The sequence below is a fragment of the Hyla sarda genome, chromosome 4 (genome assembly GCF_029499605.1).
Source record: "Hyla sarda isolate aHylSar1 chromosome 4, aHylSar1.hap1, whole genome shotgun sequence".
Taxonomy (NCBI): domain Eukaryota; kingdom Metazoa; phylum Chordata; class Amphibia; order Anura; family Hylidae; genus Hyla; species Hyla sarda.
The window spans coordinates 53,022,147-53,083,094 of record NC_079192.1 but is presented as its reverse complement, the minus strand read 5'-3'; the positions used below and the strand labels follow the sequence as shown (position 1 = coordinate 53,083,094).

At 47.6% G+C, this 60,948-nt stretch overlaps 1 protein-coding gene across 2 annotated transcripts; it reads right to left on the bottom strand.

Annotated features, from left to right (window-relative positions):
• Positions 1 to 5,683: 5,683 nt before the first annotated feature.
• LETM2 (leucine zipper and EF-hand containing transmembrane protein 2) lies at positions 5,684 to 42,679 on the bottom strand. Of its 2 annotated transcripts, XR_008892218.1 has the most exons (12): positions 42,468 to 42,679; positions 35,534 to 35,602; positions 31,875 to 32,244; positions 30,452 to 30,595; positions 29,433 to 29,573; positions 27,897 to 28,100; positions 26,454 to 26,573; positions 26,239 to 26,355; positions 15,992 to 16,078; positions 12,672 to 12,731; positions 6,941 to 8,344; positions 5,684 to 6,809 (listed from the first exon to the last, which is right to left on the bottom strand). XR_008892218.1 is itself a non-coding variant. In XM_056570945.1 (11 exons), exons 2-11 carry the CDS (start codon positions 35,578 to 35,580, stop codon positions 8,318 to 8,320), a joined length of 1,317 nt encoding a protein of 438 aa, XP_056426920.1. In that variant the 5' UTR covers positions 35,581 to 35,602; positions 42,468 to 42,679; the 3' UTR covers positions 6,905 to 8,317. The 2 variants fall into 2 exon arrangements, 1 of the variants encoding a protein (XP_056426920.1); XM_056570945.1 differs by lacking the exon at positions 5,684 to 6,809 and having other exon boundaries at positions 6,905 to 8,344.
• Between the last annotated feature and the right edge of the window lie 18,269 nt (positions 42,680 to 60,948).

The window sequence follows — 60,948 nt, the reverse complement described above, 5'->3', positions numbered from 1 at the left end:
TAGCTAAAGTAGTACTGCGCATGCGCAGCACTACGCAAATAGCGTAGGTAGGTAGCGTAGCTGTAGATTAGTGTAGGTTCTAATTTAGCATAGTTTAGTATTAAAAGTTAAAGGAGGTTAGGCACCACAACTCCCAGCATGCCCATACAGCTAAAGGCTGCCAGGGCATGCTGGGAGTTGTAGTTTAGGACTACAACTCCCAGCATGTCCAGATAGCAAAAGGCTGCCCAGGCATGCTGGGACTTGTAGTTTAGCTTAGATTAGACAGCAAAGGGACCACAACTCCCAGCATGCCCAGACAGCTGAAGGCTGCCCGGGCTTGCTGGGAGTTGTAGTGCAGTGATGGGACCACAAATCCCAGCATGCCCAGACAGCTGAAGGCTGCCAGGGCATGCTGGGAGTTGTAGATTAGCTGATGGGACCACAACTCCCAGCATGCCCAGACAGCTGAAGGCTGCGTGGTGATGCTGGGAGTTGTGGTGCCTTCACTGCACTACAACTCCCAGCATCACCACGCAGCCTTCAGCTGTCTGGGCATGCTGGGAGTTGTGGTCCCATCAGCTAAACTACCACTCCCAGCATGCTCGGGCAGCCTTCAGCTGTCTGGGCATGCTGGGAGTTGTGGTGCCTTCACTGCACTACAATTCCCAGCATCACCACGCAGCCTTTAGCTGTCTGGGCATGCTGGGAGTTGTGGTCCCATCAGCTAAACTACAACTCCCAGCATGCCCGGGCAGCCTTCAGCTGTCTGGGCATGCTGGGAGTTGTGGTGCCTTCACTGCACTAGAACTCCCAGCATCATCACGCAGCCTTCAGCTGTCTGAGCATGCTGGGAGTTGTGGTCCCTTTGCTGTCTAATCTAAGCTAAACTACAACTCCCAGCATGCCTGGGCAGCCTTTAGCTGTCTGTGCATGCTGGGAGTTGTAGTCCTTTTGCTGTCTAATCTAAGCTAAACTACAACTCCCAGCATGCCTGGGCAGCCTTTAGCTATCTGGGCATGCTGGGAGTTGTTGTCCTAAACTACAACTCCCATGCTGGGAGTTGTGGTGCCTAACCCCCTTTCACTTTTAATACTAAACTATGCTAAATTACAACCTACACTAATCTACGGCTACGCTACCTACCTACACTATTTGCGTAGTGCTGCGCATCCGCAGTACTACTTTAGCTGCGCCCGCTGCTCTACTTTCTGTTACCCGTTCCCTGAGAGTTAACAGGGGACGGGGAGCAGAGCAGTGGGCGGGGAGGCAAGCGGTTGTCGGGTGACAAGCTGATAACGCCGCTATCGGGCATAGGGATCCCGATAGCGGTGGCGAACTAGCGCGCTGGCGGGTGACAATAAAACAGTAAAAGTATTAGCTTCTGTGGCCCGATACTGCTCTCGGAATCGGGTCACAAAGATCCTCTCCCTGTGATAGCCCAAGTGAGACTGCTGTGAGCTGCGATGCCTGATGATTAAATATGTCACGTGACACTCGCACACACCCCCCCCCCCCAGCCACCAATGGTTGGGGGGTGGTGTGCGAGTGTCAGCCTATAGATTGTAATGGAGGCGGAGCGCTCGAGCAGGGAAAACTGCTGAGTCACTCCATCACAATCTATGGCAAATCACAATCTACGGCAGTGCATCGGTCCCTCCTCGGGAACGTTTTTTAGGGTTCTACTCCAATCTTTTCATAGTTCCCAAGAAGGGCGGCACTGTCCGGCCCATTCGAGAATTGAGACTTTTCGGTCAGTTGTCGCCTGTATGGATCCGGGGGAGTTCATCTATTCCATGGATATAGGGGATGCCAATTTGCACATTCCTATCTTCCGGGCCCACCAGAGTTTGTTCAGGTTTGCGGTTCCTGCGGGTCATTTTCAGTTTGTCACCCTGCCCTTCGGGCAGGCAACAGTGCCCAGAGTCTTGACAAAGATGCTGGCGGCAGTGGTGGCTCTCCTCCACTCTCGGTCCTCCCCTAGCTGGACGATCTCATCAAGGCGCCCTCCCTGGAGCATAATCGGGTTTCAGTTAGATCGTCAATTACGAGAAATCCAACCTGTCCCGTCCCAATCTTTGACCTTTCTCGGGATCCGGGATCTTACTCTTCCGGAGGACAAGCTCCAGGAGCTGTTGTCGGGGAATCGCTTACTTTGGCGGCCAGGTCGGATTCCTGTCCGTACCTGCGTGTCTGTTCTGGGCAGGATGGTGGCTTCCACGGAGGCAGTTCCCTTTGCTCAATTTCAGTACCGCTGTCTCCAGTGGGCCATCCTCACTTAGTGGGACAAATCTCCCTTATCTCTCCACCACGGGATCCGGCTTCGGCTCAGGTTGATTCGGTCTCCTCTCCTCCGGGCGGGCCGCTCCTTCCTGCCTCTCCATTAGCATGTTCTGACCACGGATGCGAGTCTCCTCGGCTGGGGGGTTTCTTTCGTGGCGAAACGGTCCAGGGCCATTGGACCCCATCGGAGTCCGGCGTATCCATCAATGTTCTGGAGCTCCGTGTGATCTTCCTGTGCCTTCTTCACTGGAGTCGCCAGCTGCAGGGTCTTCCGGTACGGGTGCAAACGGATATCGCCACAGCTGTGGCATACATCAATCCCCAGGGTGGCACTCGCAGCTCAGTGGCCATGAGGGAAGTATCGAAGATCCTATCTTGGGCGGAACTTCACATTCCCAGGATCGACAATTGGGAAGCCGACTTTCTAAGGTGGACCCTGGTGAGTGGTCCATGCAACCGGAGGTCTTCGCTCAGATCTGTCACCGCTGGGGAACTCTGGACGTGGATCTCTTCGCGTCCCTCCTGAACAGGAAAGTCCCTTGCTTCGTCTCCAGGTTGCGAGATCCCCTGGCCCTGGCAGTGGATGCTCTTGTGGTTCCTTGGACCCCTTTCACTCTCCCCTACCTCTCTGCGATTCTGGTGGCTCCTGGATTGGCCTCCTCGCATGTGGTACGCAGATGTGATCAGTGTCGTGGCAGACGCTCCTGGAAGCTGGCCTTCCGTGTCGCCATCACGTCCATTCACCGTGTGTCGGAGTTGGCTGCCTTCTCTTGCTGTTCCCCTTTTTTGGTGCTTCATCAAGACAAGGTGTTCTTTTCGCCGGTACCCTCCTTTCAACCCAAAGTTGTGACTTCATTTCACTTGAATACGGAGATCGTGCTGCCTTCTTTCTGCATGTCCCCTTTTCATCCGCGGGAACGCAGGCTTCACAAGCTGGACTTTGTTCGGACCTATTTGCCGGTCACTTCCTCTTTCCAGGAGGTGTGACTCTGTTTTGTCCTTCCCGATGGGAATGCAAGGGGCTCTCGGCTTCCAAGGTCACTATCTCCCGCTAGATACGCTTCGCCATTTGGGAGCAGGTCAGGTGCCCCTTTCGAGTGAAGCTCTGCACATTCACACTTTTGCATCCTCCAATGCGGGCCTGGGCCGCAGGGTCTTGCAGACAGCAGTTCACCTGAGTTTTTTTCTAGCTGGAATGCTGGTTTCCCTCCCCAGGGACTGCTTTAGGACGTCCCATGGTCCTGTGTCCCCCAATGAAGTGCTTGAGAAAAGTAGATTTTTTAGGCTTACTGTAAAATCTCATTCTCCGAGTTTCTATTGGGGGGACACAGCAACCACCCATTGGTTTGTTTGTGGCTGGCCAGTTTCTGCCACTGTGATGTGGAGGTGTTTTTTTTTATGGTTGGTTCTTTTCTTTTGTCTGGATTTTTGTTCGGATTGTTCCTTTCTTAGTTGGTTCTCCTTCTGCTTTGGGACTAAACGGAGTTGCTCAGAGCCAGGTGGCAGGTATATCTTTCTGGGAGTAGCTGACTTTCTTTTGTTTTTTTGCCTAGTGTCAGCCTCCTAGTGGCAAGCAGCATATACCCATGGTCTGGTGTCCCCAATAGAAGCTCTGAGAAAGAGATTTTAAGATAAGTCTAAAAAAATCAACTTTTTCCTTTCCTTCACTATCCGGCCTAGACCGCCATTAGTATTTCTTCAAGCCAAGACTTGTCTCCACAGAACCTGCCAGACAAACATTTTAGTCTCCATTCTCTAGCACAATGCCCACCTCTTTAAAAACTCCCCATGGGTACTGCCCCACAGTAATAGTGCCCACCATATAGTTGTTAGGCCACCAAGCAGTACTAAGCTCCCATATAGTTGTAAGCACCCTATATGCCCCCATATACTTGTAGGCCACCTTTGGTGCTCCACTGCTCCTCCAGTCTGTGGACATACTCCTATGTAGGTCCCTGGTTTGGAGGAGCAGTGGAGCGCAGAGTCTGATGCGCTAGTTACTGTCCACAGGAGCCTTATGCCCGCGCTTCTCCTCTGTGGCCCTCCTGCTCCGCTACTCAGGGCAGCGATGTTAGCTAGTACCAACAGCCACTACTTCTCTTAAAATGGCTGTGGCAGCACGGGCCACATCCACTTTAGAAGCAGTGACCAGTGGCTGGAGCTGCCATTCTGTTTGTTTTTTTTTCCATAACATTTTACATACCACAAGGAAAAATGTCAAGTACCACTGGGGATACACATTACCCAGGATGGGAACCACTGCTCTACAGCCTTTGGCTGTCTGGGTATGCTAGGAGTTGTAGTATTGAAACAGCTGGAGGTCCACAGTTTGGAGACCACTGCTCTACTGAGTGGCAAGTGCCAACCACACCTCATCCAGAAGATAGGAAGGAGATGATCAGAAAGTGTTTCAGGCCCCAGTGATCTCAAACACTGCAGACTTATTGTAGTAATGCTTCTAAGGGTCTATTCACACAGTGGAATTCTGCCTGAAATGAAAGCCCAATACACTTCTATGGGATTCCACACTCCCATTGACACTTCGGAAATCCCGCTTGCGGGATTTCCGAAGTGTTAACGGGAGAGTGGAATCCCATAGAAGTTTATTGGGCTTTCATTTCAGGCGGAATTCTGCCATGTGAATAGACACTTACTGTCCTGTTTATCTGAAATATCCACATTCAGATGAATAAAACGGATTTTCAGACACAGGAATTTTTGCAACAATTCTGCCATGTGTAAAGGGACAAGCTTCCCCCAGACTGACCAACACAAACGTTGAAAAGCACCATCATCAATCCCAGGTAACATCACACACACCTCACCTGAGGTTCCAGCCGCGCTTTAGGTTATGAGCCCCAATGGCGACAGGGACTGATGTCATTGATGAGACCCAATGCACAATGCCGCAGAATATGTCCGTTCTATATAAATAAATATAGCAAATAAATATGCAAAATGCCCTACGTTAATGGCAAACAGCAGTATACATCTGTAGATGTGGAGTATAATACAAGTTTTACCTTAAAAAGCTACTCTGCCCCTAGAAATCTTATCCCCTATGCAAAGGATAAGGTGTAAGACGTCTGACGCGAGGGTCCGGCCTAAATCCCCCACTCCTCCTCCCCCCCCCCGCCAACGATCACATTCTGAACATTACATAGACATGAATGGAGGGGGCGTGGCATGATGTCACGACCACTGCCACCTGCACCAAGCATTGTGAACTCCAGGCCGGGTGCTGCATGGAGATTGCGGGGGTCCCAGAGGCCGGACCCCCACGATCAGACATCTTGTCCCCTATCCTTTAGATAGGGGATATAGATGTCTAGGGGCGGAGTACCGCTTTAAGAATCAGTAGGTACAGTGCATTAATTTTACATTTACACTACAAATAGAGAATAGAAATCACCAAGATCCAAAAGGAAATAAAAACAGTAAATTTTATTTTCAGCACGTTGAGAACAAGACAGTGCTTTATAGTGACTGGCACAGAACATAAAAAACAACAGACTGATGATAGTGTCCAAAACATAATAAAATAATAGTGTGCCCCCTGTAAACACATAAAATAATGCACTAAAGATTTACATATGACACTATACCTGACTGGAAAATATTTAATTTACAAGAATATATAGCAAGTCAGAAACTGTACAAATCTCTAAAATCCAGTACTCAAAAATATATGTACATATTTACATACCATACAAGTCAGACTCATTCAGATGGGAATATTGTACGTCTACAACAAACGCTATTCCTGGTATAACATCCAAAACCTTCATGGTTCTACTGAGCTGAACATCCAGCACCACAGATCTATATAGTGCTGGATGTGGGGTTCAGCATAACCAAGGGAGTCAGTCAGAGTGCTACATCTGGAATACAGATAGTTAAAGGGAACCTGTCACCATGAAAATCTTACCTAATCTATCAGCATCATGTTATGGAGCAGGAGGAGCGGAGCAGATTGATATATATCTTTGAGGAAACATTTTCAGTATAACGTGTAACAAATTGGTTGAAATCTCTGCTCTGTCTCCTTAGGAGTCCAGTGGACAGTGTCACTCAATAATAGGACCGCCCATTGGACACCTATACATGGAACTATCAAAGATTTCAATCAATAAATGAAAAGTTATATAAATCTGTTCCCACAAAGATATATTATCAACCTGCCCAGCTCTTCCTGCTCCATAACGTGATGCCAATACATAAGATAGCATTTTCACAGTGACATTTCCTTTAAATGTGAGTTTGAAGCTTATCTGAAGGAGGCCTTACAGACATAAATGGAGTTTACTTAGATATAAAGTAATGATCAGTAATTAAATAAGTGGTTTTCTTAAAGTGAACACTTGCCCACCCGAAAAATGAACACCTTAAAGTCTAAAAAATATGAAATCGGATAAGAACATGTCAGCCATTACCTTCTCCGGTCACATGTACACCTTAAAGGGGTATTCCGGGTTTATACATCTTATCCCCTATCCAAAGGAGGGCGCTGCTCCCGAGACAGGGACGTGACATCACGGCCACGCCTCCTAGTGACATCACACCATGCCCCCTCTATTCATGTCTATGGGAGGGGCGTGACAGCAGTCACGCCCCTCCCATAGACATTAATGGAGGGGGCGTGGTGTGAAGTCACTAGGGGGCGTGGTCGTCACGTCACATCCCTGTCTCAGAGGCAGCACCCGGCACAGAAAGCAGGGGGCTGCACTGAGATCGCGGAGGTCCCCATTGGCGGGTCCCCTGTGATTATACATCTTATCCCCTATCCTTTGGATAGGAGATAAGATATATAAACCCGGAATACCCCTTTAAACTGGGTTGTCTGAGAATAGTAAAAAAAAAGGCTGTGTTTTATTTCCAGAAACCGCGCCATACTTTTCTATGCGCTGAATCTAGTTTTGCGGCTGACAGCCATTAAAGGGGTACTCCAGGAAACAAAACTTATCCCCTATCCACAGGAGGGGTCGGATATGACCGATGGGACCCCACGCAACCTCCTATAAAGGGCCCGGCTTTCATGCTGAACTGAAGCTTCTCCCCAGAGTGCTCGGCCCATCACTGGCTAAGACAGGGTCCCAACAGTCAGATGATCAGACACTTACCCCCAATCCTGTGAATAGGGGATAAGTTTTGTTCCATAAAGCACCATTTGTAAGGTCTTTGGACACAAAATAAAATCAGCCGAAGGCTGTCCAGGCATGCTGGGAGTTGTAGTTTTGCAACTTGGTTAGGAAAAACTGTTATATCTGGAATATCAGAATGTACTAAGACAAAGGAGAATGGGCAGATCCACTATAAAGTGGCTATGGCTGATGAATGAAATTAAATAATATAAAAATGTTAGTTTATTTTTTTACTATTATTAAACATACCTTATTTAACACGTGGTTAATTCACAAGTGTTTGCTACCGCCGAGGCTTGTTCAAGGTAATAAGTGGTAACTAGCACCGGGGGGAGATGCCTCAGCTGCATAGTACTCCAGATTGTGCTGGGGCTTCTTGCTGTGTTAGTGGCAGAAAGAGCTGCAAAGGTTCCTATCCAGACACAGAGGCAGCCGCAGATGATTCACAGACTGGGATACTGGTTCATTACAATGTGATCTAATGGCTGTCCATGTTAAATAAAGGTACATTTTATTCTGGCAGTACAGTCTCAAGTATACAAATCCTTTAAAGTTTATAATACACTATAAAAATAAAACCTGAAAGCACTAGATGGAGCATTGATAAATAAATCCTCTGTGCCTTTTTTGACACATTGCAATAGTATCTTTGCGGTGTGTATGCCACCAATAATTTCATACATCATTATTATAATCTTAAAATTTCCCCATGCATACTCGGCATGGCTTTACAGTGCAACAACGCATTGGTAGAGAACCGTCTCCCTATCTCAGACATCAGGTTCTGTAGTCGACCCTTGTTCTGAGGACTCTGCAGGTTCCCGAGGAGTGGTCTTTTTTACGTAGCACATCCATGTTCTGACCGATGGTCTGTAAAGTGACACGACAGGACACCTAGATGTCCCCGACTCCTGTTAAACTCCATTGGCACTGGCTTTTGCCTGTAAGAAGAACCAAATTTTATTTATGATAAATAAAATAAAAAGACTGACAGTGCCCATTACAAGGTAGAGTAGTGTAAGGGGTCATGTAGGCTGGGCCAACTAATTTCATCAATACAAAGTCTCCAGAAACTAGTGACCTTACCAGTGAAGTGAAAGTGACATCAATGGTGACAGGGGGGGCATTTACAAAGAGTTATTAAATGTTTTAGAGCACAAAAGTAGCAGTATCAGTTGCGGACTTGCGCCAAATTAAATGGCGCACAGACTTAGATAAATTTCGCTGATCCAACTTCTAAAAAAAGTCACAGATTTTGTACGGACGTGCGACTTGTGTGTGAAAAGTTGCATATACCCTGACTCAAAAGCAGCCCAGAAAATGTAGGGCAGGGCTGAATTGACCTGAGAAACAGTCTATTTCTGGGAAAGTGTGACAATTTTGTGCCAGTCCGCAAACAGACACACTTGGTAAATCAGTGACCACTGCACCAAGTGCTCTAAATGGGTAAAAATCATGGCAATATTTCTAAAGCAATAGTCACACAAAAAGTCGCACAGACCCATTGTGCAACATTTTGTGCGACAAACAGAGAGAAAAAAGCCGCTTTCTGAATGTCTTGATAAATCCCCCCCAGTGTCCCCACTAGAGACCGACAGAAAAGTGACATCACTAGAGATACTGACAGTGCCATCACTAGTGTCATTGATGGGAAAAGTGACATCAATAATGACATTGATAGAAAAAAATAAAAAATGAATTTGTCAGCACGTCCCACACAACTATTATAGATGTAAAAAGTACACAAGTGCACGCTGCTGCGGCTGAACTACAAATACAAACATGAAAATAACAACACACTGCTAGCGCTAAGCTATATGTGTAATATAACACGTTTTACATTGCAATACTGCTATAGAGAAAGGAGAGCTTCTTAGCTTACCATTTGGCCAAATAGTGTGCACCATCCCACCACGATAAGGTGACCTCATTTGGGACGGACCCTACACTATGAATATGCCTCTATTTGGCCAGATTGTAAGCTGAGAACCTCTATTTTTCTCTACAGCAGTATTGCAATGTAAAACGTGTTTTATAACACATATCTTTTGCATCGATAGAAAAGTGACATTAGTGACATCACTAATGATACCGACAGTGAAGTGCCATTACTGATGACATTAACATCACAAAGTGACACTGACAGTGAAATAAAAGTAACATCATCAGTGACATAACTCATCATTTGAACAATTGAGATTACTGGGTGTACTAAATCTATGGTTTGTCCGAGAATTTCAGTAGGATGTCGACCCCCTATTGGCTACATCAAAAATGCTTGACAGTAATATAGAAAGGATGCTGGTTCTCAATGAGTAGTGGTGGAAATAATGATTGCAGAGTAGTTGTGTGTTTAGATATGTAGAAAGCAGAGTGGGGGGGGGGGGGGGGGTGTTAAGGGAATTAGTGTATATAGTGTCTAAAAACATCCAAAAATTTACTAATGCAGAGTTTCTAAAAAAAAACATTTATTTGCAGATTTTCAAAATAATTCTAACTTTTAAAATACCCAAAGTGGCTGCCGGCTATTCACTCTGGTGAGTAGTGTTAAACCCAGTAAAATAGACAGGTTAATCTAGTACGTTCATAACCTTAATAGTAGAATCAGAGGCCCAAATTAGTCAAACATATTCATAGTCTCAAAGGCACCTTAACCCCTTAAGGACGCAGGACGTAAATGTATGTCCTGGTGCGGTGGTACTTAACGCACCAGGACGTACATTTACGTCCTAAGCATAACCGCGGGCATCGCAGCCAGGGACCCGCCGGCAATGGCCGACGCCCGCGATCTCGCGGGCGTCCGACATTAACCGCTCAGGTGCCGGGATCAATACAGATCCCGGCATCTGCGGCAGTGCGCGATTTGAATGAATGATCGGATCGCCCGCAGCGCTGCTGCGGGGATCCGATCATTCAGAGCGCCGCATGGAGGTCCCCTCTCCTTCCTCCGTCCTGCTCCCGGCATCTCCTGCTCTGGTCTGTGATCGAGCAGACCAGAGCAGAAGATCACCGATAACACTGATCTGTTCTATGTCCTATACATAGAACAGATCAGTATTAGCAATCATGGTATTGCTATGAATAGTCCCCTATGGGGACTATTTAAGTGTAAAAAAAAAATGTAAAAAAATGTAAAAGTAAAAAAAAAAAAAAGTGAAAAATCCCCTCCCCCAATAAAAAAGTAAAACGTCCGTTTTTTCCTATTTTACCCCCAAAAAGCGTAAAAAACATTTTTATAGACATATTTGGTATCGCCGCGTGCGTAAATGTCCGAACTATTAAAATAAAATGTTAATGATCCCGTACGGTGAACGGCGTGAACGAAAAAAAAAAAAAATGAGTCCAAAATTCCTACTTTTTTAATACATTTTATTAAAAAAAAATTATAAAAAATGTATTAAAAGTTTTTTATATGCAAATGTGGTATCAAAAAAAAGTACAGATCATGGCGCAAAAAATGAGCCCACATACCGCCGCTTATACGGAAAAATAAAAAAGTTAGAGGTCATTAAAATAAAGGGATTATAAACGTACTAATTTGGTTAAAAAGTTTGTGATTTTTTTTAAGCGCAACAATAATAGAAAAGTATGTAATAATGGGTATCATTTTAATCGTATTGACCCTCAGAATAAAGAACACACGTCATTTTTACCATAAATTGTACGGCGTGAAAACGAAACCTTCCAAAATAAGCAAAATTGCGTTTTTCGTTTTAATTTCCCCACAAAAATAGTGTTTTTTGGTTGCGCCATACATTTTAGGATATAATGAGTGATGTCATTACAGAGGACAACTGGTCGCGCAAAAAACAAGCCCTCCTACTAGTCTGTGGATGAAAATATAAAAGAGTTATGATTTTTAGAAGGCGAGGAGGAAAAAATGAAAATGTAAAAATTAAATTGTCTGAGTCCTTAAGGCCAAAATGGGCTGAGTCCTTAAGGGGTTAAGGGGGTATTCCAGGAATATTTTTTATTTGACTATGCTACAGGGGCTGTACAGTTAGTGTAGTTCATAATATAGTGTCTGTATCTGTGTGTGACTGTTTTCTCACAATTATGTGATTTTCACCCCAATATTTATTTTTACCAGAATACAAAATGACTGTTGTCTCAGATTTTTCCCAAGTAGCAATGCGGCGGAGACCTGACTCACTAGTCAGCTGATGACAGGGAGCCTGTCTGCTTCAATGGGTGGAGCGATCGCTTGGTGGGAGAGAGATCAATCTGCGACTAATGCAACAGCTGTAGGCATCCTTATTGAACACCACAGGTCTTTTGAATGGATGCAGCTCACTTATGCTTCAATGGGTGGGGTGGCTGATGTGTGGGAGGGAGGAAGATGGAATTGTGGTATTTGTAATCCAAAAAAAGAAAAGTCAAACAGGAAATACCAGTTCACAAAGCTAGCCACAATGTTATGGTAATCTCACAACATAGCCATTTAGCCATGCAGCCTCGCTTTGCTCAGTATTTGGCGCCAGCTCCCTGGACACATTTACCTACACCCCGATCTCTGCGCTCTCACAGTGGAATATAGCAAACTGTATCCTCGCTATGAGAGTGGAGACATCAGGGCAGAGAAGCGGAGAACAGGGATGTTGAAAACTGTGTCCCTGCTGCTGCAGCTCGCTCTCGCCGCTGCTGTAAAACTGTGAACCCGATCCCCACGGCTTTCATCAGCCTGGGGGATGTAGAAATGTGTGTCCCCGCTGCTGGCTATCTCCATCCCCGATCCCTGCGGCAGGGATGTAGAAATGTGTGTCTTGGGGTGCAGAGGCAGGGGAGACCGCTATCCATCACCGCTCTTCCCTGCCTCTGACACACATTCCTATATCCTCGCCGCAGGGATCAGCAGCAGCGGGGCCCACATTTCTACATCCCCCAGGCTGATGAGAACTGATGGGGATCGGGTTCACAGTTTTACAGCAGCAGCGAGAGTGACCTGCAGCAGCAGGGACAGAGTTTTCAAACATCCCTGTTCCCCGCTTCTGTCCTGATCTCTCTGCTCTCATAGCAAGGATACAGTTTGCTTTATCCTGCTGTGAGAGCGCGGAGATCGGGGTGTAGTGAAATGTGTCCAGGGAGCTGGTGCCAAATGCTGAGTCAACAACTAATAGTATGGGGCAGGTGTGCGCATCTCAGCCAATCACAGTGGCTTTGCTGACTCCACATTTATCATCAACTGCTTGGACACATTTCTCTACAGGGAACAGTTTTCTTCACTACACCGGGTTTACATCACACTGACACTTTACTGTTATGACTTACACTTTCTTTTGCCTGGAGTGTGGTTTCTTGTATTAGAGTTTTTGGTGTAATATTCTGCTCCTGTAAGATCAGTAAAACATAGAAGATGTGAAGTTACCAGATGTGATGAAAAAAACAGTAAGGGCTGTAACTGAATCATATTTATTGTCATCTAATGTAAATTTTGGATTAGAAGAAGCACGTTTTACCAGCCCCCAAAAAAATAAAATAAAATTATTTATATATATATATATATATATATATATATATATATATATATATATTTATTTATTATTGCTTGAGAAAGGCTTCTGAGCTGAAACGTCGCACCTTATACTATGATGCAATAAAAAGTTTTTAACTGCATACAACCCGGACCTCGTGACTGGTGCTGTGTCCTTGAGAGAGGAAGTGTATAATATATATATATATACACACACACATACATACACACACTGTATATGTACTTGACAAAGGCTAACATATAGCCGAAACATTGCACTGCTGGTAATTAATAAAAGACTACAGCTTGCTTTATACATTGGAGTCTGCTGCTTCTGTGCTGTGATCTATTGGTGCGTGGATGTCGATACACTGGACTGGTTTTCCGGACGATCACCTGCACTAACAGCTGGGGCCCAGTGCTGATCTTCTCTTTTCCACACTATATATATATATATTGCTCAATGGGTTCATTACCCAGCCCTGATCTGTGTAGGACACATCCCTGGAGTCTGTTGAGGTGAGCAAGTCAAATATTAACACAAATTATCCTAGACCACCAAATAAGAGGGCATTCATTACTTTTTTTTTTTTTTAACCGATAAGAGCCGGATACTAAATCGTGTTTTTTGATCTAATCTGCTTCTATATTCTTATTGTATTTTATTTATTTATTTATTTTGCACGATATTATAAGGGTGGTCATATTACTTAAAGGGGTACTCCACTGGAAAACATTTTCTTTTAAATCTACTGGTGACAGAAAGTTAAACAGATTTGTAAATTTCCTCTATTAAAAAAATCGCAATCCTTCCAGTACTTATCAGCTGCTATATGCTCCACAGGAAGTTCTTTTCTTTTTGAATTTCTTTTCTGTCTGACCACAAGTGCTCTGTGCTGACACCTCTGTCCGTGTCAGGAACTGTCCAAAGCAAGAGAGCTTTGCTTTGGGGTTTTGCTACTACTCTGGACAGTTCCTAAAATTGACAGAGGTGTCAGCAGAGAGCACTTGTGATCAGGCAGAAAGGAAATTGTAAAAGAAAAAAACTTCCTGTGTATTATAAAACACAGGAAGTACTCCAGTATATTAAGTACAGGAAGGATTGGGATTTTTTTTTAACAGAAGTAATTTACAAATCTGTTTAAAGGACAACTGCAGCGGGATTACACTTATCCCCTATCCACAGGATAGGGGATAAGTGTTTGATAGCGGGGGGTCCGACCGCTGGGACCCCCCCGATATCCCTAACAGGGCGCCGCCATAAGCACTCACATGGTGAGCGCTAAGGTGCGTAGCGTCGACCTAGATCGACGGTGACGCCCCGTCTCCTTCCCGTCCCCATACAGTTCTATGGAGGAGGCGTGCTGGCCGCAACGTCATGCTGTGGCTGGCACACCCCCTGCACGGGACAGCTGCGGCCCCGTACAGGAGATCGCCGGGGGCCCCAGCGTTCGGACCCTCCGCGATCAAACACTTATCCCTTATCTTGAGGATAGGGGATAAGTATTTGTATTGCTGCAGATGTCCTTTAACTTTCTGACACCAGTTGAGTTTAAAGAAAATGTTTTCCAGTGGAGTACCCCTTTAAGCTTCTGCTCTGTTAACAGCATTGAGAGATAGGATTTACAGTAGCCACACGGACCATTTAATAATACGGAGTTGACACATTGGCATCTATGGGAGCATTTTCTAGACTCTTTGGGGGAGATTTATCAAAACCTGTCCAGAGGAAAAGTTGCCCAGTTGGCCATAACAACCAATCAGATCGCTTCTTTCATTTTAAACAAGGCCTCTGCAAAATGAAAGAAGCGATCTGATTGGTTGTTATGGGCAACTTCTCCTTTGCACAGGTTTTGATAAATCTCCCCCTTTGACCTGTGCAGAGATCGGTGCACAAGGAGAATGAAAAGGAAGCTGTTGCTATCCCTTATTGAGAATGGCATAGTCCCATCTTATCTATATAAGCTTTCACTGTAATCCAGCCTGTGGTAAGGAGAAGGCCAGATTGCAGGATTAATATAGGTAGCAAACTTGAAAATTAGAATAAAAAATAATTGGAATTACCTATAACACATTAACATACACAAAAACAAGTTATTTTTCTGACATTTCCTTTGAGGGCTATGCACACAGAAATAATCTGCACCCTGTGCAGTGCCACACTAGTTGAGGTAACCCAACAAAAAAGAAGTAACACGTCGCTTTGAAGACACTGGGAGCAGGGTTTCAGGCACATGGTTTTTGTATTGAAAATCAATGTGTTTTCTGTGACAAGAACCACGCAGCTACTTGCCGTGTGAACATGCCCAAGGTGATCTGAAACAAATTTCTAAATGTCATCTTACTGTCAGAAAATACAATAAATAGAAATCAACAGAACTTTTAATAAATTGACAGATGTGGGAGATTGTAACCTACCAGAATTTACCTTTAAAATCAGACTTCAAATCTTAAAGGGGTTCTCCACGGCTCAGCGTTTGAAACAAACTGTTTCGAACGCTGGAGTCGGCATCGGGAGCTCGTGACGTCATAGCCCCGCCCCCTCATGACGTCACACCCCCTCGCTGCAAGTCTATGGGAGGGGGCGTGACGACTTAATAAAATTAATAAAAGACTACAGCTTGCTTTATACATTGGAGTCTGCTGCTTCTGTGCTGTGATCTATTGGTGCGTGGATGTCGATACACTGGACTGGTTTTCCGGACGATCACCTGCACTAACAGCTGGGGCCCAGTGCTGATCTTCTCTTTTCCACACTATATATATATATATTGCTCAATGGGTTCATTACCCAGCCCTGATCTGTGTAGGACACATCCCTGGAGTCTGTTGAGGTGAGCAAGTCAAATATTAACACAAATTATCCTAGACCACCAAATAAGAGGGCATTCATTGTCACGCCCCCTCCCATAGACTTGCAGCGAGGGGGTGTGACGTCATGAGGGGGCGGGGCTATGACATCACGAGCTCCCGATGCCGACTCCAGCGTTCGGGACCGTTTGTTCCAAACGCTAAGCAGCGGAGTACCCCTTTAAAGCGCTTACATGACGTCATGGTAAACGGGAGAGATATTGTATAAAATAATGGCAGAAATCAGATCAATTACACAGATCATTACCTGCACGTCTTTTAGGACTGGGGCTGGGTCTGTAAGAATCTCCTTAGAGTCTGAAAGCTGTGCTGATGGAGAGCTGCTCTTTGGTACCTGTCAAATACAAAAGGACATATTTAACATTGATAACACTGAGTAAACATTAATCAAACTCATTTGACCGGTTTTTCATTCCTAATCCTTGTTGTGGAGGAAGCTTTTGACTTCATGTCTTGTCCTCATATATTGTTGTCATATCTCAACCCCATATCCCGACCTTCTATCCCAACCTGTAATATATGTACCAGGTATTGAAATATCTCCAGCCGTACTGAAGTTATGTGAGAACATACATTTCCCATTGATTTGCATGGGACTTTAAAGGGGTACTCCGGCGCTTAGACATCTTATCCCCTATACAAAGGATAGGGGATAAGATGCCTGATCGCGGAGGTCCCGCCGCTGGGGACCCCCCGTGATCTTCCACGCCGCACCCAGTTAGAATCAGCCCCCGGAGCGTGCTCACTCCAGATCTGATTACTGGCGATCACGGGGACGGAGCATAGTGACATCACGCTCCGCCCCCTCAATGCAAGACTGTGGGAGGGGGCGTGGCAGATTTGGATAGGGAATACGATGTCTTAGCGCCGGAGTACCCCTTTAAACAAAAACCCCAACCCTCACAAATGGGGGTAGTTAAGGGTTAAATTAACTATCCTATATTTTAAGTGGACATATAAGTAACATGTGACCAAGTACAGTGGTCCCTCAACATATGATATTAATTGGTTCCAGGAGAACCATCATATGTTGAAACCATCATATGTCGAGTACATATGTCTATGTAAAAATGGTAATTGGTTCTGGGGCCTTGGAACCATTGTATGTTGAATACATATCTCTATGGGAAACTGCTTATTGGTTCTGGGATGACCATTGTATGTGGAGTGTATGGGGAGTGTTTAACAAACCAGGGTGCCTCCAGCTGTTGCACAACTACAACTCCCAGCATGCATGTACAGCTATTGACTGTCTGGACATGCTGGGAGTTATAGTTTTGCAACAGCTGGAGGCACACTGATAGGGAAACATTGATGTATGGGGTGTATAGTGTGTATGTGTATTGTATGTGATGTGTGACATCGGATACAGTACTGTACAGTTCTGTAAATACCTTCAGGGGAGACAGAATGTCCTCCATTACCATCCTGCCGACTACAGCTCTATAGGAAAGGAAGGGGAGCAGCTCATTGGATGCCTGCAGCAAGATGCTGCAGGCTATTGGCTATGGCTGCACTGGGGGGGGGGGGGGCTTACACGGAGCTCACAGTGGAAGCCTGCGTGAGTTAACAGGACAGCATGTGAGTAACAGGAGGCAGAACGGGGCACACGGGGACATTATACAACTATCTGTCAGTTGCTGAAGTTGTCAGTGCTGTCAGATAGCTGTTTGTATGATGGCCCCGACACACAGCAGCATCATATGTCGAGGCTGCCTTCGACATACGATAGGCTCTGAGAGGCCATCATATGTTGAAATGATCATATGTTGAGGCCATCATAAGTCGAGGGGTCACTGTATTTTCGAAAGAAGCAATCTGTTTGGTTGCTATGGGCAACTCAGCAACTTTTCCTTTGGACAGGTTTTGATAAATCTCCCCCAAGGACTATAAAATCTGCTGACAAGCTAACACGAAGCACGCTAAGGAACTTTGTATGCTGGTATGGGGGTATGGGGTATATGGGAGATTACAAAAAAATAAGGAAATTGCACGGTCTGCAAAGTAGATAACATCTCGTAGACTAAAACGTGGCAGCAGATAATTATTTGTACCAGGGTAATGAGCTTAGTATTAGTAATGTAGACAGGTGTGCCGGTGTCTGCCTGCCCCTAGTCTTCATTCATTAACCCCTAAGCAGTATAATCATTACATACAATGAAGCCCTTCATATAATGACACAGACATCTCCCCTAATAACCAGTCAGAGCAGGTGCCTACAAAGAGGGGCGGCAGGATGTCTTTCCTAATCCTTTCAAATGAGAGCCGTGTTTGCACAGGATTAAAAGGTATAATTAAACCTATAGCTGCGGATCAGCCAGGCTTGTCAGAGCGCACCATGGTCAATCCAAACTAAACAAAGAAAGTGGCTTTTACTTATTGCACGAAATCTGCATAAGGATTTTTTTTATTTCTTTAATATAGTCTAAGACAGCATTTCCCAACTTATTGCTCCCCAGCTGTTGCAGAACTACAACTTCCATCATGCCTTGCTAGTCATAAGTCTACCTGAAGCTATATTTATGGTGTAGATAAGTAGATTTTTTTTTTATACTTACCGTAAAATCTCTCTCTCGGAGGATCTGTTGGGGGACACAGACCGTGGGTATATGCTCTTGCCGCTAGGAGGCGCTGACACTAGGCAAACAAAAAAAGGTTGGCTCTTCCCGGCAGGTTATACCCCGCCTACTGGCCCTGAACTTATCAGTTTAGTCTCAAAGCAATAGGAGGCAACCGATAAAAAAATAAATAAAAAGAAAAACCAGCAAAAGTCCGAGAGAAGCAGACAAAAGAAAAACCCGGAGTCACCTCTCGGACAGAACAAACGAAAAACTCTACCCAAACTGTGGGTGGGCGCTGTGTCCCCCAATGGATCAGTCGAGAAAAAAATCTACTTTTCTCGGTCGGAAACCATTGGGGGACACAGACCGTGGGACATACCAGAGCAGTACCGGGGTGGGGAGAAAAATACTCAACCCAAAATCAAGCAGAGGAGGATGCTACTGCCGCCTGCAACACCTAGCGACTCAAACTAGCATCAGCCGACGCAAAAGTATGCACTTGATAGAATTTTGCGAACGTATGCAAGGACGACCAGGTGGCCGCCTTACAGACTTGCAGGGCTGAAGCCCTATTACGGAGAGCCCAAGAAGCCCCAACAGAACGCGTGGAATGCCCAGTCACCCGAAAAGGTGGAACCTTGGCCTTGCGGCGGTACGATTCTGAAATGGCCGAGCGAATCCACCGAGAAATGTTCACCTTGGAAGCCAGAAGACCCTTACGACTACCCTCAGGAATCACGAAAACGGAGTCCCCCTGGCGAAAAGAGGAGGTGACCGAAAAGTAAATCCGGACTGCCCGGACCACATCAAGGGTGTGAAGAGAACGCACCTTGGCATTGGAAGGAGAAGGGCAAAAGGAAGGAAGAACGAGCTCCTCGTTCACATGAAAGGAGGAAACTACCTTGGGCAGGAAGGAAGGAGGTGGGTGGAAAACCACCTTATCCTGATGAAGCACCAAAAGGGGGGGGGGGGGGGGGGGGGGGAACGGCAGGACAGTGACGCCAATTCCGAGACGCTCCGGATAGCAGTAATGGCAATGAGAAAAGCAGCCTTCCCGAGAGAATACGAAGGGGGGGCATCCCTAAGGGGCTAAAAAGGAGCCTCCCTCAAGGCTCCAAGCACCAGATTGAGGTCCCACGGAGGCGTGGGAGACCGAAAAGGAGGAGCCAAGCGGGCCACACCCTGCAAAAAGGTGCGGACATGGGAATTAGAGGCCAACTGCCGTTGGAAAAGGATAGAGAGAGCTGACACCTGACGCTTAAGAGAACTAAGGGTCAAATGCTGATCCAGCCCCGCCTGAAGAAAGGCAATAAGGCGCGGAAAGGAAAAAACCACCGGAGAAAAATCTTGCGCCTCGCACCACTGAAAATAAGCTTTCCAGGTGCAGTGGTAAATCCGGGCCAAGGAAGGTTTGCGTGCCCGAAGCATAGTACGAATAACCCCCTCAGAAAACCCGCGGGCCTTCAATACCGCGGTTTCAACCACCACGCCGTCAAATGCAGCAACAGTAAATTGGGGTGGCTAATGGGACTTTGAAAAAGAAGATCGGGACAAAGTGGTAGGCGCAGAGTCACGTCGTCGGCCAGTCGGACCACGTCTGCGTACCATGCGCATCTGGGCCAGTCTGGGGCCACCAGAATGGCAGAGACTCCCTCCACCTTGAGTTTCCTCAGAACCCTGGGCAGGAGGGGAAGAGGCGGAAACAGATAAGGGAGTCAGAAGGACGACCACGGAATGACCAGAGCATCTACCGCCAGGGCCAGGGGATCCCTCAATTTTACTACAAAGAGGGGAATCCTCCTGTTGAGGCGAGATGCGAAGAGATCCACATCCGGGGTCCCCCAACGGTCGCAAATCTGTGAAAACCCCTCCGGGTGGATAGACCACTCCCCCGGATCTGCCGAGGAGTGGCTGAGAAAGTCCGCTTCCCAATTGTCCACGCCCGGGATGTGGATCGCCGACAGAGCAGGAACCCGAGCCTCGGCCCAGAGGAGAATCTTGGAGACCTCCTCCATCTTCGAGCGACTCCGGGTGCCGCCTTGGCGATTGATGTCCCTTCTTTGGTAGCTCCACTCTCCCGTTCTTCTTCTGGGGAAGTCTTTTCTTCCCCTTCAGTGGCAGATAGTCACCACCGACGCGAGTCTCCTGGGTTGGGGAGGGTTTTTTCGGGACATGACTGAACCCGGACCGGCCGACCCTGAAGGAGATGCTCCCAATGGAAGATCGCCCGAAGCTCCAGGATATTGATGGGGAGACAGACTTCCCCAGGGGACCAGCGATCCTGGACAGTCAGGTCCCGAAAAACCCCTCCCCAACCCAGGAGACTCGCGTCGGTGGTGACGATCTGCCACTGAAGGAGAAGAAAAGACTTCCTCAGAAGAAGAAGGGGAGAGTGGAGCCACCAAAGAAGGGGCTGACGTACTACCAGGGGCAGGACAATCCTGCGATCCAGGGACAAAGGGGGACTTGTCCCACCTGCCCAGAATGGCCAGTTGGAGGGATCGATAATGAAACTGCTTCCAGGGGACTGCTTCCATGGCAGCCACCATATGGCCCAGAACCTCCATGCAGAAGCGAATCAGGACCAGGACGGGGCGTCGCAGGCGACGGACCCCCACCTGCAGAGTGCCTTTTGTCCAGGGGAAGACTGACCCGGGCTACTGCAGTGTTGAAAAGGAGCCCCAGAAAAATTAGGGACTGGGAGGGGAGCAGATGCGACTTCTCCGAGTTGATGATCCAGCCGAAAGAGGACAGGGTGTGAAGCGTGATCTGAAGACTCTCCAAATTCTCAGACCGAGAGGGAGCCTTGATTAAGAGGTCGTCCAGGTAGGGGAGGACGGAGATCCCCCGGCTGCGAAGGATGGCAATGACAGCCGCTATGACCTTGGTAAAGACCCTGGGAGCCGTGGCTAGACCAAAAGGGGGCGCCACAAACTGAAAATGACCCTCCAGCACTGCGAAATGAAGGAATCGCTGATGCGCTGGGAAGATCGGAATGTGGAGATAGGCGTCTCGGATATCTACTGAAGAAAGAAACTCGCCCTGGTCATTGAAGGCCACCACGGACCGGAGGGACTCCATCCGAAAATGACAGAGGCGCAGATGGCGATTGAGAAACTTGAGGTCCAGAATGGGACAGACAGAGCCCTCCTTTTTGGGAACGACAAAGAGGTTCGAATAGAACCCTGACCCACGTTCCCCCTGTGGAACCGGCACTATCACTCCCTGGGAGAGAAGAGAACGCAGAGCGGTCTGAAAAACTGCCGTCAAGGAAGGGGACTGAGGAGGGCAGGATTGAAAGAAACGGTGTCTTGGGAGAGAAGAGAATTCTATGCGGTAGCCTCCTGAAAGAACGTCTCGCACCCAGGCGTCCTGGACCTGAGACAGCCATATGTAATGGAAAAAGACAGCCGCCCTCCCACCTGACGTGGGTGGGGGCGCCCCTTCAGGAAGAGGCAGGTTTACGGGTACCCGATTTGGCAGCGAAACCGCCAGATCGGTTGCCCGACTTCCATGATGGACGCGCCCTGAAAGAGGGTGCTCTATGAGGAGGAGGTTGCGCCTGCTTGGAGGGACGACCCAAAGCAGTTGACCGAAAGGACCGAGAGGAAGTCTTCTTACGGCAGGGTTCTGAGCGCCGAGACCTGTTCTGCAGAAGCAGAGAACTCTTCCCTCCCGTAGCTTCAGAAATAATCTCATCCAACCATTTTCCAGCGGCGGGAACCCGAGAAGGGTAGCTTCATCAGAGACCTCTTCGACGCAGCGTTGGCGTCCCACGCTTTCAGCCACATGGCGCGACGAATGGCAACAAGTTGGCCGAGGCAAAGGCCGAGCAGCAAGCGGATTCCAAAGGAAATCGCCCGCTTGAGAGAGCTGGAGAGCCGCTTCTGCCAGTTCTTCCCTGGAAATTCCATCAAGGGCCCCCTGGCGGAGCTGGGAAGCCCAAACTGACACCGCCTTGGCCACCCAAGTGGAGGCAAAAGTGGGGAGTAATGAGGACCCAACAGCTTCGAATGCGGACTTCGCTAGATTTTCCATCTTCTTGTCAGCCGGATCCTTCAGCCGGATCCTTAAGAGACGCTGCATCCGCAAGGGGCAGCGTAGTGGACTCGGACAGGCGGGAGACCGGCGGGTCAACCTTGGGCGGAACCGTCCACTTAGTGACTAGGTCCTGAGGGAAGGGAAAACGTGTTTGCACCTTCTTGATTCCCTGAAAACGCCTCACAGGGTGTTTCCAAGCAGTGGGTCAAATTCTGCATGAGAGCTAAACGCCTTTGGAGCACGCCATGATCGGCGAAAGGAGACTTCTGGATCAGGATCCGAAGCTCCGGGTCCTCCAGATGAAAGGTGTCCCTTATGGCTGACACTAAACCATCCACCACATCGGACTTTGTAGAGTAATCCTCATGATCCGAGGCGGAATCTGAACCTTCGTCCACGATTTCGCCCGAGGAACGGGAGTCAGCGGAGGCAGCCCTCACCGGGGGAGAGGGAGACCTGGGATGAGAGGACGGGGACCTAGAACGCCGACCCGGAGAACGACCCCTGGAACCTGGGGTACGCCCTAGGGCCGGGGAGGGGCAGCGAGACCGGCGAAACGAGGGGCCACCCTGGACCTGCTCCCGTGAGGAGTCAGAGGGAACTACCTTAGCGCGCTTAGAAGCGTGGGGAAAAAGCGGTTCCGGGGATACGGAGCGCGAGCACCTGAGCCTCGCAGGGATGACCTTTCCAAGGCAGAAGCCACTGACTTGGAGACCTTAGCCAATTCAGAAATCGACCGGGTAAGGGAAGATACCCACTCTGGAGGGGGGGGGGCGGTTCCCACGCATTCTGCTGAAGCCTCAGGGGCTCCAGAAACTGACGGTGAAAACAGTTTGGAAGAGCAGGCGGAACAGGAAGATTCAATAGAACCCACTGGAAATTTGGACTTACAACCCACACATGCATAGTAGGCAACTAGAGTCATCACCTGTCTGGGCGGTGGGTCAAGTCTGGGGCCGGACATAGCTGGTAGCTAAAGACAGCAAGAAAAAAAAAACTAGAGCAATCTCACCCGGTCTGTGTTCCAGTTCTGGAGAAAGGAGGTAGAGCTGAGGAAGCCCCCGTATAGAGAGAGAGAGAGAGATGAAAGAGAGCGAGAGAGATGAAAGAGATGAGTGAGATATAAGAGAGATAAGAGAGAGAGAGATATCTCTCTATATGAACAGATATATGAACAGCCATAGGGGAATGCGAGAGGTGGGTGGAGCCTCGGCACACGTGGCCGAAGCTCCGGCACCGCAGCTGCCATGTCCCCTTAAACTACACTAACTCCAGTAACTTAGCCGGAGGAGAGAACCAGCCACGTGATCCCTGAAGCGGCCGAACGGACCGCATGCAGGGAGAGCCACCGCGCGCGGCTCAAAGTGAAAGTAAAAAACACACCGAACAGGCAGAGGCGGGGAGGGAGAGGGAAACACTGTCCCGGCGCCCCGACCCTGCCGAAGTGCTCGTCCCCAGAGAATAAAAAGAGTGCCCCGTCCTATACAGAGTGGCCCCAATAGTAAGCTCCCACATGGAGCAAAGAAACACTGTCCCGGCGTCCAGGGGGAGTGGGCAACATACTTCTAGGGGTCTCCAGAGGGTGCAAGCCCATTAGAAATAAAAAGGAGTGCCCCTGTAATTAAACACTCCAGGTAGTGGGGCTGGGGGGGCAAACATACTCACCTGAAGATGTCTTCCACCCGAAGATATCTTCAGCCAGACTTATGGATGCCTGCATCACGTCATGCTGGTACAGACCAGGACGAGCAGGGAATATATGGGGACCTGGACCTAATGGTACTACCCCAGGTGCTGGTCTTTGGCGAGAAGGGGTTAACGGTGCATTTGTAACTTATGTCCCGTGCCCCTTAGCCGCATATGGGGGAACAGGTAGCACCATGCTCCTGAACCCCCACCTAAAAACAGTGAAAAATAAAATGAAAGAAACTAAACAGTCCCTAAGAAAAAGAGAAGACCAGGTCTGGAGAACTCCAGACCTGTGTCTTGCCTCCTAGGACACTAAGCTAAAACTGAAAAGTTCAGGGCCAGTATGTGGTGTATAGCCTGTCGGGAGGAGCCGACTTTTTTTTTTTTTTTTTTTTTGTTTGCCTAGTGTCAGCGACTCCTAGTGGCAAGAGCATATACCCACGGTCTGTGTCCCCCAATGGTTTCTGGCCGAGAAAGGTTGTTTTTCACTCTTACGCTAAGCAGAAATAAACTATGAGGCCTTAAAGGGTTACTCCGCTACCCGGAGTCCGGAACATTAAGTTCCGAACGCTGTGTGCGGGCTTCCATGTTCACGCCTGCCCCCCTCGTGACATTACACCCCATCATGTATTCCCATAGACTTTCATTGAGGGGGCCGGCTGTAATGTGTAGAGGGGGCGGGCATGAACACAGAAGCCCAGTGATTACCTACAGTTGCCATGAATTGCTGTGGTACATCATCACTTATAGCTTGTAAATAGAGACAAACAGTGGACCACCAGAGCTGCAAGGGATTTATGGGTCTTTTCACACGTTATGGCATTTCTCACAGTTTGGCCAAATTTTTTTTGCTATCTTTGAACACCTCTTAAAATAGGAGAGGACTTACTGATCGGTGGAGGTCCGATAGCTGGAACCACCACTGATCATGAAAACAGAGATCAAAATGTGCCCCAATGGAAATATGCATGCTCCTTCTGGGGCGTCCACACACTGTCAAGTGCTAAACTCAGCAATGTACAGAAGTCCCATCGACATTGAATAGAGTAGTGATTAAGCACGCACACTGCTGCTTCATTCCATTGGGGGGGGGTGTTGGCAACCTTTCATGTTATTAGTGTGCATTGCAGCAATCTGACCTCTACCAATCCCCTAGCTATGGATAGAGCATAAAATATAGTCCTGTGATAACCCCTCCTTAATCGCAAAGATCATCAGTCACAGCCTCCCTACTAGGTGATCACATTGGCATAATTGTGCCCAGGTGATTAGTAGGATATATATATATAAAAAAAAAAAAATTCCCAAATACTGGAATTACATCCTGTTTTGGAATTACCGTATATACTCGAGTATAAGCTGACCCAAATATAAGCCGAGGCCCCTAATTTCACCCCAAAAACCCAGGAAAAGTTATTGACTGGACTATAAACCTAGGGTGGGAAATACATCATCCCCCCCATGTAATCATCCAGACCCCCGTCATCACCGCCTGTCAATCCCTTCATCAGTGGTCTTCAACCTGCGGACCTCCAGATGTTGCAAAACTACAACTCCCAGCATGCCCGGACAGCCAAAAGTTGTAGTTTTGAACCCTCTGGAGGTCCGCAGGTTGAAGACCACTGCGGCCTTCGTCATCATCCAGATCCCCCTTTTATTTTGTACTCACCTCCCCTCGGCGGGAAGGAAGGGTGATCTGGACCGGGCCATCTATGCTGCAGGGACCGTCCGGTGGGGAGGGTTAGTCGTTGCGGGCTGTCCATTTTCCCCGGGGGGCCCCTCTTCTCCGCTCCGGGCCGGCCCTGGACTAGTGACGTTGCCTTGACAACGACGCACAGGGACGTTCATGGGGGGGGGGTATGGGATGGCTGGATGATGACGAAGGCCGCAGTGGTCTTCAACCTCAACCTGCGGACCTCAAGAGGTTTCAAAACTACAACACCCAGCAAAAAAAATCGTGCTGAAAAACTCGGCTTATACTCGAGTATATACGGTAGGTTTACATCAAAGTGAGGAAAGATGTTACATATGGCATTGTAATGTGATTTTCTATAGAAGCATTGTATTCGTATTGGCTGCTTTAACAGAACTCCACAGGGCAGGTTGCAGAACAACCGCTTTCATAAATACGCGTTTTCCAGTAGTTTTCTGCTGTACTACTATAGCAGCATGTTAACGACCTCTCGTACACTGAGGGACTTACCGCCACAGTCTGGTTCACAGGTATAATGGGCTTGGGTTTGACGTCAGTCAGATACAAGGCTCTGGAGAGTAGCAGGAGAGATGGGGGTACGTTCTCTGTTAAATGTAGATCCAGCCACTAGAAGAGGGAACATCACATATAACTGATAACGTTCTGCATTAGAACAGACTAAACCATAAGTGATGGGCTCTGGCACAGGAAGAATAACATTATACCTGCTTTAATTGATCTCTGAGCTGTTCTTCTGTGAGACCCAGAGACCTCATCCCCCGTGTCCTGCTGACAGCCTGTAACTCGGCAACAGTAAGGTTACTCACTCCTTCCTTTGAGATCATCTTAAGAAAAAACAAGTGTTGAACCAGATCAATTGGTTTTCACATATAGAATTGCATGTAAGAACACACTAGGAATTAAAAGGAAGCGGTCACATTGAAAATGTGTCTGTGAAGCCTTGTGTGTTACCCTTAGGCAAGGTTCACACGTCGGAATTTCCATGCAGAATTCCGCTTGAAATGTCAATACGGATATTCCACTGCAGCAGGGTCCCATTGACTTTAACAGGATTCTTCTGCACGGAGCACACAGCGGAATTTCTGTGCAAGATGTTTCCGGCATGGAAATTCCCATTTCTGTGTCCACAGAAAGAATAAACATGTTCATTCTTTTTACAGACTCTGCACAGAATGCATGGCTGTCTATGAGACAACGCATTCCTGTGTGGTCCTGGCACGGCCATGTTTATGCTGGCACCCGCAGTATGAAGGATGGTGGTGTGAACACAGCCTTATAGATGTAGCCCCCAAAAGGGGTGAAGCACAGGTTTCATCATCTGCACAATAAAATTACACATATAACTCTATATAGGATATACTGGATTTATGGTGCAGGCCACAGGGTCCCAGATTACTCCGAGAAGAGTCCCACAGTAGACTATAGACAGATAAAATGACCCTCTGTTTGGCGCTCTAATCCTTACATAAAGCTGCAGAGTCTAATATTTTTAAGACAAATTTGTATATTGTAAGATTATGTGTTTCAAGGGATACAATCCTCTTCTTCAAAGAGTTCAACAGGGTTGAATCCTTTGAAACGTGCAACCTTACAATAAAAGAGTTTGTCTAGAAAATATTATGGACTCTGATGCTTTATGTAAGGATCAGGGCGCCCAACAGAGGGTCAGGGCGCCCAACAGAGGGTCAGGGCGCCCAACAGAGGGTCAGGGCGCCCAACAGAGGGTCGTTTGTTCAAGACTAAAATGCAATCCAGTCTGTAGGCATCATGTTATAGAATTGGAGGAGCTGAGCAGATTGACACATTGTTTTGTGGGGAAAGTTTCTGGACATCTCTGTTTATTCTGGGCTAAACAGTTCAAACATGTGGGCGGTCCTATTCACTGACTATTCACTAAATATGTAGCAAGAGCTGTCAATCACCGCGTAGGACCGCCCACTTGACCCTTTAGCCCAGAATAAGCAGAGGTCTCCTGGGATTTTCCCCACAAACTTATATATCCATATTCTCAGATCCCCTTCCTCTACATTAAGCCTCTGTATTTTCAATGTGACAGTGTACTCAAGATGCAAAAAAAAAAAAAAAAGTTACATCAAGGAAGGCAAGGCTTTCAATTGTGTGATACCTTTCAATGTCACACATCTTACCTCATCATCGGCCTTTATGGTTCGAAGCTTCATCAGCAGCTGGAACCGTAATAAGTTATTAGTGCCAATTGGTGGTAGCTCAAGCAGTCTGCACAGCGCCGCCAGCTGAGACCTCTCCAGGTGCTCCAGAGTCAGCTCATCCTCAAAGAGCTTAGAGAAGCTTACAATCTCCTTCGTGGTTGGCTGTTCTCCTGTCACTCGCACCTGGAACAACACAACGCGACTGTCACGATCCAAGCAGTCTTTATAGGTGTAATATGAGATTATATACAAGGGCTGTTCTTTTCTAGAATGACAGTGATTCTACAGCAGTGGTCTCCAAACTGTGGACCTCCAGCTGTTGCAAAACTACAACTCCCAGCATGCCCGGACAGCCTTTGGCTGTCCGGACATGCTAGGAGTTGTAGTTTTGCAACAGCTGGAAGTCCACAGTTTGGAGACCACTGCTGTAGAGAGTGCCAAGTCCCAACCACACCTCATCCAGAAGATAGGAAGGAAATGACCAAAAAATGGATTGAACGTTGGCTGTACGGGCATGCCGGGAGTTGTAGTTCCGCAACATCCAATTTGGAGACCACTGCTCTAGAACATGGGCTAAATCTGATACAGCATAATGACCAGTGTCAAGCTGCAATACCAAAAGGTTAACAAAAGAATAGGGGGCGCATGCCTCATCTGACAACCCACGTTCTGCTATAGTAATTCCAGATAATCTAAGACAAAATCCAAGACAAAAACCTTTGTTATTGCAATGTGTGTATTTATTTAAAACAACAACACTTTTTACTTAGATGTTCTGACTTGATGAAACATTTTATCTAAAGCTGTAATACACGACATAGGCTGTGGCAAAAGTTTACTTATTTTGGGGAAAAAATAACCTTCCTTCTGATTTCATTCAACTCCTTTGAATAGAACCCATGAGCCTCCCTTGACTGGGCAATATCAGTTAATAAATGTATTTCCTATAATAATTCAGGGGTATTTTTTTTTTTTTGTTTTTTTTTTTTTGTTTAATTCTCTTAAAATTCTGTGTTGTGCTGTCCCTGAATATATGTATATTACCGCTTTAAAGGGGTACTCCGGTGAAAAACTATATCTTTTTTTCAAATCAACTGGTGGCAGAAAGTTAAACAGTTTAGTAAATTACTTCTATTATTATTATTTTTTTTTTATCTTAACCCTTCCAGTACTTATCAGCTGCTGTATACAACAGAGGAAGTTGTGTAGTTCTTTTCTGTCTGACCACAGTGCTCTCTGCTGACACTTCTGTCCATGTCAGGAACTGTCCAGAACAGGAGAGGTTTGCTATGGGGATTTGTTCCTGCTCTGGAAAGTTCCAGATACAGACAGAGGTGTCAGCAGAGAGCACTGCTGGTCAGACTGAAAAGAACTACTCAACTTCCTCTGGAGCATACAGCAGCTGATGAGTACTGGAAGGATTAAGATTTTTAAATAGAATTAATTTACAGAGCTGTTTAACTTTCTGGAGACAGGATTCGACCAGAGTACCCCGTTACATTAAGAAAGACAAACCTGCTGGACATAGGTAGAAAACTGCTGCTGTCTGTCTCCTCCTGTCTCTGCCTTGTTCCTTCGGGCCATCTCAGAGATTGTCTCCTGGAGAAACTTGGCCATCTCCAATTTTGCTCCCAGCTTCTTCTTCATCTTCTCTTCCTGAATAAAATACATACACAGAAATTACAATTCAGAAACAGTTCACACAATACAGGTGAAGACTTTACCGACATCTCAGGAAGCTAATATGGGTCACGGCCCATCGTGGTCTAAATTAAACGATAAACGTGAGCTCCAATAACAGATGAGATATTCACGTATCACAAGTACATAAAAACCTTTGGTAGAAAGGTCATTTGTATTTTTATTTATTTATTTTTATTTACTTGCTTTGTATCATCATTTACATAAAAAAAAATATTTTCGTACAAAAAGTTAAACAACCCCCATAAGGGCATGTGCACACAGGTAAAAGCTTTCTCCCAGACATGGTCAACACGGGGGGAGGGGGGGTTAATTGGGAGGTGTAAGGGGTAGCCCTGATTTTAAATAAGTGACTTTTTTGAGTAAGTTGAACCCAGAACAGGTTTCATGTTAAAAAACCACATTGTTATTAGCCATGTGAATATGCTCCAAGAGCTCCACAGTCATCCAAAAAAAAAAAAAAAATAATAAATTTATATATATATATATATATATATATATATATATATATATATATAATTATTATTTTTTTATATTTTTTTTTTATTTAGTAGTAGGCGTCTTCAAAGAAAAGAAAGGTTTCCTCAAACCCTGTAAAGTTAAGTGTTGCTTGGTTCATTTAAACATTTTATTTCCACCCATATGGCAACACTGAAGTCATTTTTGAAGTTATTACAAATTGTGGCAATCTAGGGCTTCTATGGAGGCTTAGCCTAAGATTAACAACAGGACAAATGTTCAGGGGTCAACAATACAAGGACTTATTTACCTATAGGAATAACACTACTATTAAAGTTTGCTTACATCATGTTCGACAAAGTAAGACGACAAACCTTTTTGGACTCTGACTCGAATGTAGAAGGTAACATCTCAGGGAAGAGCTTCAGAAATACAGGCAGCAGAAACTCCATAAATGGGACTATAACAAAGACCATGAACGGAACCAGCCGGAAGAGATCTGCGCAGGTCCTCATTAACTAAAAGGAACAGAAGAAGAAGAAAACCCATCACTATAACATTGTCAGAAAACTCCCAAAACATGGTAAACAAGTGGTTAAATCAAAGGGTGGAAATTCCTTAAAGAAATACTGTAGTGGAATAAAACTTATCCCCTATTCGAATGATAGGTGATAAGTAGAGATGAGCGAACTTACAGTAAATTCGATTCCTCACGAACTTCTCGGCTCGGCAGTTGATGACTTTTCCTGCATGAATTAGTTCAGCTTTCAGGTGCTCCCGTGGGCTGGAAAAGGTGGATTCATTCCTAGGAGACTCTTTCCTAGGACTGTATCCACCTTTTCCAGCCCACCGGAGCATCTGAAAGCTGTACTAATTTATGCAGGAAAAGTCATCAACTGCCGAGCCGAGAAGTTCGTGAGGAATCGAATTTACTGTAAGTTCGCTCATCTCTAGTGATAAGTTATAGATTGCAGGGGGTGCGACTGCTGAGACTCCCTGCGATCTCCTGTACGGGGCCGCGGCAGTCCACAGTCCATGTATCTCTCCCATAGAGATACATGGAGGGGGCATGTCTGCCGCGGCTTCCTGCTGGGGACGGCACGGCACTTCCTGCGGACTGACGTGGCCCCACACAGGAGGTCGCGGGGGTCCAACCGCTGGATAGGGGATAAGTTATATTCCACTACAGTACACCTTTAAAGGGGTACTCAGGTGGAAAACTTTTTTTTTTTTTTTTTTTTTTTAAATCAACTGGTGCCAGAAAGTTAAACAGATTTGTAAATCACTTCTAATAAAAAAAAATATGATTTCTTCCAGTACTTATTAGCTGCTGAATACTACAGAGGAAATTTTCTTCTTTTTGGAACGCAGAGCTCTCTGCTGACATCATGACCACAGTGCTCTCTGCTGACATCTCTGTCCATTTTAGGAACTATCCAGAGCAGCATATGTTTGCTATGGGGATTTTCTCCTACTCTGAGACCCTCAACCATCGACTGTTTTCATTACAGCAGGTGTTTAATTCCCCTGCAGCGCCTCTACAGGGTAAATGAAGCATTGCACCAGTGTTTTCCCAACTAGAGAGCATCCAGCTGTTGCAAAACTACAACTCCCAGCATGCCCGGACAGCCTTTGGCTGTCCGGGCATGCTGGGAGTTGTAGTTTTGCAACAGCTGAAGGCACACTGGCTGGAAAACACTGCATTACACGGATAAATTAGCTGTCAGTGTGACATGTCTGATCCTCCTGAAAGGAAGAGAAGCCATCTGGATAACAGGGGTATGTATATTACCGTACCCGTCTCCTCTCCCTCCGGGTCAGCACCTGGCCGTGTAACAGTCTCCACACCGTGCGAGCAGCCGTTTTGGTGTCTATCCAGAGCAAGCGAAAACCATGGTAAAAGTGTTTAATCTCATCCACCACTTTTTGGCCAAGAGATTTCCATACAACCTGCGGAGACTTTTCTGGCTCTTGCGTGGGAGGAGGCGGTGGAGGTAAGTTCTGCAGCCGTAACACGGAGGTGTGAAAGTGCCGGTTGTCGATGGCGGGGTACATGAAGTTTGCGGGAGCCGAGCTTCTCGCCATTGGGGGCAGCCATCCATTTTGGTGATGGGATAAGGTGGAGTAGACCGGACAGCTATTCTTCTGAAGAACAAGGCGGCAGCTCCTGTGAATTACATCAATCACATCAGTTTTTAGCAAAAAAATATACTAATGCTAGTCCTTCCTAGTCTGTCAGGTCTCACTTAAAGGGGTACTCCGGTGAAACACTTTTTTTTTTTTTAATCAACTGGTGTCAAAAAGTTAAACAGATTTGTAAATTACTTCTATTAAAAAATCTTAATCCTTCTGAATACTACAGCGGAAATTCTTTTCTTTTTGAAACACAGAGCTCTCTGCTGACATCATGAGCAGATTGCTCTCTGCTGACATCTCTGTCCATTTTAGGAACTGTCCAGAACAGCATATGTTTGCTATGGGGATTTCCTTTTACTCTGGACACTTCCTAAAATGGACAGAGATGTCAGCAGAGAGCACTGTGCTCATGATGTCAGCAGAGAGCTCTGTGTTTCAAACGGAAAAGAATTTCCACTGTAGTATTCAGCAGCTAATAAGTACAGGAAGGATTAAGATTTTTTTAATAGAAGTAATTTACAAATCTGTTTAACTTTCTGGCACCAGTTGATTTAAAAAAAAAAAAATAATAATTTGTTTTTCACAGGAGTACCCCTTTAAGGAGTGTAGCTTGACTGTGCACCGATCAGGTTCCTATAGTAGTCATTATATTGGTACCTTGTACTCTCTGGAGAAATCCGATATGGGGAAATCTTTTAGCTTATGTTTAAATATTTATTTCAATATGGTTGCTTATAGTTACAGGCCTAACTAGTCAAAGGCCGCACTACTAAAAGTAATCAGGACACGACCTCAAGATCAGATGCAGTGTTGTCTTTAAAGGGGTTATCCAGGAAAAAAAAACTTTTTTTTTTTTTATATATATATTAACTGATTCCAGAAAGTTAAACAGATTTGTAAATTACTTTCAGTACTTATGAGCTGCTGAAGTTGAGTTGTTCTTTTCTGTCTAAGTGCTCTCTGATGACACCTGTCTCGAGAACCGCCCAGTTTAGAAGCAAATCCCCATAGCAAACCTCTTCTACTATGTGCAGTTCCCGAGACAAGCAGAGATGTCAGCAGAGAGCACTGTTGCCAGACAGAAAACAACAACTCAACTTCAGCAGCTGATAATTATTGAAAGGATTAAGATTTTTTAATAGAAGTAATTTACAAATCTGCTTAACTTTCTGGAGCCAGTTGATATAAGAAAAAAAAAAAAGTTTTTTTCCTGGAATACCCCTTTAAGAAGTTTGATGGTTTATTAAACACTTGGATTAGACAGTGTTTCCCAACCAGGGTGCCTCCAGGTGTTGCGAAACTACAACTCCCAGCACGCACAGACAGCCTTTGGCTGTCTGGGCATGCTGGGAGTTGTAGTTTTGCAACAGCTGGAGGCACCCTGGTTAAGAAACACTGGGATAAGATATAACCAGTCTGTCTCAGTAGTGAAGCTTCTAACTATGGGTCTGTAACTTCAAGCAGGAGATGATCGCTTGAAGTTACAGGCCTAAAGCCTGAGGCTGCACTACTACTACCAAATTTATGAAGAGAGCATTGTTGTCATGGAGACTTGAGAACTTAAAAGGGGTACTCCGGTGGAAAACATTTTATTTTATCTTATTTATTTATTTTTTTATCAACTGGTGCCAGAAAGTTTTGTAAATGACTTCTATTAAAAATCTTTACTCTTCCAGTACTTTTAAGCAGCTGTATGCTACAGAGAAAGTTCTTTTCTTTTTGAATTTCTTTTTTCTTTTTGTCTTGTCCACAGTGCTCTCTGTTGACACCTGATGCCCCTATCAGGAACTGTCCAGAACAGGAGAAAATCCCCATAGCAAATCTATGCTGCTCTGGACAGTTCCTGACACGGACAGAGGTGTCAGCAGAGAGCACTGTGGACAAGACATAAAAAGAAATTTAAAAAGAAAAAGAACTTCCTGCTAAAAAGTACTGGAAGGGTAAAGATTTTTAATTGACGTCATCTACAAATCTGTTTAAACTTCCTGGCACCTGTTGATTTATAAAAAAATAAATAAAATAAAATAAAAAAAAAAAAAAGGTTTTCCACCAGAATAAATAAATAAATAAATTCCACCGGAGTACCCCTTTAACTATCTCTCGCTGCAGGAGAGGACAGCAAGAGAAGGGAGTGGGGGGGGCACTATGAGGGAGAATGCCAGGAGTGAAGGGCAAGAGGAGGAAGTGAGTGGGGAGGATATGATATTTAATAGCAGGGGGGGGGGGGGTTCTAGGAGCAAGGGGCAAGAGGAGGCAGCATGTGAAGGAATTGTGCTAAAAGTGGGGGTGGGGCAAGAGAAGGTAGCACATAGAGTGGGGGACAGGAGGAGGGAGCAGGGGGCAATATGAGGGAGCATGAGGAAGAAAAATGCCATGAGAGAGTGTGAGGGGCAATATGAGGGGGAATGTGCAAGGGGCGTGTGTCTTTAGAGTGAGAGGGTATACGCAGGAAGCACATTGGGATTAAGGGGCAAGAGGATGGTGTAGGTATAAAGAAAGAGCATGTTGAGCGTTGGCGGGGGGGGGGGGGGGGGGTCAAGAGGAGGAAGCACACCGGGAATGATGGAAGAAAAGAAGGGAGCGTACAGAGTTCGGGGGGGGGCAAGAGGAGGGAGCAGCAAGAGAGAGAAGCACAAAAAGGTGTGCAGCAGAAGCAAGGGGGTAGGAGGACGGAGGAATCACTATGGGCAGAGGGGGCAAGATGAGGAGGCACTGGAAGGAGGGGAGCAAGGGAAAGAGTGTGCAAGGGTAAATGAGGGGAGCGTGCTGGGAGTACGGGGAAGAAAGAGAGAGTGGGTTGGAAGCAGGAGCCAGAGGGGGTCGCTGCTGAGCAAAAGGTAGAGGCAATAGGTGCAGAGGGGCCAAGAGGAGCAAAATGGGAACCAGAGGCCAGGAGCAGGAGCAAGAGGGAGGCATGTCAGGAGGCAAAATGAAAGTGCTGGGTGGGTAAGGAGGCAAGAGGAAATATGCGAATGGAAGATAAAAATGCAGTGCAGAAAAGAAAAAAAAAATTAAAGCTTCACATGTATATATTTTGCTGGAGATTTTTTTTTTGCAGCTGATTTTCCTATCCTTGGCAAAGTTCACTGCGGAAAATCTGCAGCAAATACAGGCAGCAAAATACGCCCATGTGAAAGTACCCTAAAGCAAAAGCGAAAAAAAAACGAAAACACAAAGAGACAGTAACAGAAGAAAAAGACAATGGTGGATCATGGCGCGCAGCTTCCCCTGTGCTGGTAATACAAAAGATGGTGAAAGCTTCTCCTGAAGGCGACTTTTACATATGTAAATGGGATCCATCTATAGATATGGTCTCTTACCGTGATCTGATAGAAGCCAGAACAATACTGCAGGTGGACGTGGCCATTTCTTCTTACTGCACTTTAGACCTGATAAGAAAAAGAAGAAAATATATCTTTAATCTGCTTCTGGGTGAGAGGGTTGATATCATCCAGTTTTACTAGTAGTGTAAACAATAATAATAATGCAATAATCACAGTGTCTATGGCAGAGTTTCCCAACCAGGGTGCCTCCAGCTGTTGTAAAACTACAACTCCCAGCATGCCCGGACAGCCGAAGGCTGTCCGGGCATGCTGGGAGTTGTAGTTTTGCAACAGCTGGAGGCACCCTGGTTGGGAAACCCTGGTCTATGGACAGTGATGGCGGTCTATGCATGGTGATATTGTACATGGAATTTATGGAGATAGTGGGGCAGATTTTCTAATACTGTCTAATTTGTTGGCAATTTAATCTTAGACTAGACACTCTGTTATGCTGTTGGTAAATCTGGTGCATCTTTAGGGTATGTTCACACTGCGGAATCTCCGCTCGTTGAAGTCTGCGAGTGGAGACTCTGTATGGCGGCCTGCGCCGAAAGTACTTCTGCGGTATGACCGTGCGGCACTGCGCCGTCTCCACTGACGGTAATGCAGTGCTGGCGGACTCCCGCTCCCTTTGCGCGAAACAATTTCAGAGGCGGAATTGTCCGCCGCTGAAATTCCTCAGTGTGAACGAGTCTCGCGGAAGACCCATTCACACTGATGGTAACGTATAGAGATGAGCGAACTTACAGTAAATTCGATTCGTCACAAACTTCTCGGCTCGGCAGTTGATGACTTTTCCTGCATAAATTAGTTCCGCTTTCCGATGCTCCGGTGGGCTGGAAAAGCTGGACACAGTCCTAGGAAAGAATCTCCTAGGACTGTATCCACCTTTTCCAGCCCACGGCAGCACCAGAAAGCTGAACTAATTTATGCAGGAAAAGTCATCAACTGCCGAGCCGAGAAGTTTGTGACGAATCGAATTTACTGTAAGTTCGCTCATCTCTAGCAACGTACACCACGCGGAATTCCACAGTGTGAACGTACCCTTAGATTGTCTAGTGTAAGTTTAGACTGACTATTAAATGCTAACAATTGAAGCTATCAGTTGCAGCAAAAGGCTGTCTGGGCATGCTGGGAGTTGTAGTTTTACAACAGCTGGAGGCACCCTGTTTCTAAAACACTGGTCTATGGTGACAATTTTTTAACAGAAAGGCACTGTCTAGGACTACCCTAACACTACAGTAGGACTACCATTAGCTGGGGGAATGCAAATATTTACTACAGCTGGTCACATAAGGCTCAGGTCACATCATATTCGTTATGTACATTTAGTATGTAGACTATAAATGTGACATTAGCCTGACAAGAGGCAAAAAGAGTGTCGGGGAGCTAATCGTATGTGACCCGCGGGCGCTGTTCTGATTCCCCCCCAATTAATTATCAGCCCAGCGCTGCACTGTCCCCCACATCAGGGAACTAATCATATGTGACCCAGGAGCGCTGCTTCTCTCCCCCCACCCCCCAAATAATTATCAGCCGCTGCGCTGTACTGTCAGGTGCCCGGGCTGCTAAAATAAACTTTCACTCACCTTCCTACGTTCCCAAGTTGTTCCAGTACCGGCCTCACATTGGGGATGGGAATGTCACAGAGCCTTCAGCCTATCACTGGCCGCAGCGATGTTCCACCTCGGCCGGTGATAGGTTGAGCGCACTGTCATGTAAGAAGCCGGCCGGCTCCTTACATGACAGTGCGCTCAGCTTATCACCAGCCGAGGGGGGGGGGGGGGGGGGGGACATCGCTGCGGCTGGTGAGACGCTGACGGCTCCGTGACATTCCCATCCCCTGGAAGCAGCAAAAGGACCGTGAGGCCTGTACCGAAGCATCAGGGGAACGTAGGAAGGTGAGTGAAAGTTTATTTTGTTCATTTTAGCAGCCCGGGCACAGGACAGTACAGCGCAGCCGCTGATAATTATTTGGGGGGGGGGGGGGGGGAGAGAAGCAGCACTCGCGGGTCACATGATTAGTTCACCGATGTGGGGACAATGCAGCACTGGGCTGGTAATTAATTGGGGGGAGGGGGGGGAGAAGAGAAGCAGAATTGCGCCCGCGGGTCACATATAATTAGCTCCCCAATGTGGGGGACAGCGCAGCACTGGGCTGATAAATCGGGGAAGAGAAGCAGCGCCCACGGGGGTCACATGATTGGGGGGGTTGACAATACTGTTAAATACCGTGGAACCGCCATAACTTTAAAAAAAATACCGTCATACACATTTTTGGTTATACCGCCCAGCTCTAGCCTCCAGTAAGGTAATTGTCCACATGTGGACAGTTTTCTCTGAGGTTCCAAGCTGGGGATAGGGACAGCCCTCCCTGAAAGGTTCACCCATGGACAGTATCCAGGCATTTGTCTCTGGAACCACAAGGTGTTGATGACTGTGCCGAACCCTGTTGGTGACTCCAAGAGGATAAGCAGATCACAGAGGAGTCATCTCCAGTGCACAGTGGTGACGGGATCCTGGGGAGCTCTGTAGGGTGATGAGATTTTGGGGCTCCACACTTTTGGCGAATGAGGTCCCACACTTTTGAGGTTGTCCTTTCAAGGGAACTGAAGTCCATGGACGGAGTATTGGTAGTCAGAGAACCTCCCTATCTGTATTCTGATGCTCTGTCCAGTGACTCCGGATCTTATTAGGGTTAGGCCCCTTTCACATTACCATTAGGTGCCTACATTCTGACACTGGTCATGAAAAAATGGATGAAATAACTGAATACAACGGATGACAACTGATGACCATTTTGACGGACATTCTGTCACAATAACGGACATGTGCCATCCGTTATCACCCATTATCTTGTGTCCGTTCTAACCCCTTCTGGTTGTGATGCTGTACTGAGCATGCTCAGTAGCAATAATGGATCATAACGGAACATAAAAAGAACGTACATCATTTAAGAACATTCGTCACCCCTAGACTTCAATGTTAAAATTTTAACGTCCGTAATTCCACCGTTTTTTTTTTTTTTTACGGGACAAAAATGAGTGCATGCGCCGTTATTTGCACCATCAGATACAACGGATGTTAGTCGTAAAGGGACATAACTGATGGTAAAGGATGGTCAAAAAATCCCATTGAAATGAATGGGATTTTTTTGATAACCGTTTTAGGGACTTTCTGACGGGAGTTTTTGCAGGAAGATAACGGTAGTGTGAATGGGGCCTCAGATACAGGGATGCACATCAGGAGTGGTGATGGTACTGTGTGCAGAAAGCAATGGAGCCTGCGGGGAACTGAGCCAGGGCTGTGCCACCCCAACCTCTATACTGAGGAGGTGGGGCAGAGGATATAGGGGGAGATTTATCAAAACCTGTGCAGAGGAAGAGTGGTGCAGTTGCCCATAGCAAACCAATCAGATCGCTTCTTTCATTTTCCACAGGCCTCTAAAGAGGCCTGTGGAAAATGAAAGAAGCAATCTGATTGGTTGCTATGGACAACTACACCACTCTTCCTCTGCACAGGTTTTGAGAAATCTCCCCGATAATCGGCAGATGCAGAGTAGCAGGTAACTGAGGATGACCATAAGCTGGACAGGGAGAAGGGACAGAGGACAGGATCTGTGGGCATGGATCATATTGCTATACAGTAGGATACTTTGCATTGGTGGTATACGTCATTAGTCCACACATCACCAAGGAAGCGTCATGACATCATGTGAACAGAGCCTTATGTCAAAGTAACATTGCTTGACATTCCTTGCAAAAAGGTTATAGACCCCTCAGCAGAACCAAGCGCCTCAATACGGGCCTGGGAAAGCGCATCAAAGCTTGATAGGCACAGTGCGTCAAGGGGGGCACGCGCCACTAGGCGTCAAGGGGGGCAAGCGCCACTAGGCGTTAAGGGGGGGGCAAGCGCCACTAGGCGTCAAGGGGGGGGGGCAAGCGCCACTAGGCGTCAAGGGGGGGGGGGCAAGCGCCACTAGGCGTCAAGGGGGGGGGGGGCAAGCGCCACTAGGCGTCAAGGGGGGGGGGGGGCAAGCGCCACTAGGCGTCAAGGGGGGGGGGCAAGCGCCACTAGGCGTCAAGGGGGGGGGGCAAGCGCCACTAGGCGTCAAGGGGGGGGGCAAGCGCCACTAGGCGTCAAGGGGGGGGGGGCAAGCGCCACTAGGCGTCAAGGGGGGGGGGGCAAGCGCCACTAGGCGTCAAGGGGGGGGGGGGGGCAAGCGCCACTAGGCGTCAAGGGGGGGGGGGCAAGCGCCACTAGGCGTCAAGGGGGGGGGCAAGCGCCACTAGGCGTCAAGGGGGGGGGGCAAGCGCCACTAGGCGTCAAGGGGGGGGGGCAAGCGCCACTAGGCGTCAAGGGGGGGGGGCAAGCGCCACTAGGCGTCAAGGGGGGGGGGCAAGCGCCACTAGGCGTCAAGGGGGGGGGCAAGCGCCACTAGGCGTCAAGGGGGGGGGGGGGCAAGCGCCACTAGGCGTCAAGGGGGGGGGGGCAAACGCCACTAGGCGTCAAGGGGGGGGGGCAAGCGCCACTAGGCGTCAAGGGGGGGGGGGGCAAGCGCCACTAGGCGTCAAGGGGGGGGGGGGGCAAGCGCCACTAGGCGTCAAGGGGGGCAAGCGCCACTAGGCGTCAAGGGGGGCAAGCGCCACTAGGCGTCAAGGGGGGCAAGCGCCACTAGGCGTCAAGGGGGGCAAGCGCCACTAGGCGTCAAGGGGGGCAAGCGCCACTAGGCGTCAAGGGGGGCAAGCGCCACTAGGCGTCAAGGGGGGCAAGCGCCACTAGGCGTCAAGGGGGGCAAGCGCCACTAGGCGTCAAGGGGGGCAAGCGCCACTAGGCGTCAAGGGGGGCAAGCGCCACTAGGCGTCAAGGGGGGCAAGCGCCACTAGGCGTCAAGGGGGGCAAGCGCCACTAGGCGTCAAGGGGGGCAAGCGCCACTAGGCGTCAAGGGGGGCAAGCGCCACTAGGCGTCAAGGGGGGCAAGCGCCACTAGGCGTCAAGGGGGGCAAGCGCCACTAGGCGTCAAGGGGGGCAAGCGCCACTAGGCGTCAAGGGGGGCAAGCGCCACTAGGCGTCAAGGGGGGCAAGCGCCACTAGGCGTCAAGGGGGGCAAGCGCCACTAGGCGTCAAGGGGGGCAAGCGCCACTAGGCGTCAAGGGGGGGGGGCAAGCGCCACTAGGCGTCAAGGGGGGGGGGCAAGCGCCACTAGGCGTCAAGGGGGGGGGGGGCAAGCGCCACTAGGCGTCAAGGGGGGGGGGGCAAGCGCCACTAGGCGTCAAGGGGGGGGGGGGCAAGCGCCACTAGGCGTCAAGGGGGGGGGGGGGGGCAAGCGCCACTAGGCGTCAAGGGGGGGGGGGGGCAAGCGCCACTAGGCGTCAAGGGGGGGGGGCAAGCGCCACTAGGCGTCAAGGGGGGGGGCAAGCGCCACTAGGCGTCAAGGGGGGGGGGCAAGCGCCACTAGGCGTCAAGGGGGGGGGGGGCAAGCGCCACTAGGCGTCAAGGGGGGGGGGGCAAGCGCCACTAGGCGTCAAGGGGGGGGGGGCAAGCGCCACTAGGCGTCAAGGGGGGGGGGGCAAGCGCCACTAGGCGTCAAGGGGGGGGCAAGCGCCACTAGGCGTCAAGGGGGGGGGGCAAGCGCCACTAGGCGTCAAGGGGGGGGGGCAAGCGCCACTAGGCGTCAAGGGGGGGGGGCAAGCGCCACTAGGCGTCAAGGGGGGGGGGCAAGCGCCACTAGGCGTCAAGGGGGGGGGGGGCAAGCGCCACTAGGCGTCAAGGGGGGGGGGGCAAGCGCCACTAGGCGTCAAGGGGGGGGGGCAAACGCCACTAGGCGTCAAGGGGGGGGGGGGCAAGCGCCACTAGGCGTCAAGGGGGGGGGGGGGCAAGCGCCACTAGGCGTCAAGGGGGGGGCAAGCGCCACTAGGCGTCAAGGGGGGCAAGCGCCACTAGGCGTCAAGGGGGGCAAGCGCCACTAGGCGTCAAGGGGGGGCAAGCGCCACTAGGCGTCAAGGGGGGCAAGCGCCACTAGGCGTCAAGGGGGGCAAGCGCCACTAGGCGTCAAGGGGGGCAAGCGCCACTAGGCGTCAAGGGGGGCAAGCGCCACTAGGCGTCAAGGGGGGCAAGCGCCACTAGGCGTCAAGGGGGGCAAGCGCCACTAGGCGTCAAGGGGGGCAAGCGCCACTAGGCGTCAAGGGGGGCAAGCGCCACTAGGCGTCAAGGGGGGCAAGCGCCACTAGGCGTCAAGGGGGGCAAGCGCCACTAGGCGTCAAGGGGGGCAAGCGCCACTAGGCGTCAAGGGGGGCAAGCGCCACTAGGCGTCAAGGGGGGCAAGCGCCACTAGGCGTCAAGGGGGGCAAGCGCCACTAGGCGTCAAGGGGGGCAAGCGCCACTAGGCGTCAAGGGGGGCAAGCGCCACTAGGCGTCAAGGGGGGCAAGCGCCACTAGGCGTCAAGGGGGGCAAGCGCCACTAGGCGTCAAGGGGGGCAAGCGCCACTAGGCGTCAAGGGGGGCAAGCGCCACTAGGCGTCAAGGGGGGCAAGCGCCACTAGGCGTCAAGGGGGGCAAGCGCCACTAGGCGTCAAGGGGGGCAAGCGCCACTAGGCGTCAAGGGGGGCAAGTGCCACCGCACGTTTATACAGTGCAGCCACTACATGTCAATATACATAATGTAAAATGGTGACAATAACCTATAATGTGTACAATGGGGTCATGGGAATCCACTGTCTGTCCATTTTGAAGGTCTTAGTACCCGGGGGGGGGGGGGGGGGGGCACAGAATAGTAAGAGGGATCCAACTAATACCCCAAGCCAAGGTGGTACAGTCACCCCTCCCCCCAGTGACGTCACCATCCTATATATAACTATGTAACAGATAGGTGGACGAGCCCCTATAGACCCTATGATAACCCTCCGGCACCGGTAATGCTGTATGTAAATACCTCACTAGTTCTGTAGTCCATCCCCCTCACGGACCTCTCTGCGGCTCCTTCTTCCCGTGCAGTCCTCGGTATCTCCTGACTTCACTTCCCCGGTGTCTCCTCTCTCACCTCCTCCTCCACCTCTAGGCCACAGGCATCAACAACCGGGCCACCGGCTGACGCGTCTCAGCCAATCAGGACGCGCGCACTGCCTCCACTGTAGACCAATCGGCGAGCGGGGGCGGGGCCTACAGCTCTGCGTGAGTAGTAGTTAGAGACCATAGTCTGAACCCGTGACGTCACTTCTCTGCTTCAGCGGCTGACCTGCGCATGCTCAGAGGGAAGAATGCTGCCTAGAAGAAAGTTGCTGGTTAATTGGTCTTGTGTAATTTACAGGTGTATAAACATAATACAACATGTACAGCACATTGTATGGACCCTAAAGTGATATCATTTCAGCATTGTAAGGTAATATTATTTGGAGTTTGTGAAGGGCAGCAATGGTCTCCAAAATGTAGCCCTCCAGCTGTGTCAAAAACTACAACTCCCAGCATGCCCGGACAGCCTTTGGCTGCAGCTAATATCTTTGTTAGCATTTAATAGTCAGTCTAAACTTATACTAGACAATCTAAGGGCACATTCACACTGTGTAATTCCGCGCAGTGAACGTTACCATCAGTGTGAATGGGTCTTCCGCGAGACTCGTTCACACTGAGGAATTTCAGCAGCAGACAATTCCGCCGCTGAAATTGTTCTGCGCAAAGAAGGAACATGTTTATTCTTTGTGCAGAAGTCTTCGAGCACTGCATAGCCGTCAATGGTGACAGCGCAGTGCCGCGTGGTCCTACCGCTGAAGTATTTTCGTCGGAGGCCGCCATACAGAGTCTCCACTCACAGAATTCAGTGAGGGGAGATTCCGCAGTGTGAACATACCCTAAAGATGCACCAGATTTACCAACAGCATAACAGAGTGTCTAGTCTAAGATTAAATTGCAAAAAACCTACGATGATCCCGACAACTTCAACATACAATCACTCTCAGAGGCCATCACATGTTGAAGGCAGCATCAACATTCGATGCTTTTGTATGTCGGGGCCATCGCATAAACGGCTATCCGGCAGCGCAGACTGCTTCAGCCGCCACCGGATAGCCATTTGCGGTGCCCAGTGTGGTCCGCTGACGATCACTTACCTGTCCTCGGGGCTCTGGCGCGTCCTCTTCGGGATCCTCTGCATCGTCGGCGCTCTCCATCGACATCATCACGTCGCTGCACACGCCGTCCCGTCATCCAATAGGAGCGGCGTGCGTAGCAACATGATGGCGGCGACGGAGAGCGAGGATGCCGGGGAAGCAGAGGCCTTGCCGGAGCATCGGGGACACCCCGGGGACGAGGACCTGCGCATGCTCAGAGGGAAGAATGCTGCCTAGAAGAAAGTTGCTGGTTAATTGGTCTTGTGTAATTTACAGGTGTATAAACATAATACAACATGTACAGCACATTGTATGGACCCTAAAGTGATATCATTTCAGCATTGTAAGGTAATATTATTTGGAGTTTGTGGAGGGCAGCAATGGTCTCCAAAATGTAGCCCTCCAGCTGTGTCAAAAACTACAACTCCCAGCATGCCCGGACAGCCTTTGGCTGCAGCTGCAGCTGCAGCTGTTGAGGGACCACTGTATTAGAAAATCTGCCCCATTATCTCCATAAAGTCCATGTACAATATCACCATAGCAAAGAAAAAAAAAAAATGAAAATGTAGCCAGCACCTAAACCCAATACACGGGTGCACGCTGCTGTGGCAAGTACAAAACATGTAAAAAAAGAAAATGGCAGCAGCACACTTGGTCAACAAAATGGAGGCTCTTAGCGCACTTTTTGATCAAAACGTGTCCCCCATCCACCACGCGGAGGTGGCCTCTTATCGGATGGGTCCCTAAACACTCACCTACCTCAGGCTGGGTGACATGTTGGATCCACTAACGATCCAAACCACCTCCTGTGAAAAATAGGGGAGGGGATGCACGGCTACAGAGGGAGCCACTCCCCCCAAAATTGCACAGCAAAGAAAAAAAAAAATGAAAATGTAGCCAGCACCTAAACCCAATACACGGGTGCACGCTGCTGTGGCAAGTACAAAACATGTAAAAAAAGAAAATGGCAGCAGCACACTTGGTCAACAAAATGGAGGCTCTTAGCGCACTTTTTGATCAAAACGTGTCCCCCATCCACCACGCGGAGGTGGCCTCTTATCGGATGGGTCCCTAAACACTCACCTACCTCAGGCTGGGTGACATGTTGGATCCACTAACGATCCAAACCACCTCCTGTGAAAAATAGGGGAGGGGATGCACGGCTACAGAGGGAGCCACTCCCCCCAAAATTGCACAGCAAAGAAAAAAAAAAATGAAAATGTAGCCAGCACCTAAACCCAATACACGGGTGCACGCTGCTGTGGCAAGTACAAAACATGTAAAAAAAGAAAATGGCAGCAGCACACTTGGTCAACAAAATGGAGGCTCTTAGCGCACTTTTTGATCAAAACGTGTCCCCCATCCACCACGCGGAGGTGGCCTCTTATCGGATGGGTCCCTAAACACTCACCTACCTCAGGCTGGGTGACATGTTGGATCCACTAACGATCCAAACCACCTCCTGTGAAAAATAGGGGAGGGGATGCACGGCTACAGAGGGAGCCACTCCCCCCAAAATTGCACAGCAAAGAAAAAAAATAATGAAAATGTAGCCAGCACCTAAACCCAATACACGGGTGCACGCTGCTGTGGCAAGTACAAAACATGTAAAAAAAGAAAATGGCAGCAGCACACTTGGTCAACAAAATGGAGGCTCTTAGCGCACTTTTTGATCAAAACGTGTCCCCCATCCACCACGCGGAGGTGGCCTCTTATCGGATGGGTCCCTAAACACTCACCATGCAGTGCCCAAAAATCAAATTATATCTCCATATAGTGCCAAGTATTACCATCACTCAGTGCTGACTCAATCCAGTTCCCATAAATTAGTACATTTTGCAAATTTACTCTCCTTCAGAAGGAAAAAAAAAACCTTATCCTATACTAGCCTAACTAGAGTCTCTTCTCCAGAGACACAAGTGCCCCCCATGAGCTGTATCAAAGGCATCCTTCTAGCCAACCAGTACCCTTCTCTGTACTGACATGAAACAGCTGTCTACAGATGGGTGAGCCTTCCTTTTGGAGGAGACTCTGGTTTGGTGAGATAGTTTTCTTCCTTCTGGAGCAGAGCTAATTTGCATACTTTTTTCCTATGCTGCATTGCCTGAAAATCAACTCTCTGAAAAATAACAACCCTTAAAGGGTACCTCTCATCAAAAAAACTTTTGATATATTATAGATTAATGTATGCAGAATAACTTTACAATTGCATGTTATTAAAAAATATGCTTCTTTCTATTTAATTTTCCACTTTGAAGAAATGACCACTAGGGGTCTCCCTACCAGTCCTGGCAGCAAGCATTTCAGACTCATGCTGGAGTCCTAAACACTACGAGCTGCCAGCCTGCTTTGCTCACAAAGGAGAACACTCAGAGCTGCCAGCCTGCTTTGTTCACAGCCTGTTTGGCTGTGAACAAAGCAGGCTGGCAGCTCTGAGTGTTTAGGACTCCAGCATGAGTCAGAAATGCTTGCTGACAGGACTGATCGGAAAAATACAATAGAAAGAAGCATATTTTTCATTAACATGCTATTGGAAAGTTATTCAACATTCATTAATCTAAAATATATCAAAAGTTTATTTGATGAGAGGTACCCTTTAATTCCTAAATGAAAGTCAGTACCCCCCCCCCCCCTCCCCCTTGAGTCATAAAGTTGTCGGACAATATTACCATGAAGGTCCCAAATAGTGTAACAATATAGACTGTATAGCCTTCAGACCATACCTTCTTGGCCATTTTGGTAAGATCAGGTTTAGTATCTGTGGTTAGGACTGGAAACAATGAGACAGAATAGATCTACACACTGGAAGGAGGGGGTTACAGGCACAGGCCCAATAGCTACCCCTGGTCACCTGGCCCTCTGGATCTAGCCATAAAGTTTTGGTAAGGTAAAGGCCAAGAAACAGAAGTGCCATTGGAGTGGTGATCCTGGTGGGATGGGATCCCATTGAGTGATGACACTTGCACGCACTTCACTTTCAAATGATTTGAGCACTCACCTCTAGTTTCCCAGCCTTCCAGCTGTTGGTCACTAAGGCTAGGTTCGCTTTGCCATTTGATCTGACCCATTTAGGGTCCGTTCAGCCGACCCAATGCAAACGGATACTGCCGGGTGCCTGCGGACCCCATTTACTTGCATTGGGTCCATCGTTGATTCGGTAAATTTACAGGAGTTTATCAGAAAAAAAATAGTGCTTGCACTACTTTTTTCACTGCCAAACTTGACTGATCTGCCAACGGAACTCCAAATAACAGAGCCCGATAGCAGTGTGAAAGAGCCCTAAGGCTAAGTTTCCACTTGTTTTTTTTTTCTGTTTTTTTTTTACGTTTCTTCTGGCGTTTTTGCCTTTGTGTGGAAATTGCACTTTTGGCGTTTTTTTAAGAATTTTGTTGTGTACCAAAAAAATAAATAAAAGGATGCAGTAGAGATGGAATAAATTGTATTTAACTAAATTTATATTTTTTTTGATCAACATTTTTTGTAATTTTTAAACAGGGACCAATTTATGTGGGTGGACAGGGACCTAAAAATGTAGCCAACAATATTAAAGGGGTACTCCGGTGAAAACCTTTTTTCTTTTAAGTCAACTGGTGGCAGAAAGTTAAACATATTTGTAAATTACTTCTATTAAAAAATCTTAATCCTTCCTGTACTTATTAGCTGCTGAATACTACAGAGGAAATTCTTTTCTTTTTGGAATGCTCTCTGATGACATCACGAGCACAGTTCTCTCTGAAGTTATTATAATAATAATAATGCTTTATTTATTGTTGTCCTTAGTCGGATTTGAACCCAAGCCTTCCAGCTAACCACTGAGCCACCATGCTGCCCTTAGCATACATCTGCTATGCATGGTTGCTAAAATGGACAGAGATGTCAGCAGAGAGCACTGTGCTCGTGATGTCATCAGTGTTCAAAAAGAAAGGAATTTCCTCTGTAGCATTCAGCACTAATAAGTACTGGAAGGATTAAGATTTTTTTAATAGAAGTAATTTACAAATATGTTTAACTTTCTGCCACCAGTTGATTTAAAAGAAAAAAGGTTTTCATCGTATTACCCCTTTAAGAATGTATAAAAGGGCCATTTAATTGTAAAAATAATATATTTATTTATAATTAATTTGGTGAAACTTTTTATTAGTAATGTATTTAAATTGTGTGTGTGTTTAACTTTTTTCAATTTTATTCTTTATTTTTTAAATTTTTTAGATAATACTATATATTATAGACTGTTCCATGTTGGGAGTAGTAGTACCTGTACTAATAGATAGATGACCGCGGGTGTCACTCCTACACCCGCTGCGATCGTCCTTTGTATTGCAGAGATGCGGAGTGGCTCTATACATCGCTCTGAACTGCGGGCCAGCCAGTGATATGAATAGAAATTTACATCACTGATTCATATTTGCCGCATAGAGCTGTGATTGGCCGGATGGTGGCAGCCAATCACAGCTCTGAGCGGCATATATGAATCAGTGATGTGAATTTCTATTCACATCACTGGCCGGCCTGGAGTATAGTGCAGACATATGGAGCGCAGGAAAAAGCAGCTCCACATCTCAGAAGGATGAAGGACGATTGCAGCGGGTGTCAGGAGTGACAACCACTGTGATCTGACCTTAACTGCAGGTACTACTGCTCCCAACATGGAGCACACTCTGCTCCATGCTGGGAGCAGTAGTACATGCATTAATAGACAGATCACAGCGGGTGTAACTACGATCTGTCTATTAATGCATGTACTACAGCCCCAGCATGGAGCAGAGTGTACTCCATGTTGGCAGGGCCGGCGTTAGGGGGAAGGGCAACCTAGGCAGTTGCACAGTGCCCCCATTCAAGAAGGGGGACCCTGAGAAGCTTTAGGGCAATACTAACACTACTGCATTTTGCATAAAATCGCTGCGTTTTTGCCATGATTTTGAGCAAATTGCAGCAAAATACAGTAGTGTGAGTACAGCCCTAAAGCTGTCCAGCCCATAGACAGCACTAATAGACTTACTATGGACCTTCTAGGACCTGCAATTACTCCTATAGGCTTATAGGATAGGACTCCTGAAGATGTCATCGCAGGTCTTGGAAGATCCATAGTAAGTCTGTGCTGTGTATGGGCTCTGTACTATGAATACAAAAGAAGGTAAAGAATAGTATGGAGGAAGGGGAGGGTGTTTAAAATATTTAATTCCAGCACATATATAGCTGCCTACCCAGTGTGGAAGCACTAACAGATATTGTGGGGGGTGATTTAAGAATTTAACTAGGGATCGACCGATATCGTTTTTTTTAGGGCCGATGCCGATAATCGGTGGAGGTTAGGGCCGATAGCCGATAACTTATACCGATATTCCGGTATAAGTTATCAGCTATTTCCCCCCCCCCCCCCCCGCGACAGCGCTACAGATCATTGATTTAAAACGGGCGCTTTAAATCAATAAACTGCAGTGGCTTTTGCGGTTCCATAGACCGCCACCGCCACCTGCTTCTCTCCCTCTGCCTGTCCGGGGGTCCTGAGTCCTATCACCGACACCAAAAGCCACACCGCTCCCCCCACCGCCGCTCCGCGCCCCCTACCGCCCCACCGCGACACGTCGCACCCCCCACCACACCGCCCCGGCACCATTGCCTCCCCCATCCCCGGTTTTATAATTATCTGTTCCCGGGGTCCACTCTACATCTGGCTCCGGTGGCGTCATCCTGAGCTGTCACTGTGCGCACTGACGGTGACGTCACGTCACTCGTCATTGCGCACAGCGTAACACAGGACGCAGCAGGAGCCAGAAGTAGCGTGGACCCCGGGAACAGGTAATTATAAAACCAGGGATGGGGGAGGCAATGGGGCCGGGGCGGTGCGGTGGGGGGGTGCGACGCGGTGCGGCGGGTCGGGGGGGCGGTCGCGGTGCGGTGGGGGCATTATCGGCTTATCGGCAAGGTAATTGCCCATACCGATAATGCCCAAAATCGTGATTATCGGCCCATAATATCGGCCAAACCAATAAACGGTCGATCCCTAATTTTAACCCCTTGAGAACACAGCTAATTTAGATTTTTGTCATTACTCTTATATTTTTCCATACACTGACCCATATGGAGCTTGTTTTTTTGCATGTAATAACTCCTTTCATTCTACCATAAAATGTACAGCTTAACCAAAAAAATATTATTTTGTGGGGAAATTGAAAAGAAAACTGACAGGTTCTCTTTATTCTGTGGGTCCATATGATTAAAATGATCACATAGTATATGCATTTCTATTATTTTACTGCTTTCAAAAAAAAACTGTTAAGACTTTTTAACAAAATAGGTTTGTTTAAAAATCGCCCTATTCTGACCCCTGTAATTTTCTCATTTTTCTGTATACAGGGCTGCATGAGGGCTCATTTTTTTGCGCTGTGATGTGTAATACAGTTAGGAGCATGCATGCAGTAATTTTTCCACCACGATGTCCCGTCACTATATAACGCCCGTAATGAATTACGGGCATATACGGGTGCAAACGGGCAGTTACAAAACCCCATAGGCTGCAATGCGATTTAATCGCGGCAGTCAGGGGTTTTGTAACGGCCGGGCTTCGCCGATATAGTGACGGAACTGGTGACGGAAGTTCCTAAACGGAACTATTTCATAGAGTGAAAGAGGCCTTATAGTATATGTGGGCGCTATTACTGACAGGCAGCACTGAGAAGATCACTGTTATAGTATATGTGGGCGCTATTACTGACAGGCAGCACTGAGAATATCACTGTTATAGTATATGTGGGCGCTATTACTGACAGGCAGCACTGAGAAGATCACTGTTATAGTATATGTGGGCGCTATTACTGACAGACATCACTGAGAAGATTGCTGTGATATTATATATATGGACACTATTACTGACAAGCAGCACTGATACGCAGCACTGAGAAGATCACGGTTATAGTATATGTGGGCACTATTACTGATAGGCAGCACTGATAGGTATCATTGAGAAGATCAATGTTATAGTATATGTGGGCGCTATTACTGACAGGCAGCACTGAGAAGATCACTGTTATAGTATATGTGGGAACTATTACTGACAGGCAGCACTGAGAAGATCACTGTTATAGTATATGTGTGCTATTACTGACAGGCAGCACTGAGAAGATCACTGTTATAGTATATGTGGATGCTATTACTGACAGGCAGCACTGATAAGATCAATTTTATAGTATATGTGGGTGCTATTACTCACAGGCAGCACTGAGAAGATCACTGTTATATATGTGGGCGCTATTACTGACAGGCAGCACTGAGAAGATCAATGTTATAGTATATGTGGGCGCTATTACTGACAGACATCACTGAGAAGATTGCTGTGATATTATATATATGGGCGCTATTACTGGCAAACAGCACTGATACGCAGCACTGAGAAGATCACGGTTATAGTATATGTGGGCACTATTACTGATAGGCAGCACTGATAGGTATCATTGAGAAGATCAATGTTATAGTATATGTGGGCGCTATTACTGACAGGCAGCACTGAGAAGATCAATGTTATAGTATATGTGGGAGCTATTACTGACAGGCAGCACTGAGAAGATCACTGTTATAGTATATGTGGGTGCTATTACTGACAGGCAGCACTGAGAAGATCAATTTTATAGTATATGTGGGTGCTTTTACTCACAGGCAGCACTGAGATCACTGTTATATATGTGGGCGCTATTACGAACAGGCAGCACTGAGAAGATCACTGTTATAGTATATGTGGGCGCTATTACTGACAGACATCACTGAGAAGATTGCTGTGATATTATATATATGGGCGCTATTACTGACAAGCAGCACTGATACGCAGCACTGAGAAGATCACGGTTATAGTATATGTGGGCACTATTACTGATAGGCAGCACTGATAGGTATCATTGAGAAGATCAATGTTATAGTATATGTGGGCGCTATTACTGACAGGCAGCACTGAGAAGATCACTGTTATAGTATATGTGGGTGCTATTACTGACAGACAGCAATGAGAAGATCACTGTTATAGTATATGTGGGGGCTATTACTGACAGGCAGCACTGAGAAGATCACTGTTATAGTATATGTGGGTGCTATTACTGACAGGCAGCACTGAGAAGATCAATTTTATAGTATATGTGGGTGCTATTACTCACAGGCAGCACTGAGAAGATCACTGTTATATATGTGGGCGCTATTACTGACAGGCAGCACTGAGAAGATCACTGTTATAGTATATGTGGGCGCTATTACTGACAGACATCACTGAGAAGATTGCTGTGATATTATATATATGGGCGCTATTACTGACAAGCAGCACTGATACACAGCACTGGGAAGATCACGGTTATAGTATATGTGGGCACTATTACTAATAGGCAGCACTGATAGGTATCATTGAGAAGATCAATGTTATAGTATATGTGGGCGCTATTACTGACAGGCAGCACTGAGAAGATCAATGTTATAGTATATGTGGGAGCTATTACTGACAGGCAGCACTGAGAAGATCACTGTTATAGTATATGTGGGTGCTATTACTGACAGGCAGCACTGAGAAGATCAATTTTATAGTATATGTGGGTGCTATTACTCACAGGCAGCACTGAGATCACTGTTATATATGTGGGCGCTATTACTGACAGGCAGCACTGAGAAGATCACTGTTATAGTATATGTGGGCGCTATTACTGACAGACATCACTGAGAAGATTGCTGTGATATTATATATATGGGCGCTATTACTGACAAGCAGCACTGATACGCAGCACTGAGAAGATCACGGTTATAGTATATGTGGGTGCTATTACTGACAGGCAGCACTGAGAAGATCAATTTTATAGTATATGTGGGTGCTATTACTCACAGGCAGCACTGAGATCACTGTTATATATGTGGGCGCTATTACTGACAGGCAGCACTGAGAAGATCAATTTTATAGTATATGTGGGTGCTATTACTCACAGGCAGCACTGAGAAGATCACTGTTATATATGTGGGCGCTATTACTGACAGGCAGCACTGAGAAGATCACTGTTATAGTATATGTGGGCGCTATTACTGACAGACATCACTGAGAAGATTGCTGTGATATTATATATATGGGCGCTATTACTGACAAGCAGCACTGATACACAGCACTGGGAAGATCACGGTTATAGTATATGTGGGCACTATTACTGATAGGCAGCACTGATAGGTATCATTGAGAAGATCAATGTTATAGTATATGTGGGCGCTATTACTGACAGGCAGCACTGAGAAGATCAATGTTATAGTATATGGAAGCGCTATTACTGACAGGCAGCACTGAGAAGATCACTGTTATAGTATATGTGGGCGCTATTACTGACAGGCAGCACTGAGAAGATCACTGTTATAGTATATGTGGGTGCTATTACTGACAGGCAGCACTGAGAAGATCAATGTTATTGTATATGTGAGCGCTATTACTGATAGGCAGCACTGAGAAGATTACTGATATATTATATGTGGGCGCTATTACTGACAGACAGCAATGAGAAGATCACTGTTATAGTATATGTGGACCCTATTACTGATAGGCAGCACTGAGAAGATCACTGTTATAGTATATGTGGGCGCTATTACTGACAGGCAACACTGAGAAGATCACTTATAGAATATGTGGGCGCTATTACTGACAGGCAGCACTGAGGAGATCACTGTTATAGTATATGTGGGAACTATTACTGATAGGCAGCACTGAGAAGACTACTGATATATTATATGTATGCTATTACTGATAGGCAGCACTGAGCAGATCACTGTTATATTATATGATTATATGTGGGTGCTATTACTGACAGGAAGCACTGAGAAGATCACTGTTATATGTGGGCGCTATTACTGAAAAGCAGCACTGAGAAGATCACTGCTATAGTATATGTTGGTGGTATTACTGACAGGCAGCACTGAGAAGATCACTGTTATAGTATATGTTGGTGCTATTACTGACAGGCAGCACTGAGAAGATCACTGTTAGGCCATGTTCACACATCTGTGCGGGATTCTGTATTGGAATTCAGCACAGAGATGCCGCTGCAGCAGAATCTCGTTGAATTCAACAGGATTCTGCTGCTCTGTGCACACAGTGAAATTTCTGTGCCAGATGTTTCCAGCACAGAAATTCCATTTTCTGTGTCCGCACAAAGAATGAATATGATCATTCTTTGTGCTGAGTCCATAAAGAATGCATAGCTGTCTATGAGACAGAGCATCTTATGCCGTTGCCCCTCAGTTTGAAGAATGTCCGCATACAGATTCTCTGTGTAGACATTCCGTCGTGTGAACATAGCCCTATAGTATATGTGGGCGCTATTACTGATAGGTAGCATTGAGAAGATCACTGTTTATCTGTGTGCGGTGACTATTACTGTATAAAGAACAAGGTGACAGTTTTAGTTTAGGGCTACATGGCAAAAATGGGTTGCACAAAGATCGCCATGTTGTTCTCCTTGAATCATGCTGGATCTCAGCTAATGTAAGTAAATGTGGTCACATAGAGAAATCTGGCTCAAATCAGTTCTTGCTCTTTAGGTGGTTTATTAAACCCTTAAAAGGGCAGAATAAAATGTATGGCTTCCTGTGACCCTGTGGCTTCCTGTAACGATACATTTTATGATGACGTTTTGTGCTGGATTTTTCTACGTGTGTCCTTACAAGTTGCTGTTGCTCCACAGCTTTCCGTGCACTTCGTTCATGTGTATGAGTGTGTGGGGGGTTGGTGAGATGATTTGCACTAAATGGGGTCACGTTGTGACCCCCAAATTACCACAACTACAAATTCATCCTAGATGGAATTACTGTTACTCATTTTGTAGTCACAGCCATTTTGGGTTTGCAGCGCAATCTCTGATACTCACATTAGCTGTAATGCAGCACAATTTGAGATTTTCCTAGTATAATGATGGAAAATTTGGATTTTATAAAGACAGGAGGCGAGTATCAGATGCATATTCCTTCCTTATTTTGCCCAATAGCAGAAAGAAATGCAAGCATTAATAACATAAAAAGAAAAAATGCTGGTATCTAGGTACCTAGCAACCATAGTGACTCCCCCTTTCCCTCCTCCACCAATGGCCACACAGGGAGTCCTAAATAAACTGGCTGCAGCTCCTCCTCTTTCTTTATGACAAGCAGCCTCCTAGTAGAAAACCATCACTCGAACGCCAGAACACCACCCGGAACAGGAGTCAGTCTGTCCAGCACGGATCTGAGAACTATCCACCGGTATTCGGCCAAAGCCAACTGGATACAGCAACGTCAACTGGAAACAGCGTCACCAACGGGTAACCTCAACGATAGAACCTCCAGCTGATTAGGAATTCTTCAATATCCTGAAACAGAGAACACATACAGTAGAATAGGGCAGGGAACAACGGGCGGGATGATACTCGCCTCCTGTCTTTATAAAATCCAAATTTTCCGTCATTATACTAGGAAAATCTCAAATTTTATTACAGACAGGAGGCTCGTATCAGATGCAGGTTCAAAGCATTGACAATAAACAACTCTATAATAAACAATTCTACAAAAAACATAGTCATAGCACAGTCATAGACACCTGTTGAGTAGGCTTAAAGTAAAACATCCGAAAGACATCCTCAGACGACCAATCGGCCGCCTTTAGAATTTCGGCAAGCGAACCTCCTGACTGAAAAGTTTTGGACGCAATCGCACTCCTAGTGGAATGCGCCTTAAAAATCGACACGTTGATCCCTGCCAACGCCATCGTCTGTTTCACCCATCGAGCTAGCGTAGGAGGAGAAACAGGAAAATGCGAGGAACAGAAAGAAATCAAAAGTTGCGATTTCCGCGCAGAACGAAATGCAACGGTCCTTTGCTCGTAAGACCGGAGACACCGAACCACACACAATTTCGGATGTGACGGGAAAGATGGATAAAAAACCGAACGCAAATTAGTTTTAGTACGTCGGCAAACAGAAAACCGAACCCTATCAGGGATAAACTGTCTCCGTGAGACGTCTAGGGCACGCACGTCCGAAATGCGTTTGGATATAAGACACAACAACATAGTCAGTTTAAAGGAAAGATGCTTAAACGACAGGTCATCGTTATCGTCCCACATCTCAAACATGCGTATCACTAGGGAAACATCCCAAGTAACCTGATACCTAGAGGAAGGCGGTCTTCTAAACAGAATTCCTCTCATGAGGCGGCATATAACAGGGTGCTGGCCGATCAGCAAACCATCCACTAGGGAATGATGTGCAGAAATGGACGACCGATACACATTGATTGTGCGGTAAGCCTTACCCGCATCAAACAAGTCCGATAAAAAATTTATGATCTCAGCTAAAGGGGCGCGAACGGGATTCAGATCCCGTCGTGCGCACCAACGTAGCCAAAATCCCCAGGCAGATCGATAAGTCGATCTGGTACCCGGAGCCCATGCCTCATTAATGAGGTTGCTGTTTGTGAAATACGTCCCTCAAGTGACGATGACCCGAAATTAGCCAAGCCATCAATGGCAACTGATCGAGTAGAATCAAAGGATGAGGATTTCCCTTTGGATCCCGAAGCAATGAGGGATGATTCGGACACAGTCTCGGCACATCTATGGTCAACCCCAGGATATGGGGAAACCACGATTGGGTCGGCCACCATGGGGTGATAAACACCAAAGTCGCCTTCTGGTTCTCCGTCTGCCAGAGTACTCTGGGAATCATGGCAAATGGCGGGAAGGCATAAAGTGTGTCCTGCGGCCAATGTTGAAGGAACGCGTCTGTGGCCGGTCCGGTCGCCAACTGAAAAACATCCAATTGACGATTGAGCCGTGAAGCGAATAAGTCCACGGTCAACGGTCCCCACAATGACTGTATCGATTGGAAAACAGATGGGTCCAGCGTCCAATCGCTGGAGTCCCTGAGGTACCTGGAGTTCCAATCCGCAATGGAGTTGGAAATCCCCGGAAGGTATTCCGCTCTCAGCACAATGTTCCGCTGAAGACAGAATTCCCTGAACTTCATCGCCAGGTCTGCGAGGACCTTCGACTTCGTTCCGCCCAGCCGATTGATATATTGCACGGCCACTACGTTGTCCATACGCAGCAGAATGCAACAATCTGATCTGTGGGATGCAAAGCTCCGGAGAGCAAAAGAACCCTCCAGGAGTTCCAGGCAGTTGATATGTAACTGCGCTTCCGTCTCGGACCATTTTCCCCCCGTGGAAGATGTCCCGCAACGGGCACCCCAGCCGGAGAGACTGGCATCCGATTCCATCACCAAATCCGGTTTGGAATTGAAAATGGTCTTTCCATTCCAATCCTGGACGTGTCGAAGCCACCAAAGGAGTTCCTCTTTGGCCTCTTGCGACAATGGAACTTCGTCTGAGTAAGGCCCCCTTGTAAGTGCCTGATTTTCAGGTGCTGGAGTGCTCGGTAGTGCAAGGGGGCCGGAAAAATCGCCTGAACGGAAGCAGTCAGCAAGCCGACGATCCGCATGATAGCTCTCAAGGAAGCCACCCGTTTGCGGAGGAGACCCCGAATCTCCTTGCGTATCGTGGCCAATTTCTTGGTCGGAAGACTCAGAGTTGCAGACTGGGTATCCACTAGAAAACCCAGAAACTCCATACTCCTCGCCGGTGACAACGCCGACTTTTTCTCGTTGACCAAGAACCCCAAGTCCGAGAGGAGCGATATTGTCCATTGAACGTGTCACCTGGCCTGCTCGTTTGTATGAGCCATGATCAGAATATCATCGAGGTAGACGATTAGCCAAACACCTCGACTTCGGAGCCAGGCCATGACCGGTCTCAGCAGCTTGGTGAAGCACCACGGAGCAGAGGCCAGACTGAACGGTAGACATGTGAACTCCCATTTGCGGCCCTCCCAACAAAACTGGAGAAACCGACAGAAAGAAGGGTGAACCGACACTGTAAGATACGCATCATTCAGATCTATCTTCGCTAGCCAGTCTCCTGACTGCAGAAGATCTCTGAGAAGGTGTATCCCCTCCATTTTGAAATGTCGGTACACGACGCACTCGTTTGGGTAACGTAAATTGATTACAGGTCGGTGCCCCCCCGTCTTTCTTTTTGACCAGAAATATGGTGCTGACAAAGCCTGGAGCATCCCAAGGTACCTCCACTATGGCTCGCTTCTGCTCCAACTCTATCAGTTCTGTGCGAACCAGATCTCTGTCTGCCTTTGCAAATTGAATGACCCTCGGCCAACTGGCCTGTATGGGAGTGTATGCAAACTCTATGCAATAGCCCGAAACCACCTGGAGAACCCATGGGTCTGACGTGATCTGGGACCAAGCGTGGGAAAAATACGCTACACGACCCCCCACCGGTATGTCCGGCAACATTGGAGTAATAAGTCTCACCTGCGCCCCTGGACCTGGGGAAGCCACGCACTGATCCTTGTGCCCTCCACGGACGGGCTCTGGTCGGGAAGAAAGGGGTAACCGGCTGCGTAGGCGGAGCAGGGGCATAATGCTGCCTGTCTGGAACGAAATGTACAGCTCCTCTGTTGTAGGGTCGATAATATGATTCACGGCTGGAAGGACGACCCCCTGCCCCTTCCAGCCTTGTTGAAAACCTTCCCCTGAGAAGATTTCTTGAGGGAGCTCTGAGCTTTATTGAGACTGGAAAAAAGGCCGACAAACGTATTCATGTTTTTAATAAACGACTCGCCAAAAAGAAGGCCATCCGCAGATGGACCCGGCTCGTCACTGGCCAAGTGAGTCAACTGGGGGTCCAGCCGCATCAGGATAGACCTACGGCGTTCCGCCGACATGGCCGTGTTGGCGTTGCCAAGCATACACACTGCTCGCAACTCCCACCCCTCAGGACTTCTGCATCTACAGGGGCGCCGGAAGATACCGCCTGTTCAGACAGGTCCAAAATTTTGGTTAAGGGACCCAGGACATCCAAGAGCTTGTCCTGTACCCCTTTGAAAGATTTGTCAATTCCCTTCCTCGGATTTTTGCCCGACTTGAGGAGGCACTTCACCAGGATGGGGTCCAATTCGGGCATCATCGCCACATTATTCCCAATAGATGGCCTAGGGCATTCTGCCCGTAATTTACTGCGGTTGGCGCGATCCAGCGACTTGCACAACCAGGTTTCAATATAGTTAGAGACCTGTGGTGAGGGTGTCCACTCCCCGGACCTAGGGAGAGTAATGTCAAAAAAAAGGGGACTCCTAACGAGTCCACCGGGACACCAGAAGGAGGCTCCGCCTTGGAGACAGGGGCAGACGAAGGGCCAGCCTCCTCATCAAAAAACTCATCCTCCTCACTCACGTCCGTGTTAAGATGCTCAGACATCATGTCAGATTCGTCCTCCAACTCATCCACAAATGAGTTTGGTTTGACTCGTTTGGAGGAACGAGAAGCCCGACCACTGACATAATCCCCATGGGCTGGGGGTCTAGCACTCAAAGTATCGTTATCCTCAGGAGGCACTGAGGTCTTATCATGTTTCACGCCATCCGCCTCAGCTGGTAATCCAGTGGGGCGGGTAAGTATGTCTGTACAATGTTGTCTTTTCCGGCCAGACTTACCAGGTCTTAAAAGGCTGGGCGCCTGTGAGGGAATGTGGGAGGCAGAAGTCGGAGCCGTGGCCACTGCAGACTCCTCCTGGCGAGGCTGAGCAAGCGCCAGGGATACAGAGCGGGAAATATTGGCACTGATGGCCGACATGGCGGATGCAATAGCCGAATGCATAGATCTAGTCAACTGGTGCAATAGATCAGTGGGGGAGATATCTGCATCCAGCATTGAGGGGGTTACACCGCCCGAAGAGATATTCAAATTATCCTCAGATATATTGATTTAATAACTGATGAATGGAGTATGTGAACAGAGACAGCACCGGTAAATGGAGTCAGGGCACAGGGCTGTAGAAAAACAACAACAACAGGACTACTGTTAAATTGGGGCACTCAAGGGTTAACAACAACTGCACACAAATGTGGGAGTATGGCAGCAGGGCACAGGGAATTAGCCCTGACCCCGCAGCACCTCCACTACACTAAGCAGGGGCGACCGCAAAGCAGTACTCAGTCCTATGAGTCAGCCACGCGATGTGCGCATATGCAGTGCACGTCCCGGGCTGACCTCACTGCCGGGCGGAGTAACGGCGCCGCCGGCAGCTGACTGAGCCCCGTTAGAGAGCTGACGCGAACAGGGACACACACCCAGCCACAGTCAGCAGAGCACGAAGAAGAGATCACGTCTCCTCCCCCCCCGGCCTCGTGAGATCAAGCGCATCACTTGGGCAGGCCCACACCAGCGTGTGCGAGACGCGCGGAAGCGATCTCACGAGAACAGCGGCGAAGAAGAAGCGCTGACGTCAGGAAGAATGGCGGAGGGCCCGATACAAGAGGTAAGTGAAGGAGGAGGGCGTCCCAGGCGGGAACGGAATGACAGGGGATCGGGACAGAGAATAAAAGGAAGAGCCTGAAGTCTGAAGTACTGACAACAGGCGAGTGTAGGGAAATACGAAAGTAAGGAGTAGGTGAATGTACAGGATATACAGAATAAGAGTGGAAGAATAATACTAGGGTAACCTGGAAGCTCATAGAGAACGGGTCCAGATATATAATCAAGAAACAAGTAACACGAAAAAAAACTGAGAGAGACACTTATCTGATACTGATGCTGCTACTGAGCAGAAAGAAAGAGGAGGAGGAGGAGCTGCAGTCAGTTTATATAGGACTCCCTGTGTGGTCATTGGTGGAGGAGGGAAAGGGGGAGTCACTATGGTTGCTAGGTACCTAGTTACCAGCATTTTTTCTTTTTATGTTATTAACGCTTGCATTTTTTTCTGCTATTGGGCAAAATAAAGAAGGAATATGCATCTGATACGAGCCTCCTGTCTGTAATAAAATTAAAGGAGCGCAACATAGTGATCTTTGGTCACGCAATCTTGGGGCCCCATTTTTATGTTTTGCCAGGGCCACACTTTGTCTAAAACCGGCCCTGTATGTTGGGAGCAGTAGTACGTGCAGTTAAGGACAGATCATAGCAGGCGTAACTCCTGACAACCACTGTAATCCTCCTGTATAAGCTATCAAAGCAAGCGGGCGGGCATCTGTGATGTGAAGTTATCTTCACATCACAGATTCGTATATGACGCTGAGATTTGTGACTGGCTGGAACCAATCATCGGGAAATATGAATCTGTGATGTGAAGGGGAGAAGTGCGGCCGTGCTGCCCACTTCTATAGAATATATAGTAGGATCGCAACGAGTGTCAGAAGTGACACCTGGGGCGATCTGTTCTGTGGAACAGACTGTAGGTACTACTACAGTCTGTTCCATGTTGGGAGTAGTA

Bases quoted from the DNA above. Each gene is read 5' to 3' on its own strand.
- LETM2 (XM_056570945.1), bottom strand. From the start codon at position 35,580: ATGGCCACGTCCACCTGCAGTATTGTTCTGGCTTCTATCAGATCACG. The intron at 28,101-29,432 runs GTTTGTCTTTCT...GTGTTGTTCCAG, and splicing joins TTTCTACCTATGTCCAGCAG to GTGCGAGTGACAGGAGAACA. The intron at 26,574-27,896 runs GTAAGATGTGTG...TTTTTTCTTAAG, and splicing joins CCATAAAGGCCGATGATGAG to ATGATCTCAAAGGAAGGAGT.